The 69,341-nt window shown below is 46.5% G+C and overlaps 8 protein-coding genes and 1 long non-coding RNA gene across 11 annotated transcripts in view; 5 read left to right on the forward strand and 4 right to left on the reverse strand.

Moving 5' to 3' along the window:
* Window positions 1-19,271, reverse strand: part of LOC122389983 (sodium-coupled monocarboxylate transporter 1-like) — a 24,583-nt gene extending 5,312 nt beyond the window's left edge. Inside the window, exons 1-7 of one of the 3 annotated variants that reach the window (XM_043382543.1) lie at window positions 18,717-19,271; window positions 6,139-6,386; window positions 2,302-2,461; window positions 2,023-2,088; window positions 1,827-1,878; window positions 1,296-1,363; window positions 923-1,077 (exon numbers count right to left, since the gene is read on the reverse strand). In XM_043382543.1, coding sequence (XP_043238478.1) covers window positions 923-1,077; window positions 1,296-1,363; window positions 1,827-1,878; window positions 2,023-2,088; window positions 2,302-2,461; window positions 6,139-6,377 — 740 coding nt within the window. In that variant the 5' untranslated portion in view covers window positions 6,378-6,386; window positions 18,717-19,271. The remainder of the gene's footprint in view (window positions 1-922; window positions 1,078-1,295; window positions 1,364-1,826; window positions 1,879-2,022; window positions 2,089-2,301; window positions 2,462-6,138; window positions 6,387-18,716) is intronic. The other 2 variants (XM_043382542.1, XM_043382541.1) reach the window with 2 other exon arrangements.
* Window positions 19,272-20,636: 1,365 nt separating this feature from the next.
* LOC122389984 lies at window positions 20,637-22,193 on the forward strand. The gene is made up of 3 exons (XR_006258052.1): window positions 20,637-20,951; window positions 21,167-21,279; window positions 21,714-22,193. It is a non-coding gene; the product is annotated as an uncharacterized LOC122389984 (long non-coding RNA).
* Window positions 22,194-22,484: 291 nt separating this feature from the next.
* LOC122389985 (cuticle protein CP14.6-like) lies at window positions 22,485-23,949 on the forward strand. The gene is made up of 3 exons (XM_043382544.1): window positions 22,485-22,560; window positions 22,817-22,929; window positions 23,388-23,949. Exons 1-3 carry the CDS (start codon window positions 22,552-22,554, stop codon window positions 23,605-23,607), a joined length of 342 nt encoding a protein of 113 aa, XP_043238479.1. The 5' UTR covers window positions 22,485-22,551; the 3' UTR covers window positions 23,608-23,949.
* A 6,229-nt stretch (window positions 23,950-30,178) lies between these two features.
* On the forward strand, window positions 30,179-31,410 carry LOC122389986 (cuticle protein CP14.6-like). Its single transcript, XM_043382545.1, has 3 exons — window positions 30,179-30,312; window positions 30,716-30,828; window positions 31,053-31,410. Exons 1-3 carry the CDS (start codon window positions 30,304-30,306, stop codon window positions 31,270-31,272), a joined length of 342 nt encoding a protein of 113 aa, XP_043238480.1. The 5' UTR covers window positions 30,179-30,303; the 3' UTR covers window positions 31,273-31,410.
* Window positions 31,411-35,114: 3,704 nt separating this feature from the next.
* Window positions 35,115-37,187, reverse strand: LOC122389989 (endocuticle structural glycoprotein SgAbd-5-like). Its single transcript, XM_043382548.1, has 3 exons — window positions 36,714-37,187; window positions 36,341-36,453; window positions 35,115-35,625 (listed from the first exon to the last, which is right to left on the reverse strand). Exons 1-3 carry the CDS (start codon window positions 36,720-36,722, stop codon window positions 35,406-35,408), a joined length of 342 nt encoding a protein of 113 aa, XP_043238483.1. The 5' UTR covers window positions 36,723-37,187; the 3' UTR covers window positions 35,115-35,405.
* Window positions 37,188-40,319: 3,132 nt separating this feature from the next.
* Window positions 40,320-41,769, reverse strand: LOC122389993 (cuticle protein CP14.6-like). Its single transcript, XM_043382552.1, has 3 exons — window positions 41,649-41,769; window positions 41,203-41,315; window positions 40,320-40,911 (listed from the first exon to the last, which is right to left on the reverse strand). The coding sequence occupies exons 1-3, from the start codon at window positions 41,655-41,657 to the stop codon at window positions 40,686-40,688; spliced, it is 348 nt and encodes a 115-aa protein (XP_043238487.1). The 5' UTR covers window positions 41,658-41,769; the 3' UTR covers window positions 40,320-40,685.
* A 13,219-nt stretch (window positions 41,770-54,988) lies between these two features.
* LOC122389987 lies at window positions 54,989-57,074 on the forward strand. Its single transcript, XM_043382546.1, has 4 exons — window positions 54,989-55,540; window positions 56,049-56,157; window positions 56,484-56,600; window positions 56,804-57,074. Exons 1-4 carry the CDS (start codon window positions 55,458-55,460, stop codon window positions 56,972-56,974), a joined length of 480 nt encoding a protein of 159 aa, XP_043238481.1. The 5' UTR covers window positions 54,989-55,457; the 3' UTR covers window positions 56,975-57,074.
* Window positions 57,075-61,665: 4,591 nt separating this feature from the next.
* On the reverse strand, window positions 61,666-63,612 carry LOC122390002. The gene is made up of 4 exons (XM_043382561.1): window positions 63,371-63,612; window positions 62,940-63,048; window positions 62,278-62,394; window positions 61,666-61,948 (listed from the first exon to the last, which is right to left on the reverse strand). Exons 1-4 carry the CDS (start codon window positions 63,451-63,453, stop codon window positions 61,778-61,780), a joined length of 480 nt encoding a protein of 159 aa, XP_043238496.1. The 5' UTR covers window positions 63,454-63,612; the 3' UTR covers window positions 61,666-61,777.
* Window positions 63,613-65,474: 1,862 nt separating this feature from the next.
* LOC122389980 (zinc finger protein 592-like) overlaps window positions 65,475-69,341 on the forward strand; it is a 5,722-nt gene continuing 1,855 nt past the window's right edge. The window contains exons 1-5 of the mRNA XM_043382535.1: window positions 65,475-65,595; window positions 66,983-67,379; window positions 67,677-67,792; window positions 68,054-68,246; window positions 68,860-69,341. The exon at window positions 68,860-69,341 is cut by the window's right edge and continues 1,855 nt beyond it. Of these exons, the coding sequence (XP_043238470.1) occupies window positions 67,039-67,379; window positions 67,677-67,792; window positions 68,054-68,246; window positions 68,860-69,341 (1,132 nt within the window). The 5' untranslated portion in view covers window positions 65,475-65,595; window positions 66,983-67,038. The remainder of the gene's footprint in view (window positions 65,596-66,982; window positions 67,380-67,676; window positions 67,793-68,053; window positions 68,247-68,859) is intronic.

The following is a 69,341-nucleotide window of genomic DNA, read 5'->3' on the forward strand; positions in this document are numbered from 1 at the left end:
AAGGCAATTTGATAATGAGATTTTGAATGGTTTGCCTAAAATGACAGCGATATTACCGGGCTGCTAATTACCAAAGCACATCAAATTCACAAAAATATGAAGTGAAATGAAGTTGAATACATTGCGTCTATATTTATTGTTCCGCTTTCGTACGTTCTCTTTTTTTCTGTAAGGACATCTCTAAGGACTTCGCTTAGCGGTGGCTCTGTCCTTGTGAATCCTTCCTATCAAAAGGTTCGGACTAAATTTATAAAAAAAAAAAAAAATCTCACCTCTACCGACCATGATTCCTTTGCAGTTTGCACACTACATGCATGATTTACATCAAACGGTAACATTGCCGAGATCAACCCTGCTATCCCGTCCCGCTCTGTTGCCACAAAGTGAGTCACGTATGCGTTTGCGTTGACGAGAGTGTCACTGGAAGCTCGTTGAAAAGTAACCGGCCCTCATTCAGCTGGTTAACGCACCCCGCCCCGGCTAAATTTGGACTTCCGTTGTGCAGGCCTCAGTTGAACGAGTGTTGGATAGGTCACTGCGATCGCTAGTTGTGGACGAGCCTTGAGCCTTCATCATATGATGGTGAGACCATATGATCATGTTTTTTGGACGTTACCCGTCCCGTCCCGTTCGGAAATAACGCATTGCTTGATGATTATACTATTATAATCGTCTATTCATCAATTTTAATGTGAGTTACTGCTTGATGTAATCTACGGTATTTTAGATATTACCTAATAGAAAATAATATTCATTTATTTATAATTTATAATACCCAATAGAAAATAATATCCATGTATTTGTAATTTCTACGAGGGTACATCATTGAGAAAAAAAAACTGTTATAGTGAGGGCTCAGGGCACTCAGGGGAGTACGTTTCTTGAATATGCCTGATTTGTGAATACAGTGAATTCGGCTTACTTGAGGAACTCGAGGCGTTCGCCCTCGTCGGCCGCGTGCCAGACGCTGCCGAACCCTCCGACGTCGAGCGAGCCCTTGATGATGATGGCCAGCATGGCGCCGAACATGATGATCATCTGGATGGTATCGGTCCACAGCACCGCCTTCATCCCGCCCTGGACAGAGGCAGGGGAGCAAGGTCATGTCTCGATTTTTAGGATGACCTCCCAGCAATGCATACTTTGGGTTTATGAGGCCTGTTTGCTTTCAAATCTAGCTATCGGGTAACAATTCTGATATTGAGATGGTGCAGAGTTGCAATCGTCTATGTCAATAAGATTGCTTTTTATTGCTAGAGAAAACAATTAAATAAGCATTAGGTATCGTAGCTCACCAGCGCCGTGTAGAAAATGCAGACGAAGAAGATGAGACATACGGAGAGGTAGACGCTCACTCCCGTCACTGCGGATAGAAACCAAAACGGTACATACGAGCACGTCAACCACTCCAGTGACAATTTTATTGGTGACTACACAGGTGGAAACAAACTGACGGCATTGGTTTGTTATTCAAGGAATAATTACATGAACTCACAATGCAGATGCTGTTTAAAAATTTCAACATTCCAGGTCACTACGTAAGAAATAGTTTCTTGTGGGAACCAGCAATAGGAATCTGCAGCATATTGCAATTACGAGCAATTAACATACACTACCTGGTTGCGAAACAGTGGGTAGGCATTACGAGCCCACATGAGCATTCAACACTTTCATGACAAAGCATAGCTAAATAACAGGGAGTGGCGCAAAAGCGGCACCGACGCAGTATGAACCATGACGGGGCATACTGAGAGGAAGGGGGCGGGAACCCAACGGGACCCGACGTCAACACACAAAGGGTATTGCCCAATGCGCGGCTGCATTACCTTGTGCCAGCGCCAGCGATGGAGCGTACACAACGATTGCCATGTAAATACTCTGAGGAAAGACGCAAAATGTCGGTGAACCATGTCGACAGCAGAGTCGACATAGCGGCATTAAAATTCAATGTTTGAAGTCCAGTGGTGATCCAAGCACTGAATTACGTAGTGCATAGCATAATTACGGCTATTGACAGCTTACCATTTGTATGCAGAAGAGAATCGCACCCAGGGTTCTAACCATTCGATGGAATCGTCTCTCGAGATACTGAAACGATGAGACAATATATTGTGTCATTAATAACTATGAATATATCACGGCATTCCCAACCACAGCTCAAAGACATGGAAAGTACCATATTCTACTTGTTTTGGAGCTCACAGTAAATAGGATTTGTCATTATCTGCATCAATATGTTTGTGTCATTTATCACTTATGCAAAGCAATAGATAAATGGCATTCTGTGGGTTAGATACTGACCTCATACACCGAGATCAGCTGCAGGTCAAAGAAGACGGGCATGTAGAGGTAGGCGGCGGCCGGCATCACCAGGAGGTAGGAGAAGCCGATGACGATGTACTGCGTGCCGTACTGGTACACCTCGGCTGGCGTGCCGAGCAGCGTGATGGCCGACATGAAACTGTGGACCAGGTACCGGGTGCCGTCAGCGACTGCGATAGGAGTTCACAAGCTATTTGTCAGAGGTTGGCGACTCTAAAAAAGTCATTTTGAAACTTCATGTATAGAACGAAATATTTAAAGTCTTTGTTTCATATTGGTTTTACCAGACCTTTAGCAATCTCAACGAGACAAAACTCCCTACGGAGTGATTTTTGGGTTCACAGGGCCTGGTGAATGAGTGTTGTACCTATACAGAAAAAGCGCAGCAATACAGTGGCTGGCAGTTTGTGATAAGGCTGAATCTGAACTCTATTCCAAACAGGCTGGATAAAAAGTAAACATGCGCTTTCTGGAGCCGGTTTTATTCCACATTTATTGCATTGTTGATTTGGCTTGCATTGCTGAAGTGCAAAGCTCTGTAAAAATGATCTCGACCAAGCAGACGGTATGCGTCAGAGAAGGCATGCCCCTGCTAACTTAAAACTGCCCTGCAGCACTGCTGTGCGAGAATTCTCTGCGATGTCAGCAAATAAATACCTCTTTCACGAAACCGAGCCTCAGCGGGCTGCAGTAGCACACACAATAACAATCACAGAGACAGCAGCTCTGTGTGGGATTGGCCGCTCTCCACCGTACACGGAACATACGCTGGGGATTTCAGACGCAGGTCAACAGGGTTTGCGCCAATGTAAATGTAGGGTAAATAGTTTGCCTGGTGCCCTGTCTAGTGCAGCGTTAAACGGCGCCAGACACCCCCAACTGAACCTCCACTGCAAGCACCTCAAGGACTTTTGGTCCGGGCAGGATTCTAAACGGATCTTCAGAGTTTATTTAAGACCGCATGCGAGTTTTTGTATAACGATAAATGCGCATGAAAATGAAAGATGTAGCCAGGCTCCAGATGGCTACTTGTTTGAACTATTGCAAGGTTAATGACGCAATTGAGAGACCGACCGTCCACGGAAACTGTGTGTCGTAATTTTACAGTAAGGCCAGAGAGGTAAACGGTGGTTTGTTTAAAACAATGGTGATAGCAAAGTTATGTCGCGCATGCTCATCACGTCGTCTGGCAGATAGCAGTTGCGTCTGACACGCAAATGCGTTTCTTGGTTTTACGCTTGACGCGCATTTTTCACTACGCCAAAGGAAATGCCAGTAAGAGTGTAACAACGTCAAGACATCATTTTGCACATTGTTAAAGTCATTCAAAAGTTACTTTACCCCATCACGAACCACCAAGTCTCTGCCCCGTACTGGTATGTATGTATGTTACAGTTAGTATGCGAAATCCGTTAGTTTGCAACGCAACTAGTTTCGTTGCAAACTACCTGACCGGCCAGGTAGTTTGCAACGAAACTAGTTCCGTTGCAAACTAACTGACCGTCCAGTTAGTTTGCAAACTAACTAGTTAGGATGCAAACTACCTAGGTACGTTGCAAACTACCTAGTTACTTTGCAACGGAACTAGGTGTGTTGCAACGGAACTAGTTGTAATGCGAAGTCGACGAGGCAGTGGCTCTATTTGTCGGTTATACTCAACTTTAATGTAAATTTTAACAACGGGCTTTAAAACAAAGCTGTGTTTTTCTAACGGGTGACACTAGACATAAGACGGGTGGTCACATTTAGGATAGAAACAGTGAATTAACCGGATTCGACTACATAACGTTACGATCAATGGCGGATCCAGAGGGGGGGGGGAGGGCGCCCGAAATCGCTCCGCCATCCACGCAGCGTCCGAAAGCGACAAATGTTTGCTTATTATGAGAATGAAACGAAAACTTTACAACTTTTATAATCAAATACTTGTTTTAGACTGCACAGCCGTGTGTAAGGATTGGAATCAAAATCCGAAAGGTTTTTGGAATTAGGAGACTTTTTTGGGATTATGTCTCCCGCAACGTTTAACCCGCACATGACTGGGGGGAGGGGGGGGGGGGCTCTACAGAGCCGAGCCCCTTCCCGTTTTTCGGCAATATCTTCTAAGCCGTTTTACGGATCAACACGAAACTTGCAGTACCCTCAGCGGCATCAATTTGACACCTTGTGTTAAAAAATTCAACTTTCTAGCTACCATAGTTTGGCCGGAAATGACGTCAGAGTGACGGCCGATTTTGATGCAACATATTGAATTACGGCAAACGCTCTCAAGAGCTTAGTTTTAAAGCTAGATTCAATATCTTCAAAAACAGCCAAGTTATTTGCATTACATATTGTCAAAAGTTTAAAATTATATATTTTTCAAAGCCATTTTTCAGTACGTTTTTTTCATCGTACAGTAACATAAATGGCACCATCGTGTTCCTGAGCTCAAACTGCATCTGATAGGCACCTTTTTTGTTGAACAATTTTATTTTCATAATTTGACATTTTCTGACCTGAAATTGACCTGACTTCCGGTACATTCCTCTGAAATGACCTCAAATGACACATACGACATTATTTTCGAAATCTACATGTAAAATGGACCATAAAACATGCGTCACGTGACCGATACATGATATACAATTTTCGTGACCTAGGATGACCTGGCCTTGACCTGAAAAAATCGAAGTAAAAGTTCGGTACCCTCAGGGTATCTAAGGCATATATCTAGGAGTGCGTAAACCAAAAATCAGCCTGATCGGACTTGTCAGTCGGCGGCCAGAGCCTAACTTGTGAACAAGCAAAAAATGCCGATAATTTTTACTTTGACCCAACCTGTGACGTCATCGGTGACCTCGAAGTCAATGAAAATAGGTTTCACCCGACAGTTTTTCCAGGGCTATTAGACATTGTTTGAATTTTGACGATCGGCCCAGTAGTTTCGGAGATAGGAGAGGGGGTCTATGGAGAGCCACCCCCTCAGTCACTCGCGTTATGGAAAATATCCCAGTTATGCGCGGGTTAAGACCATCTTTCTGGAACCGCTGCAGTGATCACCATAAATGCGTAGACATAAGCGGAAAGTAAAGGTTCTGCTGCCGATTTCGGAATATTCAGGAACCAGGCCGCTGACGAGCTCCTACCTCCACAACCGATCAGTCTGTGACGCGACATGCCCTTTGATCATTGCGCTGTTACCGAATGACCCGGCACCGCTAGGTCACCTGGCTAGGCGAGTCGAGAAGGAGTCGGCCGGTGAGACAGATTCTTGATCGCACGCTTACCCCGGAACACGGGACAATGGGACAATGCAGTTCAGTTCTGTTCTGTGCGGCGGCGGTGGTGACTGTTGTTAGTGTATGCCGCAAAAAAAAAATCAAAATCGCAAAATGCCCCCCGGAACTGCCCCTGCTCTGGATCCGCCAGTGATGGTCACATTATGTAGTCGAATCTGGTTATTCACTGTTTCATCCATAAATGTGACCATGCCCGACCTACTCGTATGTCTATGTGTGACCCGTTAGAAAAACACAGCTTTTTTAACAACAGTTGTTAAAAGTTACATAAAAGATGAATATAACCGACAAATAGAGCCACTGCCTCGTCGATTTCGCATTACAACTAGTTCCGTTGCAACACACCTAGTTCCGTTGCAAAGTAACTAGGTAGTTTGCATCCTAACTAGTTAGTTTGCAAACTAACTGGACGGTCAGTTAGTTTGCAACGGAACTAGTTTCGTTGCAAACTACCTGGCCGGTCAGGTAGTTTGCAACGAAACTAGTTGCGTTGCAAACTAACGGATTTCGCATACTAACTGTAACATGTACATACCTGGCTATGAGTGACATGGCGGCTGGCAGCACGCCCATGTTCCGTCCTCCGAGCAGGTAGCCGGCGGCGTCCGTCATCTCATGGCGTTTGCACAGGCCGAAGTAGACGCCAATGGCCAGTGACAGCGCCAGCAGCATGCCGAACACGGCGTAGTCGAGCGCCGAGAACCGTGTGATCAGCTCCTCCACGTTGATACCCAGGTGCTCCGCCGAGCCGGCCGCCGCCGTGGGCGTCGCCATCTTGAAGATCTGTGGGAGTCAAAGACAGGTGAGAGCTGTGGCTAATTATAGAGACGTAGAAGTGAACCCCGGCCCCGCTGGGTTATTCAGCCATACGCACCCTGCTGGGGGGGGGACAGATTCTGCCCCCCCCCTGTCTAAATTCCGAACCGGTGGTCGTAGAAAGACGGGAAAAACGGCAATCGAAAGCTCTCAACAAGGTGGATCTTAAGAGCCCAATTTATTTTGCTTAAGTAGGTCAGAGGTCAGGTCAAAGTCAGGTCAAGGGTACAAAATGCAAGTTTCTTCAGTTTCGGCCTTGCACCGTAGTTGCCGTAGAATGGACTGAGATTGATTGCCCAAAACGTGTTCTTAGGCTACCAAGACAATATTCATTGCATACAATGTCATGCAAAGGTCAAGGTCAAGGTCAGGTCAGGTCACCAAAAACGAAATATAGAAAAGGGCATGTGCGACACATGTTTTATGGGCCATTTTGTTCATAGAAATCAATAGGCACACTCAATAAGTGATATGGACCACATCTGGATAAATTTCAGGTCGAGGTCAGGTCAAGGTCAGGTCAAGTGAGGTCAAAGTTTGAAGTTGGTTGTTAAGGCCTAAAAGGTGTCTATCTGATGCAGTTTTTCACGGCGAATCGAATGGTCCTATTTTTTTGTTTCCGTACGAGTTCTACAACTTCCAAAAAATTCATTTTTCAAAAATTTTGTCGTGACGTCATTAAATTTTGAATAACTCCCACATTTTTGATCTGATTCTTCAAACAATTGGTTTGTAGGTGCACATAGACCACTTCTCCGACATATATTCCGTTTTTTTTCGATATACTTTGGATTTTATAAATATTTTCCCAAAAAAGTCAGTTATTTTTTAGAAAAAAATGGGCCAAAATTCAAAATTTTCAAACAACCGAGATAGCCATTTGATAGACAAAGTAGAATCACGTATGAGCTTTTCGTTACGTCTTGATTCCTTTAAAAATGAAGATGTTAGCGGCGTTTGAAATTTTGCCTTTTTTGAGGCGAAAATGGCGGACATGACGTTGCTAAAACGTCATTTTCTCAAAAAAAAATTCCCATGGATCTCGCTCAAATTTTCAGGAAACGTCTTAAATGGATGTATGATAAGGTACTGAAAGTTTGACGTCGTTGGCGTAACGCGTTTGGAAGTTATTGGCGAAAAACGGGAGGGGGCAGATTCTGCCCCCCGCGGGGCGCGGGTGATGCAAAATTACAATGTCATTTTCTGCGCCAACATATAGCTGGTTTTTATTACCTCATTCAAGAATATCTCAATCTCAAATTTTCATCAATTCATAGCACTCCAAAGTATCAAAATTTGTAGGGGTAGGTATCTTTATGCCTTATATTCAATGGCCTGAAGATTAAAGGCCTACAGATGAAATATTATGCATTATGCAAGCTAGTAGGCTCCATAAGCAATTTTTACCAAGCATGCTGAGAACGAAGCGGGGCAACTGTTTGCAGAAGCCGGTGACAAAAATAGAAAATATGGCCTAGCATTTACCTACATCACTGTTCAAGATTAATATCGTTTCCGGTACTCTGGAAGTCGAGAACTACTACAGCACTTTGTTTTTCTAGATGCTTTATCTATGCAGTATGCATGTTATCAGACTTGGTTCTCATGCACTTCTGGCAAATCTTGTAATTGCGCATCAACGGCTTAGTTCACTTATACGCTGTTTATCATCACAAGTACATAATCACATACGAAATTGGTATGATCATGGTTTATTTTATGAAATGCGTAAATCTGTCATTTCAATAAATATCAGATAGGTAATCAAGAGCGGCTTCTCTGCTAACTGCAGGCTAGCACACTTTGCTCGCCTGTATTTATGGTGTTTGTGGTGAAACGGTCATTAATGCGCCTCGCTTGGAATCCCGACTTTATCCTTTTGCGCTAGCTTTATCCGAAACTCCGATGGTGGCTCAGCAACTGCCATACTCACCGAATGCCTTGCTGGTTATTATTATTATCCAACACTTTTTCGAAAGTTTATCAGCCATCTGCGCCTCTCCAATGCTGCTAAACATGCCGACTCCACACGCACTCGATAGTCCTCGGCTCGTTGCCGGCTAGCAGATGTGGTGGACTTCGTGGACGCGTTGTGGACGCGGTGTGGACGCTCTGTGGACGCTCTGTGGACGCTCTGTGGACGCGCGGCATCCACCGAGTCCCGCATGACGCGGGGCCATGTGGTGACCGTGCAGCGTCTGGCATTGACGGCGGATCACGGCTCGCGGACCGTCACTTCACAGACCGCAGTCCAGACCACCGTTTGGGAGAGCTATCAGATTGGATACGCGGCAAACAAAACGGTACCTGAAGATAACCGGTTGGGTGGGTGGGCGCGATCGGTTATTCGGTTTGGTATTGGATTATGATGAAATATAATCAGTTCATGTTTATCACTTGAACCGATAAAGGAACGCTCCCAAAATATATTCAAGTTTTCTTTGTAACTTTGGGCAATTTTTAGAATTTTGAACATGAGGCTGTTCCATTAAATATGAAATATCCTTACTTGATTTGTGCTGCTTAGGCTATTTTATGTCATCCTGCTGAGGGAATTAGCATAACGACCAGGATAGTAGTTTAGTAAATATATGATTTCATCAAGGTAATGATGTGTGAACTGTTGGGGAAATAGTTTCATTGTTTTGTACCCAACGTTGGTTAAATATGCATTCCAATGGAACTATTTGTTCGAAAGACTTAAACACGCTGCACGTAAATATACAGACTGCGAGTAAAACTCATTATCTAAGTTTGAATCATCGAAGCAGAAACTTCTTAAAAATGAATCTGATCCCGACGCTACATATGCTAATGATCCGTTCTTCTGCAAAGGGTCAAGAAAGCGTCTTCAAACGAAGGACCTATGGTGAAAGTAATAACCTTACCAACGTTAGTGCATATGACAAGCTACTGGCGCTTTTCATTATTCATTTTGTTGGAATAAAGGCAAAAAATGAGCCACCATATTACAGTGGGATATAAATAAATAGCATACAAGACTACAAAAGAAGCATCAAATTATTAGATTTATAATATGTGAGATGGTGCTTTTTGCCATGATGAAGTGCCATGGGCGTCGAAACCGGGGGGGACGGGGGGACGCGTCCCCCCAGTCGAGAAACCCGGGGGGACGTCCCCGCAAAAATATCCCCATGAATGATTTAAAAAGTGACCTACGACATTGGTGTATTGTCGTTTTGGGATGAAATTGCGGATACCTACTCGTATACAAATTGAATCTGCGAATTGCTGACATTAGACCCTTGCTTACAGGGCTGCGGAGTAGATGATTTTGGTAACTCCGACTCCGGCTTAAAAAAAAAACGCTCGGAGTCCCCACTCCATCTCCGACCACGGCATCCCTCGGCCCGCATCGGAGTGAAAAAAAAAAACATGCGATGTGATGCTTTTGTCTCTTTGAACGTTTCTTGGCACATTAAAAGATAACATTGCCTACGAGGTGAAGCTCTGGACTGTCCGTCCCAGGTCCTCGATAGGGAGCCAAAGCTCCAGTTGTAGGGGCGACCATATCCAACAAGGGCTGAAGATCTGTCCCAAAGTCTCAGAGTGCAGTAGGACAACAGCTTGCAGAGACCACACATTTTACATAGGATATTCGTAATAGTCAAGACCTTCAGCTCACTCTCAAACGGCCCTCTTCCCGTTCGAGGCCATCCGACAGCAGAAGGTATCACCATGGCCTTTGAGCGCTTGATGCTTGAGGGTGAGAGGACCTCGTCCTGGTCTGAGAGAGCCCAGGAGGACGTAATGCTCAGTATGCCCCTGCATTGGTCTTACCATGACCCCTACAATCACCACAGCCAACAGAATCTCCAGCTCTTATTCGACCCATCCTCGGGGATGACGTTGACTCTGACTTCAGAGTTGAAGTCTGTTACGATTTTGGTGGCTCCAACTCCGTATCCGACCAAAACCGTCGACTACGACCGAAGTCGACTCCGACCCCGCAGTCCTGCAGCTACACTGCACAGAAGTTGGAAAAAAGCTGTACCTATGGTTGACAGCGGTTTACAGAGGACCACACGATTTTTTAGAGGCAGGGCTGCTGCTGCTGGACTTGGTGACCAGACCCTAACTGTCCTGGTATCAAACTTATTACGCGGGATGCAAAATTTATGCGTTTTGGGACTGTTTTGCCAAGAGTTTTTGCCAATTTTCGCGGCGCTTCGCACCGCCAATTCATGCACAGGTAGAGAAGAGTGTGACTAATAACGCCTCCACGTGAGAACATGAGAACATGTGTATTGTGTATGCGTTACAAGTAGTACATAGGCCTGAAATGGTACGGTAAACTAACTAAATTTTGGGTTTTAGTCAGCCAATCCGTCCCCCCAGTCAAAAATCCGTGGCGACGCCCCTCAGATGAACAGATATAAAAATCTGATGATGCTGTAAAGCGAAAGCTCATTCTCATATTTGGCCTATTTTACAATAAAAGTCTTACATTTCTGCCATGTTATTGATCATTTTTGCATATTTATATTTATTAGATTTATCTGCTTCATGAACCCGCAATCGGCAACATGTGAACTGCCAATTAGCTTAAGAACACCTAACCTACATAAATAACTTAACATGCTTGGCATGTAAAAATTGGTTAAGCAATTCATATTTTTCTTGTCACACCTCATCCTCTTGGGTCTCTAATACGGCAACCCCGTATTTACCATATCCTAGCTGCGCACTGCGCAGTGCACAGTAACGTAGGCGAATGACGTCAAACGCATCGCGATTATGCAGCGAGTGTATGACGTCACGATAGCAGCCGTCGAGCGGCGTCCAGAATGGTCAATTTTCGCTATCGTCAGACCGGCACGGCTGACCTCCGCTGTGCTGGTGTGTGCAAACCCAGCATCGCATCTTGTTGGTGCAGCCGCCCGCCGCACGGTGGGTGCTGGGACAAACCGGTTTGGAATCTGAGAGTGGTCTGGCTGTGGGGGTGATAGGACGCCGGCTGGTCGTTGATTTGTGGTCCCAGGAGACGGCAACTGGTCCTTGCTTTCTGGATCTGCGGACCGACCGATAAAGTCCCACACGGAGAAAAATAATTACTCCCCCCGGGAATCACGATCCCCTATTTGGGAATCAACTGACACCCATGGTGTAATCCGATTCTGAAAAACGGTGTCCATACACCGTTTTTTAGTGTAAATTGATCTCGGTCAGAATCACATACCCAAGGGTCATTTGACTCCCAAAATTTTGACTCCCATTTTAGGTGTCGTGTCAAAAGATCCTGCAAGGTGTCAGTGTAAAATGACACATCTAAGCGTTTTTGACGCTATCATGAGGAGTTTTTATATCCTATAGGTGTCATTTCACACAGTTGAGCGTTTTCGCAATCCACGACTCCCTTATTAGGTGTAATTTGATCCTCAGTGGTGTCATAATATTCCGTACAAATGACTTATTGAGTGTAATTTGACCCTGGGTAGTGTCATAATATTCCGGTGTCATTTGAGCCCCATTGGGTTCAAATGACACCGGAAATGTTATGGCACCACTGAGGGTCAAATTACACCTAATAAGCGAGTCACGGATTACGAAAACGCTCAACTGAGTGAAATGACACCCATAGGGTTCATGATAGCAGTATAGCGGCGGAACATCTTCAATTAAGGGGGGGGGGAACCGATAGATCCAGCTCTCAAATTTATCGAGAGATCCGTAGGGATCACAGATTCGAGTCTCATTTTTTGCTTGAGATCCTGTGAGATCATAGATCCTCACTTATTTTTTGTCAGCACAGAAATAAAAAAAAACACTTGTTGCAACGCATAACCGTTCTGTTTGAGTGATTTTATGTGCTCGCACGTCATAATCCATAGTTTTGTGGCACTTATTGATACAGAAACCCTTTAAAACATGGTTTCAAATGTTGTGCATGGTGGGATCCACTCAGATCATAGATCCATGTTCTTGATTTATCGTCAGATCGTATGAGATCATAGATCCAAGATGAGTTTTTCACGACGGATCCGATGGGATCATAGATTCTAACCTGTTACCTGCAGTTTGCTTCGAGATCCACTGAGATCATAGATCCATCGCTCGGATCCATGCACATGTTTGGTGCTAGCCATGGCTGGTCCGCTACGAAGATGAAATAGGCAATAGCCCCATCAGCAGGCTGCACTGTCAATTTGCGGACGAAGATTTGTGGGAAAATGCGAGACGAAGAAATGCGGAGACGAAGAAATGTGCGGACGAAGAAATGTGAGACGAAAAAATACGGAGACAAAGAAATGCGAGACGAAGAAATGCGAGACGAAGACATGCAAGACGAAGACATGCAAGACGAAGACATGCGAGGCGAAGAAATGCGAGACGAAGAAATGCGAGACGAAGAAATGCGAGACGAAGAAATGCGAAACGAAGAAATGCGAGACGAAGAAATGCGAGACAAAGAAATGCGCGGACGAAGAAATGCGGAGACGAAGAAATGCGAGACGAAGAAATGCGAGACGAAGAAATGCGAGACGAAGAAATGCGAGACGAAGAAATGCAAGACGAAGAAAGGCGGAGACGAAGAAATGAGAGGACGAAGTTTTGCGGACGAAGAATTGCGCGACGAAGAAATGTCATGCAAAGATTTGTCCGGATACGCTGCGGTATCAATTGATTTTCGGTGACTCAGACTCCGACTCCAGTACCGGCTTCCAAAGTCTACTCCGACTCTGACTCCGGCCACAACTGTCAACTCCACCCAACTCTGACTCTGACTCTGTAACCCTGGTGCGAACCACAGCTCAGGTCCAGTGGTTTGAGTCAATGGCCGGCCAATCAGCAAGCTGCATTGTCGTGTGACGTCATTTGTGTTCTAGCCATGCCGGTCCGCCACGAAGATGAAATAGCTCGACCTTGCAGGAAAACCGTTAGGAAAGCCGTTGACTTCAGTTGCCGGAAGTGTGCCCACGTGGGTGCGTGTGGTGTGAGCGGGGAGAGGAACTTATTTGAATTAACGCGCTTGTAATGTCGCCAAACGTTGTTTAAAGTGTAGATTTACTTCAAGTGATAGTGCTTTAACGATAGACTTCAGATTTTATTTGTAGTTTGCTCAACATGCGTATTTAAATAACGAGGCGCCCTGCACTCGGCGAAATTTTGAAGTAGGACAAGATAGCAACGCCCCATGGAGACGGAGGTAAGTTTTTATGTCATTAAGCAGCAGAATAACTCTACCTAAGTAAGTAGCAATAATCACCGGTTGATGGAACATTGACATTGTTGAAATGTGAGTAATTCCTTACGGTGAATGGAGTCACGGACCCATGAGCCTTACGATAAGTTTTCATTAGATTTCGCCATACATTTCGTGCCCAAATGTTTTGGAATTTATTGTTGCATATAAAATAAAGAATGACATGCATGTATTGTTATTTGCGGCACGTGGTTAACAACTGCAATTATGACTCTGTTTGAGAGTGTATTTTGATCCCATAAGGTGTATGATTCCGAGAATCATTTGACAATATCTGGTATAAAGACTGATTGAAAAGAAGACGTCATCGTCAATAGATAAAATTGTAGCTGCAAGGGTGAAGACACATGTAAGCTACATTTAAAGTCTCGTTGCAGTCTGGCTAATCGTTCCTATAAGCTTCAGAAGCAGAACATACCCATGGGTATGTTGGTTAGTTGTACGGGGACCCGCAGTTGCTACTGAACAGCGACCCTGAGTAAATTGTCCCAGCACCCTCACAGGGAACAACGAAAAGCTGTCAGAGGGCACGCACAGAAAACCTCAGCTGCTCTTGTACACGGACCGACAGTCGATATCAATGTTATCGGTCGTTACTGGACAGGATAGACGGCTAGAGTTAGGGTTCGTGGACACTTCCTAGAGTATTATGACTCTGATTTGGGGTGTATTTTATACCACATGTCGTCAAATGATTCCCGGAATCATACACCGTGTGGGATCAAAATACACCCTCAAGATCCGATTACTCCCTGAAGTGACACCTAAAAGGGGTGTTTTTTGAAGCGTACCAAAAACGCGCAGTTTCCAGGAGTCAGATTACACCCGGAATCAGACTTTTCAGACACTTCCTAGAGTATTATGACTCTGATTTGGGGTGTATTTTATACCACATGTCGTCAAATGATTCCCGGAATCATACACCGTGTGGGATCAAAATACACCCTCAAGATCCGATTACTCCCTGAAGTGACACCTAAAAGGGGTGTTTTTTGAAGCGTACCAAAAACGCGCAGTTTCCAGGAGTCAGATTACACCCGGAATCAGACTTTTCAGACACTTCCTAGAGTATTATGACTCTGATTTGGGGTGTATTTTATACCACATGTCGTCAAATGATTCCCGGAATCATACACCGTGTGGGATCAAAATACACCCTCAAGATCCGATTACTCCCTGAAGTGACACCTAAAAGGGGTGTTTTTTGAAGCGTACCAAAAACGCGCAGTTTCCAGGAGTCAGATTACACCCGGAATCAGACACTTCAGACACTTCCTAGAGTATTATGACTCTGATTTGGGGTGTATTTTTATTCCATAAGGCGTATGATTCCGGGAATCATTTGACGACGTACGGTGTTAAAATACACCCTCAACCAGTGTCATAATACCCTAGAAAGTGTCTGATTCCGGGTGTAATCGGACTCCAGAAAACTGCGCGTTTTTGGTACGCTTCAAAAAACACCCCTTTTAGGTGTCATTATTTTTTTCAGTGCAGGCTATTCGCTCGGGGAGACGGCGGTTCCTAGTTACGCGAGGGACTTTCCATCTCTGTCTGCCCTTCAGTGTACTGTGACAATGGTCAATGGATGAAAGTCTAAGCATTTCCAGAAAATAATTCTTATCGTTCCATCCATAAGTGCCTTTTCCAACGCCCATTATCCTGCCTTGCAACGCCACCTCATCCGTCATTTCGGCCACCGCCCTATCTTGCCTCCTTCCCTATCCCCGCTCCTCCCCCGGCCCGACCTGTTGTAAGCCGCAGCGAAACTGGCAACATGCTGTTGGGCTGCTGCGCAATCCACTGCTCATCTACCTGGGAACCCTCACCACCACGAAAATGCGTTACCCTGGACAGTGTAGGGACTCTCAGTGGAATTCCCAGGGACCCTCATCGGCTCTTGCGGGACCTTCGGGATCCCTCAGGACCTTCCGGCTCGTTCCACACCGTGTCCACTGCGTCATGCCTTGCCAATCTGTTCTGAGAGGCTGCTGCACTTTGAAGGCAGCCGGCCTGCAACTGCGCAGACTACACACTGTGCATATCTGCCGTTTCGGTCTTCCCAGACCCGAGGCGGTCTCGAGACCTTTCTCTATGGCTCCTGTCGCGCGTTTAATGCAGATTGCAGGCCGGCCGGCGCAGCTGTCACAGGCGCGGCGTAGGGGGCGACTGTGGCGTATAGTGGCGCAGGAAGCCTGTGTGGGGGTGGTTTGTGGTACGGGAGAACGGTGTGTGGCGTTTAGTGGCGCGGGGGGATAGTGTAGGACGTGTAATGGCGCAGGAGCATTTGTGGCGGATAGCCGGGCGGGGAATGGCTATGACGTGTAACGGCGCAGGGAGCCGGGGCGAGGGCGCTACGCTCGGGAGACCTTGCAATTCAGCGGGGTGACCTTGCCCTTGGGCACGCCAAGCCCGTGATTGGTCGTCAACAGGCACGGCCCGCACCGTGGGGTGAATGAGCCCCACTACAACCCTGATGCAATAGCGTGGTATGAGGCGCTGGAGTAACGCGATGGGGCGATGAGAGAGTCGAGTGCAATGCTGACATGACCTGCCCAAGAGGAGGCGAGTTGGACGTTCACTGGTGGTAGAAGCTTGCTGGCGTTAACGTCTATTTGTCAACATACGGAGCGGGGGGAGTGAGTTAGAGAATAACATCGACATGGCGCGACGTTGAAGCCTACCCAAACCATGCATGGGTAAATGGACTTTGATACGGTTTTGATCGGACAATTATTTTTCGTGGTGTGCATGCTATTACAACATTTTCAAGCTGCGATGATAACTATTGCCCATAGCATTAAATGAAATTAAGCTGGTATTATCTTATAAAATATGCAGAATTATAAAATGATACTGTTTAGCAAGCTTATCAGCCAACAACAAAAAGCCATACAAATTATCTGAGCAAGAATATGAAAGATCTGAAAAACTGATGTACCAAACAAGTAAAAAGAATTTAATTATCAATGGTTTCAAATTCATTGACTCATGCGCCCGAATGTTTTGATTACAAGAATACAAATTTATCAGTAAACGACCCCAATCTCGCCTTCTCAGATAAACACAGTGAGCCTTACTTGGCGCTCACCCTTACCATACACACACCCCAACACACGCACTGCGCATAGAAACACACATCCACAAGGTCTCTGTAACCCATCACTCTAAACACATGTGCCACGCGCGCAATAAACATGTCACTTTATAAACACACCACGCAGTAAACACATAACCTTGTAAATACGTTACCAAGAAGATAACGAAAATGGAGCCCAGTCTCGAGCAGATCTACACTCGGCGGGTCGTAAGACGATCACATGAGAACTACGCGAGCACGCCACCTGCGGACTGGGGCCAGACAGTTTCTCTGGATCTGGACATGGCCAGTCACGGAACCGGCAGCCTAGGTCTATTTTTAGACCGGGCGACACCGGTTCCCCTGGTTAACGAATGCATGATGTCAGCATGGAATCGTTATATCGGTCGTACTAACAATGCATGCGATTAAAAACAATGCGATAATGCATGATAGTTGGGCGCTCGTGACCTTTAGTTGAAGCCTGATTCACTGGATCGTAAGCAAGGTCTGAGAGCTTTAGTATCCATTGAGAGTGTGAAAAGCATCAGCTTTACTGGCTGCTGACATTTCCCCATCTGAGTGAGGTCACTTGTTGTGGATCAATTGCTTGTGAAAGGGACAATGGGAATTGACAAGAAAGAAAGAATGAACGCGTTCCTAAATGAGGCTTAAAATCAAATATGCAACTATCACTTGCCATCAGCTAAATCGTCGGGTATGGTCTCATATTATACTCATATTAAAAAAAACATTTTATTTTTTTACGTCTATCTAAAACGTCAAAGATATGTGAACGTCGGTGTGAACTTTGTTCACAAACAATCAAACCAACTAAATTAATTGCTGAAATCATTGGGTCTTACCACTTCATGAGTGAAAAATGGCTGAGGGAAGCTTTTTTTTTTGGCTGAGGGAAGCTTTGAGTTTGCATTCGACCTTATTTGCTTACACAAATCGCAAGCATATTTGAGGCCAATGACTATTTAAGTCAGCCGATATAAGTTGTCGTCTGCCATTTACATATTGCACAATGCAGACGACCAGTGCAATGTCCATGTAGTGTATGCCTGTTTTCTATCAGATGATGTAAAACAGGGAATTCGAACAGGCTCGTTATGATCATTGTGACCGTTGTGCAATTATACCAACGGATGCACATTGCAGACATGGGGCGTGATGTGTTAATTCGACAGTCAGTCATGTTCCAGATGTCTAATCGACTACAGAATGAAGTTCCAGTTTTCACAGGCAATTATTTGCCTGGAGTGGTAGGCTGTGCCGCATCACACGGGCTGAGTTCACAAATTATAGCTTTGTCCCAATGCTCACAATCGACACGCTTAATTGCGTGATCAACGGCACAACTTAGCGCTCCGGTCAACTGATAGCTTCTGAGGAGTGGAACATTTTTTAACATTTTGAACATTTTGTAGTCGACTATCCATGGCTGATAAATCAGACCATGGGTGACCTAAATTTCAGAGGGCTGGTAACACATTGCTGAGATGGAGCAAACAGATTAATTTACCAACTACTTGCTATTTTTAATCAGACTTATCGATGTGTTTCCTTCCTTAAATATCAGAAGTATGAATTCATGAGGTGAAATAAGCATGGAGCGATCACAAGCCGACACTGCCGTTCAAACGCATTTTAGAGCATGTCGTACTGCAACGCACACGCTAGCTTGGCTAGCCAATCATAGCAGCATCACAGATAGCATAGCGTAATAACCATTACCAACCATAACCATATCTAAAGTTTTCCTTGCCTTTATATGACTCCACTTTACCCAGAATATCTTAAAGAAGTTCTCACAAAAATCGGAATCAAAACTGTTGGCTATCAATTGCCTCCTATCCACCTATCATCCAATTATCCGGTAACGGCAGCCCAGTGCTCATGAGTCGTTAGCCGGCTATCTCTCCTCTGCACGGGAGGGATTTTCTCCCCTCTGCACGGGAGGGATACCCTCGGTCACAGTGCTCACCGGTACCGGTTTGACGCTCTCTGGCAGTGTCCCTGGTGGGCGATCTTCTCTCTGAAGGCTGAGGTGAGCCGCTTAGCAGGCTGGGTATCAGCAGTCAGTAGCCAGCAGTCAATAGTCAGTGGTCAGCGGTCAGCAGTTTGTGGTCAGACAGCCGACCAAACGACTGGTCGCCTGCTGCAAACAGCACGCTACCCGTGCGGACCGGTACTGGCGCTCGACTAACCGCAGCCGCCGCGCCGCTCACCACTACCCCGACCGGGCGCTCTTTGCAAACAGGGGCCGCGTGCGCCGGCATGCTACACCCCCGAGCCCCGCCTGCCTGCCGTGGTAACAGCAAGCAGCAGCGTGGCTGCCGCTCCCAAAACCGTAATTAAATCTGAGTGGTACTCTGACTGGCGCTTGGCCAGAGAGACGTCCTTCCGACAGGTGTACGGCGAATTGTTTGGTGTGGGTGTCCCGTAAGACTCTCACAGACTGGCGTGAGCAAGTGTCCGAGAAGTCTCTCTGCCGCGGGCCCTGGACACCACTGATGTAGATGAATGCTTTGGAGGCATGAAGATATGCCGTCCTGACACTGTCTCGCTTTTACAGAAGCAACTCCGGTTAAATTTCTAGGCTCAGGTCGACCCAGATTCACACAAATGCGTTTTAAATCCAAATTGGTGAGATTTGTTTGCTTTCCCGTTGTCACAGAGCACTCAACAAGAGACAAATAACTAGAATAGTGTATTTTTATCTTAATGCGACTATGTTTTGTAATTGAAAAGCCAGAACCTATTGAGAACGCACAATTGATTGATTTAGTAAATTTAGTCGGCATTTTTCCTTCTAGAGCAGAAGGTAAAAGAACATTAAAAACGAGGCAAAAGAGGAGGCAAACATAATAAAGACACACTAGGAGTGCATCATTTGATAAAGATGATAGCTTACGTGTTATGGCTAATCGCGTGCATCCATGGCCCGATTATCATTTGATCTAATTTAATTAGCCCATTTCTTATTTGGAAATACGAAATGCCCATTCATTGGCCAAATATTAATTTGGATTAGTACTTATCGGCATATTCATCTTAAACCTAGTTACATGACATATTCCAACGAGTTGCATCAGCAACTGTCACGGATGTCACCCGGTGTAGTTTGAAGATCAATTCAAAAAGGGTGTCTCGTGGTGCGGTTGTACTGTACGCCATCTTGCAAGTCTAGCGGCACCTATTTTTAGGCCGCTGGCTGACGACGCCGTGCAGTGACAACTCAACGCAGCAGAGCAGCCCGAGATCGTGCCAGCAGTATCCTCTTGAGACTGGTCAGCATTTGAGGCCGAGCTCGACTTCCCCCGGGACCCTGAGGGCGGTGGGTTAGTTGATGCGGGCATTTTCCATCTGAGACCGGTCTGAAATGTTTGGTCGTCGTCTCTGTGGTATGAGATAAGGTGACCTATATAAAGTAGCGCTCACAGGAATGTCATAAAGGATGAGTAGTGAACCTACAGATTATCGAAAGATTAGCATGCAATGCACTGTTTGCTAATCATTACCAGGGATTACTATTTTAGCGAATGCCAGTATAGCCAATCATTTTCTTACATAGATCTCACGAAGCAAATCCAAGGCTCGCTGGCTCAGTGAACAGTGACCTTTGTGTATGAATTGGTCCTTTCTTTTCGTTTTGTTAAGTTTCTTTATTTGGCGGCGACTGTTGGGATGTAATCAGTATCCATGTTACCTACACTAAAGATATGTCGATGTTGCTATGAGCAGTGCCCTTTATGTTATTCTAATGTGTTAGTTTTGTGTTAGGTCCCTCCCGACTAGCGCCGGTCACGCGCGGCTGGGCTGCCAGCTGACCGAGAGCCACCGTCCGGGGGCAGGGTCGAAGGTCGGGGAGCTGCGCGGGTCGGAACGGACCGACTCAGACCTCACTCTCTGACCGGCCGTGACCGAATACAAATGGGCTGATCAGTGTGTGAACGAGCGTGCTTGAGTTATGACGGACACGGTACAATAGGTGCCAGTGTGAAAGAGGTCCTTATGGCCTCCAAGTGCGTGTCCTCGAGGTTATGTCCGCGACTGGGAAGATCGGCCACGAGTTGTCGCGGCCTGCGGCGGCAGGGTTGACCACAGCGGCACGCGCCTGCAGTGACCGTCGGAGGCACCTCACGCACGGGGAGTAGGAGCGTGCTGGGACGCAGCCGCACGCCGCAGCGAACGGTACAAAAGGGAGTCTTGGACGCTGGTAAGGACCACTTCAATACCGGGCAGCGATGAGGCTTGTAAGCAGACTCAGTTTGTCACATGCGTTTCATTGGCGCATAAGCACGCATTTTATTTGGAGTTAAAGACACCACTATGTGATAAAGCACATATGGTACATTTTTGCATTGTTTCAAAATGTGTAGGATATTTTTACCTTCTTGACCTGTGAGTTGTACGACTGCGATTTCATTGCAGGTAGTCATCCTTTGTTTGGCTTCTGTAGCTTTCTCCCGGCCTCAGGATGAAAAAGACGCGACCATCGTCGACTACTTCAACGAACTCAGGGAGAACCAGAACTACGACTTCTCGTGAGTACCTGTCCACTTTTAAACTTAGGCACTTGAACTGTATCAGACAGAGGTCCATATATAAGGTGATGGTTAGTGCAGAACGCTTATTTGCGGTTTATTTATGGCCTAAAGCAATAATAACATCCAGACATCAGGCGGGGGAGATGAACTCTGTCGAAATGTTGCGCCGGTTTAATAGAGATACTCATTGCTTCTGTCACAGATTCACAAGTTCAACAATCTGTATCATACTATCCAAACCGTCCTGGTAGCTGTGGTCCATGAATAAGATGAATTTTCTTGCACCTGGCAATGGGCAGTAGATAATTTAGAATGATTGTTGGTCTTTCATGCTGGATGAGCGAGTACAGCGTTCCAACTAATGGGAGAAAACCTTCCGCTGAGTTTTAACTAACTGGTCTCAAACTTCACACACCTCCCATCTTTTCCAGACTTGAGACCTCTAACGGGATAATTCGGGAGGAGTCTGGAGTTTCCTACCCTGGCGCCGACCCCGAGACGGGCAGCTACACCCAGTCGGGCAGCTACGAGTTCACCCACCCTGACGGCACCGTCACCTACCTGTCGTTCATCGCGGATGAGGACGGCTACAGGGCCGAAAGTGACGCCATTCCAGTGTTCAATGGGCGTGTGGATATCCAAGATGTCTAGAGTTGTGTTTTAAAAGATGATCCATTCATGTTCCACATTGTTTAATTATTATATGTTCGATGGAAGCGAGTGTTTGCGGTATGCTAAACTGCAATGCGTTGGGAGTCGCTAAAATCGAATTTGTAACTCTCTATGACACCGAAAATACACAAACACAGCTGGTGTAATGTGTGGAAGTTATATGCCTTCGAAACATACATAATAAACCGCTATCTACTGATGTTTGTATAATGCATTGAATAAATATATCACGAAATGGGTATCGTAGAGACCTGAATTACAAAATAGCGGAACAGGTTTCCATCGGATCATCACTGCCCCAGTTGTGTAGCACTGTCGCCATCGACAGGTAGTGTAACGCGCTGCTCTGCTGCAGATACAGGTAGCCGAAGGACATTTCCCTGAAGTCTGACACGTAAAAACCATCTGAGGCCGAACAACACCAAGATGCCGTCAAATCCCATGTTTGTACCCTTCGTTGGATGATACACTTGAAAAATGTCCAGATTTGAACGGGATCGGCGTTTCATGTCACCTGCATCTGTCGACACCGGTGCACTATATAAGCTGAGGGTGTTTCCAACACGGCACACACTGCCCACCAGACATCACACCAAGATGAAGCTCGTAAGTGATCAGAAGCTAGTGAACGCAGTGGTTGTGAAGTGGATATTGTGTGAAGCTCAGACTGAAACCATCAGTGCTCATGAACGAAGTGCGGTGATGCGCCTTCGTAGTTCGCCTATCGACTACAATTCCTCGTTAACTTGCTACATCAGTGCCACTTCATTTCTTTGTTGACGTGTCTTCGTTTGTATGATGAATAAGTTTTGACCAAGGCCATCTGCAGCCGCTTTGACGCGATTTTTGTCCTTGTCCACAGCTGATCGTGCTGTGCCTCGCTGCCGCGGCCCTGGCCCGGCCCCAGAGTGAGAAGGATGCCACCATCCTGAAGTATGTGAATGAGCTCCGCGAGGATCAGTCCTACGACTTCAGGTACGCACTGTTCGAGATAACATTACTTTAAATTTGTTTGTAGTTCCAGTACGCTCTTGGCACTGTAGTGCTCTCGATACTTATCATGTCACACCGAAAACTTGTGCATTCTTTCCTGGAGAGTTAATCTGCTGGGAGAGAGTACGAGGCACGCAGACGTAGACGCACCGTGGGGTAAACTTACTCTTTTGCAGAGGATAGTGTTACCCTGAAGCAGAGAGTAACACAACAGATTTATCCTCTGTAAGAGGGTAAATGAGGAGAGTTGACCCTACCGTGTGTGGTAAAAACGTCTGCATGCCTCGTACTCCGCTCCAGAGGGTCAACTCCCCAGGAAAGAGTAAAGAAGTTTTCAACGCAGTCTTAACGCCTTTAAACATATATAAGGTACCCGAAAAACCCGTTCTGAAGCATCGGCATAATTATTAATTAATCCAAACTACTGTTTCATCCAACAGCTTCGAGACGTCAAACGGCATCGCTCGCGAGGAGTCTGGCCTGTCCTACCCGGGCCTTGAGCGGGAGACTGGCAGCTACACCACATCAGGAAGCCACGAGTTCACCCACCCCGACGGCACCGTCACCTACCTGTCCTTCATCTCTGACCAGGACGGCTACCGGCCCGAAAGCGACGCCATTCCCACCTTCAACGGACGCGTCGACATCCAGGACGCCTAAACAACACGAATATGACGCGTTGTCAAAGAGCAGTGGCAGGAGGAATGTGTGCTTGAGTGGCGTGTGTCATGGTCTGCATTTTCCTCTGATACTATCTGTTGGTCGCAGCGCGTTTCAAAGGTCGGGTTGGACCTCGTTTCCCACGACCAAGCGCTGTGCTGGCAACTGTTATGGTCGCTGTCGCGGCTGAGTGCTATTTTTGGTCTCTCTCACATTCTCGTCCACAAATGGTTATATCATGCCGAGTGTCATGTGTGAATGCACTGGCATGGGACCAGCAGCATCTTTTACGATGATTCGTTGTATTCACGAGAAATATATTTGCTCATTGCTGAGCACCTACTGAATGTATTTCAACCAGCGTCATGTCACTAGCTTACACGGTATCCCTGAGGCTAGCCTATCAAATATTCGGCCGTAGGCCATAGATCTCGTGAAAACAACTCATTCAGTCATCAGTATTGGAACAGACCTCGTGGTTTATATTCAAATAGCTCGTATCTAAGTTTGAAAAAATACGATCTTCTCACAGATCACCGGCTTATCTCGCCTTGAGGCCAGCACAATCAATGTCACTGCACCACACCGCCACGCTAATCACCACGCATCATGTCATACCGTCATGAGAGGGAGGACCAGACATGCGACCGCGCTGACGGTCATCCCTTGGAAAAGTTGGCTGTAAAGGAAACCCTATATTTTTCCAGGTCACCGACGACCGCTCAGTCCGAAGCATGGAGATCATTAGTCATGTTGTTGTTATATATTTTCAGTCTATTAAAACCTTTTCAGGCCTTAGGGTAGTGTGATAAGAGGATAAGATGCAGCATCGGGAAACTTAACCACCGATTGGCGCACTGCAGTGAATCATGGGCCCATTCCGTTGGGACAGAAGTGTCGCGGTGGGGCAGATCAATATACCTGGGCAGATCCCCCAGTCGCACAGTCACCCCGGAGTAGGTATGCTCCTACTGGAGCTGACGCCTGACACTTCACCGGTTTTCTGGCTGGATTACCGTCAGCCGAGAACGGGAAAGCTTGATAATGGCTGAAACTGAAAGTGATCGTCAAGGATTACATGAGATTGGGCTGGTTCTTGGGATAGGGCAGGTGGATGGAGTATATAATGGATATTGATGAATGTCGGAGACTGTAGGATCTATTCTATAGCAAAGACGGCTGGCATTGATTTTAAAACACTCGGCGACTGAAAAAAAAATCATAAATGAAAGAAAAATATTCTAGTTATATATCTGACATTGTCTTAAACAGTATGTAGCAAAATATTAAGCATGTGTCTCTCGTATTGTTACAGTGCGATTTGTACTTAGCAACAATCCGCAAAGTATGTAGGTATTTGCTTCCGGCTGAACACGATTACTGGCTTCCAGAAAAATCATGTAACGGTTTTCGAATTCTCGACTTGTAAACTAGACATGCACACCGATCTGTCCTATACATAAACAGGTACTGAGTGATAAAATAAACGGTATAAAATGCCGTTTACACTGAGTTTACACATCAGCCAGAAACACGAAGAACGTGCTCGACATGAGTGCAATCCGGCGGATTAGCTGCAGTGATCGCGGCGCCTAGATACTTTAGACGGTCGTCGTCGTGTTCACTATCTCGGAGGGGACGAGTAGTGTAGCATGTTGATGATATTGATGACAAGGATGATTTCTCAGTTCTTCACTCACTTTCCTTGCGGCCTGCCTTGCGCACTTTATTTTCGAACCAGTCACAAAATAGGTCCATTGCTCACTTCAGACTAGTTGAATAACAGGTGAACTTCCGGCTTATCTTAACCCTATTCCTGGGGGGGGGGGGGGGGGGGGCTCAGGAGCCTCCCCCCCTGAGGTTTTTTGGTTATTTCTCCCAAACGCGTTGAGCTAGGAAGCTCAAATTTTCTGACTTTTCCTAAAAGGCTCCTACGCAACATGTCTGAAAATTTTGAGTTGATCTGACCTCAGGTCAGGTCACCAGAGGCGGTTTGGTGACCCTACCTCAGAAAAGTTTGCAATCACGCCAGAGCTAGAGTTTTTGACCGATCAATTTCTTCTCTTCAGGCTTTAGTTAGGGTACCAGTATGTGCAATTTGAATATCTCGGAATTTTGATATCGGTGACCTAAGGTCAGGTCAGTTTCGCGACCTCCCCATTATAAGTCAATGGGGGAAAAATCAACTCCCTGTTTTTACCATTAAAACGGGTCGGAATGGCCCCATATACCATACATGACTTCATATACGATCAACCTTCACTACCTTGAGGTCTGTTTTGCTGTTGGGCAGCTGTGAGGTCATGTGACGTCATCAAAGGTCACCAAAGGTTTTTGGCCAATAACTCCGTACAGGAACAAGATACAGACGCGTGGATGGTCTCATTGTGTTCAGCTCGTCAACACGCATCGAATCATATACATGATGACCTCGAGGTCACGTGACCTGAGGTCAACCTTTGACCTTGACCTTTCGAGGTCAACATATATATCATTCGATGCGGATTGACGAGAGGATCACGATGATGCCCTTAGTTTGTTCCTATCTTGACTAATTCGAAAGTTATTCGAGAAAAAACTCTCTCCATATCTAGCGCCGCCATTTTGACTTTTTCGACCCCTGTGACGTCATCTTTGACCTGACCTGAAAATGACCTTTGTAAAAATTGTAGATCTTGACCGTGCGTATCCGATGCCGTTTACTGTTTGTCGCTGCGATGTGTAGTTTTTGAGATCTGAAGGGGGGCCGAATCGCCCCCCCCCCCCCCCCGCCAGTTTCTTGTCCCGGCGGAGCCCGCCAGGAATATTTTTTTTTTTTTTTTTTTTTTTTTTGTTGGGTTAGGCCCTTTCGGTCGACAAGACCATTGCAGAGCCGGAAGGATGATAGGAATTAGGGGGAGACATTGGTCTGGGCAGGCACCCTAGTGAGTCGCCGGGGCTGAGCCCGTCCATAGGACAGGCCACCCAGCCCCAAGGCACTCACTGCACCCGGCTACGGGATGCGCTCCCTCAGGAGCAGCGGTGCCGCTCCAAGGGAGCAGCCCGCATGAGATAAGGTTGCCTGTCCAGCCCGGAGGGGAGTTGCGGCGTGGAGGAGAAAGATTTCAGTATCCTGAGGATAGAAGCACGGAGCGGTGCCAGGAATAGGGTTAAAGCATCTTAATAGCACTACGTCGAGAAGCATTCACCGAGCTATCGTCGCTGAAAGAGCGATCCTAGCGCCGCCGAGCGAGCATCCCCCGAAACTGCGCTTCGCCAGCGCTCCCTAGCGGAGATGATTGAGACGAGCTGCTAAATTGGCCTGACAGACATTGGCCAGCGTTCCCTCGCTTTCTCTTAGATTCTCAGGTCAGAAAAAATGTTCTCCATCGCGCCTCGCACCATTTGCTCCGGGCTTGGCGGTCACCTCTGTCCGACGTGGGTAGCTCCATACAAAGCAGGCCCATGGCCCCGTGCAGTGGCTGCCAGGGGGCTGAGTGGTCTGTCCACTGCAACTGGATGGGCTCAGGCCCGGCGGAGCACTAGGGTACCGGCCCAGACCAAGGCCTCCCCTAATTTCAATAATTCGTCTGTCGTTAGACCCCACAAAATGAAATAAAATAAAATAGCATTGGCCAGCAGGCAGGAGCAATTTGGCGTTTTTAGCAACACCGACCGACAACAGCAGCTCTCCTCGTTTTTATTGAACACTGTTCTCCTTATTTGCAAAAAGCTCATGTCTGGTGCAATTATCGGTGCCAAAAACTTATTATAAATTGGATGACTGATGAAATGAGTAATGAATTGAGCAAGGACATCAAATATTTACGGCACATTGTTGATCTTAACAAAGTTTAGAATGCATGCCTACAGCCTAGATCACGTGCTACGGGAGCCCGTGTACACCAAAAATTACCTACCTATCCAATATTCATGGGTTGTTAGATCTCATCTCCTTAATGCAGCGTTGGCATGCATGCCAAGCTGATCAGTCATTTTTTATTCATCCCAAATAATGAAACATCTGCAGCCTGAGGTACTGTTTGGACCTCTCGCTTGATCGAATGTCCTGAAACGTTTCTATTATTTTGATGTACCGAGTTTTTTATAGTCCATTTCCAGAATGCATCTGAGCCTACAGCCTAATATATTATTCTCAGATATTCATGAGTGCGTTTTCTATTGTTTGTTGGTATCATATGCAACTTTAATCCGGAAGTTGCTGGGGTATTTCGCCACCCGCCAGTTGGTAGGGGGGGGGGGGGGAGGGCGTTAAACGTCCCAGCCGATAACTCGAGAACCAATAGGCGCAGCGCAACGTGCGCGAGGCGGCAAACGAAAGAACTCGGCGACACGCTTTGAATGGGTACTTCAAAGTTAAATTTTGAGGTCACAGGTCGGATCAAGATCAGGTCAAACGCCTGAAATTGAGATTTCAGTTGCATGGGCAAAGAACCTCGTTCTGGGCACCTCTCATCATAAACTCTGTCAAGACTGTGCATAATCCTACATATAAGTGCTACACAAGTATTAGATTCATATATAGGTCAGTCAAGTTTAGCCCAGGGTCAAGGTTCAGTCAATCCGGTAAGAAAAGGCATATCCACGAAAATCAAAAGAGCATTAGCACTTCGCAGCATATGCAGATGTTTTATTTTATATGCACTTTCAGGCATAGAACATGATAGTGACGCTCATTTAATCATGCGTATGTGTTTGGTCGAAAAAGATCAATTTAAGAAAAACATGCATTATAGTCGTGGAGAAGTCACGAGAAATGGCTAAGATTCAGTTCAAGCTTTGGGGAAACGCAGAATAATAATCAATAAGTATCGAAGATGGCCATTTCATTGTTCTTGGTAATAGCAGTCTAATGGCGCTTACGGCATGTCTCTATCGCTACGCCTGTTCTGTGATTTTATATGATTTTTAAACCTATACCGTCTTTAGCCTAAAACTCAGAAATCATCACCTCACCAAAACCTCGATAACTCAAAATTTTCCCATCGATTTTTTTCTCGAAAGTTCGTCACGACAAATTTCAATTGATTCCCTACAGGTATTCAAAATTGGACGCGCCAGCTATATGCACTACGAAAAAGTGGGGGCGTTTAGCGCCTTTCCCCCCCCCCCCCCAACACCTCGTGGGTTAACCCTCGCCCCGCTGGGGGGGGGGGGGCAATTTGGCCCCCTGTGGTTTTTCCTAAATAGCAAGAAAACGGCCGCGTGCAGCGCCGCCAAATTTTCAGTACCTTCCCGGGCATCAGTTTGACATCTTCACACAAAATTTCAAATCTTAGGTCACCTTAGGTCAGGAGTTATTGAGGTCAAACTGAGGTCATGTTCGAGCAAAAATGAGCAAAAAACATGAAATCTTGAAACGCTCACAAAATCTACAGTTACCAAGCAATTTCAAAGTTCTTTATATGGTCATGTAGACAAAAGGCGGCGCTGCAAAACAGCCGTCTCGGATGTTCAAAATGCTGGTTTTTTACCCACAAAAACTCAAAAAATTGATTTTTTTTAGAAAAACGCAAAAAAATCCCAAAATTTTCCGATTTTCGAAAAAAATCGAAAGATATATCATAGTCCCTGCGCTCTTCTACAAATATACCAAATTTCAGATCGATACCTCCTTTTTTGGCGAAGTTATAGCGAAAGAACTGTTTGAAATTGATGACGTCAAATTTGTGAACTCAATTTTTAGCAATTCTAGACCACGTAGCGCAAAAAAAGACCACCATTGAACTCCCCGTGACGAGCTGCATCGATTTGATACCCATTCTATGCAAAAAATATCAACTTTTAAATTTGGCCTAATTTGACCTGACCTTGACCTGACCTTGCCCTGACCTTCACCAGAACATAATCTTAACTGACCCCAAAGGCTGCCTGACCCACATAATCGTATTTGGCATATAAAATGGACCATAAAATATGCATCACATGATATTTTCATATTGTGACCCTCAGTGACCTGAGCTGACCTCTGTGACCTGACCTGGTATCAGTGACCTCAAATAGCAAAATATGTGTTTGAAGAACATTGCCCAATCGATGATTTTCAATGAAATGCATTTTACTCGATTTTACAACGCAATTCTTGAAATGCCTGTAAACGGTGAAAATTCGACCTTTGACCTGACCTGTGATGTCATCGGTTTGACCTAGGTCAATGAAATTGAGTCACAAGGTAGTTCTCTGATGGGGTTATCCAACACCGTTTGCCGCTTGTCGCTATGTGGCGTGGTTCTCGAGATTTTAGGGGCCAAATTATCCCCCCCCAGCGGGGCGCGTTGCTCGGCAGACCTCAACGGGGCGCGGGTTAATCAAATGTCGTGCGCACCGATCCGTACTTAATGCAATTATCACACAAAGCAAACAAAGCACCTGCTAGATCATCATCACATGTCATCAGGACTACTGACGAATCGCCAGTTTTATACTACCAGCAACGCAAGACGGGATAATTAGGCATAAATAATCCCTAATCAGTCAGCACTATCAGATCCCAATCTGGATTGCTAAAAATATAGCCTTTAAATCCATTCCTATTGTCTACATTTGGTGAGATGTCGAGGAGAAAAAACGAGTTGGGAGCTGAATCCTCGCGCAAGGCCGCGGCAATCGATTGTATGGGCTGTCAGTCGTTAATGCATTATAAAAGCGGGGAGCTGCAGTACCCCAGCACACAATCGTGACATCTCTCATCCAGACATGAAGCTCGTAAGTGTGGAGGCACTGCAGGGAAAGAAGATACTGTCACGGTGTCCAGTGGCCGGTCCATCCATATCTCATATCAAATATGAATTTCGTGACATGATTTTTTATATGGGAAAGTCACAGTCATCAGCGTTTCATTGTTTGATTATGACCTGTGACTAGACAAAGCAAACGCCTTAAAAAATGCCTAAGCGCAGCTTAATGTTATCAAAACTCGATATAAAAAAAAATCTTCATTTAGTGTGAATCAAGGTTTCTTTGCTCAAATTAGGAATGAATGACAAAACCAGCGTTTTCCGTACCCACATTCAATCGTTCTTTCTCATGATCATTTAACTGGTCCTTGTTCGAGGCATATGTAGCTAGGGGGAGGTTGTTTGACTCCACGCCAATGTTTCCTCCACAGCTGATCGTGCTGTGCCTCGCCGCCGTGGCTCTGGCCCGGCCCCAGAGTGAGAGGGATGCCGAGATCATCGAATACGTCAACGAGCACCGCGAGGACAACTCCTACGACTTCAGGTGAGCCAAGTCAACTGAACAGCATCGAGTGTTTCGAATAGCGTTTAAGGAGTTCTTACCATCCGCGGTTTAAACTATTGTCATTATTCTGTGCTACAAGATCGTAAACATATTCAACTGCGGCTAACTATTGCTGCAAGGAATGCTGCCAAAACAGCATGAAACAGGAACACGGTCATCTTTCGGTACTTGCTTTGGGCTGACTCTCATCTCCCTCTTTACAGCCTGGAAACCTCTAACGGCATCATCCGCGAGGAGTCTGGCCTCTCCTACCCTGGAGCCGACCCCGAGACGGGCAGCTACACCCAGTCGGGCAGCTTCGAGATCCCCCACCCTGACGGCACCATCACCTACCTGTCGTTCCTGTCCGACGAGAACGGCTACCAGCCCGAGAGCGACGCAATCCCCGTCTTCACTGGACGCGTCGACATCCAGGACGCCTAAACTCGCTATGTTACTTCATTATATCGTGGTGTGATTCGTCAGTGATATGAGACCCGTGACGGCGACACATCTGTACGATAAGCAATTGTGATGTTTCTCCAGCTGTGAACTGAATCAGCAATAAACGATCAGGAGCCACTTTGTCTATTTTAATCTTCAGTTTCCTGTTACCATATGTCGTGGCTGGCTCTGGGGCTGTGCGCTTCAGTCGCTTCTTTCTCATATACTGCACCGTTATGGGTGTGTTGTTCTAACGTAAGATTGTTCCCTGTGGACTCAACATACTTACAAGCATTCTGTACATCGCTGTCCGATATTGTTCATCAAATACATTTCATTTCCAAACAGCATTTTAGCAGATGAGCTGTGAGAACTTTTCTTGACGGAACGATAATGCTTTTGTAGATATGTTGGACAGGTATTGGTATGTAGTAAATAGCCAGTAGCCTACGAATACATTCAAGATCAATTGTTTTTGCATCAATTGTTTCTTGAATATATTCGTAGGCTACTGACTCTTTACTACGATAATGCTTTTCTTTGACGGAACGATAATCCTGCTCTTCCTCTGATAGTGGCCGTTTTCGCCGTCTATTATCCCAAGTGAATAGTGTGAAAAGAAATATAACGGGTTTTCCAAAACTTCGAAGTTATTCAGTGTAATGTGTAGTAGGAGGTAGCTGAGGCCCCAATATGAAGTGATTCATCCTAACCTTGCCTTAGTTTCAAATAGTGGCCTTCCAAAGTTCACCTGTCTGCCATCAAAGAAGCTCTGCCGACGAGTATCATGTCCTCGGATAATTCTTCTCTGAGTCCATATACTTCATCCTCCTCGCACATGACTGGTGGGGCTCATACAGCGCCCCCATCCCCCCGCCAGTACGCATGCCTGATGCCACATCAGAAATGTCTGGCCTATCGTTATCGCTACACGAGAGTCTCGTGGCAGACGATGCACCCAAAAAGTTTTGCTTCAAACAAGGGTCACAAAGGGCAATATATGTGAGCTTACTAAGCTTTTGATAAAGAACGTTTAGTCTGTAAAAATGAAGGTTTTGCGAGCCTCACCATTACTTTTTTTGTGCAGCATTAGGTGAAGGCCAAGATAGTGTTGACTGTTAATCGGTAACCTTTGCCTGGTGCCGCGATATATTTTCAGAACAATTACATCTCTAGAACAATCATATATGTAGCGGGCATGGGCTAGAGCTATTACTGGTGTTCAACAACTCTTTTTACCAGGTTAGAGCTAATGTCCAGCTGTAATTCAAAACTTCGATTTATATCTTTGAGTTCAGAATCGCCGTTTTCACTACGGGCTATCTGGCGAATGCACCTAATGTGAGCAAATCAGCATCAAATCTCTTTTACAATAAAAATTTTCGCATTATGAATTTATTTTAGTGCTTCAATCGAAAAACATGTCTGGTAATGTCAAAAATGAAGTATATAAGCATTTTTACAGACCAAACTGATAACTTTTAAGAAACACACTGAACCTAATTTGACGAAATCTGCACCAAATCTGCACCAAATGTGTACCAGATGGCTATCGTGAAAACGGATAATGTTTTGTCACTGCATTTTAACAGAAAAGAGCTAGAGTGCTGTATATGAGCTGTCATGTGCTTTCCCCAGAGCTACTATCAAATGATTTTCAACTTGACCCATTTACGGTCAAGTCATGACCTTGACAAATGGTGTTTTTTATGGACCTTTCCTTGATCAAATTTTTAACATTTGAACCGGTTTATTGATAGAAATGCGAGGGTAGTAACATTTTCATACAACAAAATACGAAAAATTGTAACAAAGGCATCGGAAAATGCCTCTTTCTTGCTGCTGTTAAGTCCAGGCAAATGTCTGGGGTCAAACCCATCGATATATTTTCAGGCATCGGTAGGATTGTGATTGCAGGATTGCAAAATCCTGATTGCATTCCTTTTTGGTGGATTGCACCTGGATTTGAAATCCATTCCAAAAAACAGGATTTGATTGCGGATTGGATTGCATCATACTTCCAATTTTTGCAATCCAATCCGGATTGTGTTTGATTAGTGCTTTGAAATGGTTTGTTGCGATTGAAAATTATGAGATCGGCTTCATCGGCTTAATGTACTTTGCTATCAAGGGCTTTACATCGAAACTTGATATAATTTAAACGCTTTTAATTTAAACGCTCAAAATAAGATACGCTGATGAACTACATAGGAAGGGCAAAATTACGTATTTGAGGGCGAGTTTTACAAATATAAAACACTGGTTGGGTAGAGGTTTAAATGTGGGAGTGTTTGAGGCAAAAAATATTTCCCATAAAATACCTGTGCTTTAGATAGGAATTACTCGCAAGACTAGGTACTAGAAATGGGTGATTTGGGGATGGAGGCACGGCCCTATGCCCCCCTCCCTCCCCCAGATCCACTAGTGCACATAATACAACAGGATTGCAAAAAAGGATTGTGGATTTGATCACAATCCAAGTGAAAAAAGGGGATTGCGGGTAGGAATGCAATCCACTTCGGCACTAGGAATGTGGATTGGGAATGCAATCCTTTCAAAAAGGATTTTACCGATGCCTGTATATTTTCGACAGAAAGGTCTTTCAATCAGGGCCATTGCTTGCTATTGTTTCACGCCTATCATCGCGAATTTATATGAAACCCCTTTTCCTTGGCGGGGTTTATATGCGCAGTGGAAGGTTTTCGAGAACTAGGCTCAGTGGACGGTGGGCAAGTGTGCCCCCCGCCCCCCCCCCCCTAAGATCTCAGCTCCTATGGAGTTTCAAGTTTCGAGTTCGTGTATTCACGTTAATCCGCCTTCGCGACTTTTCTTTAACGTACATAATGTCACACGCATAAAAATGGTACGGATACACAGCAAGCGCACTATCATTCACACGTTTTAAAGCCAACAGTTTGAAAGCCAACAAGACGAAATTTGGTGGGCGTGGGGGCGGTGGAGAACTCTAATGTGCGTTCATTTTATGATGCTAGGTCAATATCTTTAAGGTGAAATGAAGTCAAACGGGGTCAAATTTGCCAGAAACGGTTCTTTTTTGTGTCGGCACGTCCATGCCTCAAAAAGTTAACGGCCGATATTTATCTTGAGGAAACTTAGGCTGTCACTCTGCCTCTGGCTTTACCTGCTGTTTTTTGTTTCTTTTCTGATTTGGAGAACAAAATAGCTTGTTGTCTGACACGATAAATATGTGGGCTGATTCCGCGCATTATGATTTCCATATGAATTCCGAAGCTGTTTGATCGGTGCCCTTGTATTTTCTGACGACGGACGGTCCGTAGAAAGCCGCGTTTACATAGGGACTATTGCGAGATTATAGCTTCGCCAGTTATGTTGCAAATGATGCCAATGATGCTTTACAATTTACAAAATAATCCCCTCTAAATATACAAAGATCACTGGATCGAACTTATCACAAAATAAATGAGCTAGAGCCTCGTCAATTTTTTATATAAACGCGACTGTAGACTAGAGAACACAAAAATTGTGCTTGCTTTGTTCGGTCTCTGCAGCATTACATCGAATTTGGAAGCCAAATGCAATACACTCGACTGATTTTAGATAAAAGTCACTCTACCAGCGTTTCACCTTACTCATGAACTTTCTGCCCCATCAAAATGGCGCTCAACGGCATCATCTACCAAAACAACCTTCTGCCTCGTCGAACAGCCTATATGTGACTGTTATTTTTGGTGGCGTTAAAGCAAGCACGCATTTATATTGGTTGCCTATCGATAAGACATTGATTGACGTGAATTGAAATGAAACATAAATTGAGCTTTCAACAGAAAAACACGAATGCAGAGAAAGATTAAACACAGAAATACCGTACAAGGCAAATGTATTGCATGAATACAAGCATAGTACAGCATAACAATATGGGTATTTACTGATGGAGGCCCGACATCAATAATGAGACGGCTCAATCAAGCGATGCAGGCTGAGAGAAACATGAGACTTCAGAAAATTGTGTGAACACAATCAGCTGGCCAGAGACGGATGGTGATGAATGCAATGGATTTTATCAAAGCGCCCTGCATGTTTCTCGAATAATCCAAAACAAGAACAGGTGCGCGCAAGAACATCGAACTGAACACATCAAAGGTGACTAAGATTTAGGCGTCCTGGATGTCGACCCGTCCGGTGAAGACGGGGAGGGCGTCACTCTCGGGCTGGTAGCCGTTCTCGTCGGACAGGAACGACAGGTAGGTGATGGTGCCGTCAGGGTGGGTGAACTCGTAGCTGCCCGACTGGGTGTAGCTGCCCGTCTCGGGGTCGGCGCCAGGGTAGGAGAGGCCAGACTCCTCGCGGATGATGCCGTTAGAAGTCTCCAGGCTGCGAAGAGGGAGATAAGAGTCAGCCCAAAGCAAGTACTGAAATATGAGCCATGTTTCTGTTTTTCGCAGCATTTTCTTGCAGAAATATTTAGCTGCAGTTGAATATGTTTACGATCTAGCACAATATACTGAAAATTGATTAAAGAGACCCTCTCACCTTCCAAAAAGTTAATGAATTGGCGTAAAGTGTTAAGTGGCTCCATGGTTCAGAAAGAGCAAAAATGAATATCTACAAAATTTTACCGAAAAAAATATTCGATGTTTTTTTTAGATAGTAGACTTTTATTTTTGTTTATTTTCGAGCCTCTACTATTCCTATGATGTCATTTGGGAGCAATAATGGAAGCAACAGCAATAATGTTGCGCGCAAGGCAGCATATGCCACCACAGCAGCAATTGTCTTTTGCCAAGGTTTTAGCATAAGATTTAAAATCGCTAGATCTGCGCCGACGTCACAGAGTCAGAGTGGGCATTCAAATTCATTAGCCTCTTTGAATTCGAGTGCTGCAGACTTTGAAATTAACCTTTTCCGATTTCAGGACTTTCTCGATGTTGTGAGTGCTCAAACCGGTAATTGCAAGCCAGGGATTCCGGTTTAGCTATTTCAGTTCAAAACTAATTTTGAGGATGAATGATCACTTACAACTGCGGATGGTAGGAGCTCCTGAAACATTATTCGAATGAAAGATGTTATACCATCTGCCTTGGCTCACCTGAAGTCGTAGGAGTTGTCCTCGCGGTGCTCGTTCACGTAGTCGACGATGGTGGCATCCCTCTCACTCTGGGGCCGGGCCAGAGCCACGGCGGCGAGGCACAGCACGATCAGCTGAAACAGAATAGAAACGAACGCATCAGAACAAAGCTCTATGTTGGAGCCGTGCCTCCGTGACTTTGGGACGCTTCAGAAAGAACAGCCCGCCGGCGACCCGCGAAAATCGCAGGTTATTAGCAATAATGACCAACAAAAAAGCGGCTTGTTGTCAGAACGATGCACTGAAACTTGCGATTAATTTCACACATTTTGCAGCACCGAGAGTCGTATCTCGACTCCAGAGTTCCAAGTTTCCTCCAGCTGCGACCACTTACGAGCTTCATGGTGATTCGTTCGGCTGTCGATTGAGCAGTGACGTGTGTGCGCGTCGCCGGCCTTTTATACGCGCTGAGCGGCGGGCGGCGTGCACTCGGCAGCCCCCTCTGTCCTTGCCGGTGACCCCGTCTCGGCCAGGGAGGCAGACGCCAGCCAGCCCGGTGGTGGAGGGCCAGTCTGTGATTGGGCGGATCAGACCGCAGCCGGCCAGACGGGCCCAGCTCATCAACTCCGTCAGCTGGGTTATAAATTAGGCATTTTGGCGTAAAAGCATCAGCCTGCTGTCATTTATCGCTTTTCCGATCAGTGTGTAGATCATAAAAGGGACATGCCTTTACCTGTCTTCGAGGACTTGTTGCTTAATTTTTTTTTCCGGAAAGTTTGATTTAAAATTAGCTGGTACAGGCTAATTGAAAACAAAACTAATATATTTTTAATTCAACTCTCGCAGAAGCATATTTATCGGCTCAGAGCTATTTGTTGCGGAATCATGCAAGGATTAATGAACAAGAATGCTTGCTTAGGTATTGTTGGATTCATCATATCGTTCATAATTCCCCATCGGTATTTCTGAGTAGTAGCAAGTTACGTCAACACCATGCACTACTCAGTCGCTACAAAAGCCAGGATTAGTTGTACGGCCTCACAGAGAAGACAGCGAACATGAGGCCGGTAAGTTGAAAGACGTTTTTTGAACGTAAGGAAGAACGTGTGTTCCGCCTCTGCCATTGCTGAGGCTAGACGGCTAAAGTGAGCCTGAAGGCTGAAATGGCAAGACACTAGACAGGCATGCCAGCGATATGAGCCTAGAACACTTCTCGACCTCACCGAGCTGTCACTAAGCTTTGTTCACATGTAGGACGGGTGCGGCTTCCGAGGCTGATGGGATCGTATAGCCTGTCTTGCCTTACTTGTTCTGCATGCATTGTTTTGAATGATGCGTAGCGTTTCATAATGAAGCTCATTTGCGACGCCATTGCTTCTCGTGACCTCGACACAGGGTGATCCAGATTCGTGGTTTGTTTGCTACGGAGATGAACTGCTGTCGAAATACTACACTAAATACCTTAGCTCGCTTCTTCCACTTATTAAATGCCCAACGTCTGGCTTTCCAATTGAACATGGTAGCACATTGTACCTCGATGAAATGGTTGAACATCTGTTCAACTCAGAAAAAAGAATTATAATTGAATTGAATCCACACAACTGGTGAAATGAGTAATTTCGATACGCCATTAGGTACAGGCCTCAGCAGACTGCGTGGTAGGTATTATTTTTTCGACAAAACTGGTAATAACTCAAAGACTATGTGGTCTGTCGGTCGGAATTCATTGCAAATAGAGGCATCATGCTCCACTCCTTCGATTGGGTCTATCACTTAACAAAGTATATGCTTTGTGTGGCAACAAAATGCAACAGTTTGTTTTGGGGGCAAATATAAACTTTTGGGTTTTGTTGCCAAACTGGATGGAAAATGAATACGATGGTAATGCCCATCTAAGGTGCGGAGTCTCGCGCGTCTAGCTGTTACGATTTCTGAGTGACCGATAACATAGTATCCGCGATATTCTCGGTTTTGTCGAAAAAAGAATCCCTACCACGCAGTTTGCAGAGGGCTGTACATAGATAACAGGATTCATGTTATCATGATTCATGTTCATGTTATCAACATGATACTGGATACATGTTATCTATGGCCAGTATAATCTTTAGGTTAATTAGTTTTCGGCTTCAGCCCCATCGTTTTAATGCCTGTGGCGCCGGTGTACGATCACTGCCCTTGACATGATTTGCCAGGTACTTGTTGTTTGGGCCGTGGCTGCGGTCCTGGCTCAACCTCAAGACGAAAGAGGTGCGAAAATAAATGTGTACGAACATGAACAAGCTGAAGATGGCTCTTGGGAAACATTGTGAGTGCTCCGTTTGTTATTACATTGCGAGCGAGCGTGATCTTAATGGTTCTTTTTTATAGAGCGTACCAAAAACTATTTTCGGCTTCGTGAAACGTTAATCTAGTCTAAGAGGGACAAGGCGTTTGCCACAGGAATTAAGCAGCCTAGAATAATATATTTATATATCTGATATAAATCAATAGAATGATATAGAATCTCGTAATCCCTTGAGTTTTGAGCAGCCTTAGACGATACGGATTAAGTGAGGTTGGAAGTATTCATTTAATATCATTTGTCAATAAGCTCGATCATCCAGGTTGATAAATACCAAGCCATGCATCAAACATGTGACCGCTAGTACTTCCTGTATCGTTATCATTAACCGTGCCAATTTCATTTTCCGCAGTGTCGACACGTCAAACGAAATCACCATCGAAGACACGGGAGTGTTCACGGCAGGCTCCGAGCCTGAGACGGGCACCCTGACGCGACTGGGAGGCTACGAGTTCGCCCATCCAGACGGCCGATACACGTTCATCACCTACGTGGCCGATGAGAAAGGGTTCAGAGCCGAGGGAGAGGCCATTCCCGTGTTCTCCGGCAGAGTTCACATCCGAGCCGAGTAGGATAAGACGCTCAGGCGGCACGTCTTGCGGCAGAGGTGTGGCGAGCTTCAACGGGCGCTGCTGTGGTTGAAAAGATTGGGTAATAATAGCCGTTTTCATGACGGGCTGTTCGGCGAGTGCACCTAATTTGACCAAATCTGCACCTTATCTCTTTTACAGCAAATATCTTTATTTTATGAATTTATTTCAGTGTTTTAATCGATGATACTCTCTGTTAATATGACAAAGCAGGCATATAAGCAATTAGTGCAACCCTAGCTGATAGCTACTAAGAGACACACTTACCTAATTTGACAAAATATGCACCTGATCTGCACCAGACGTGCACCAAATGTGTACCAGATGGCCGTCGTGACAACGGCTAATAGTTACTGATAAGAAGCAGATATTTAGCGACTGCTGGTAATACGCTGTATGATGGAGGACATGTATACCTATTAAAACATTTAAAGGTCACTTGTAAATACATAAACAACTTTAAACAATTCGTGCTGCGCACAAGCTGTTTGCACAAAGATGGCACTGGTTATGAACTGTTTGATAGCCTCTGATGCTCTCTGTTGTTATCATATCAACCAGCTCATGTTTCAAAGTTGTTAGGCATCATGTGCATACTACGTAGTGCGTAGTGTATAGTTATTGTGTGTCAAGGTAATTTCAGCATACTGGAGTTCCGTTGCCAAGCAACTATGAGCGTTCGGGGCATATTTGTCTTCGCGGGGTCTGCTCTTTCAATAAAGTAAGAAATTTAACATAGGTAGGGACAAATTCAAGCGTTTAAGCAAAGATGTAGCCAGTTGAGTTTCATTTAGTCGTAATATTTTTCAAAAGAATGTTCAAAACCTTGAAGTTCGACCTGTTACTGTCACTGGCTCAATGGTTATGATCTTTTATCATAACCAGTGGACTAGTATTGAAATCGATCTTGCAAAATAAAAAGCGACAAGCTTGTTCTTTGGTGAGTCATTTCAAAACAGGTTGCCTTAGTCCGTTTTCCCGTCCGCTATTCCCCTTCCCATCACTCCTAATCCAATGAAATTCGCCAGCTGAAGTACGAGAAATAAAATGACTAATATAAACGGTAGTGTACAGTTACACGGTATATTATAAACACAAGGTCAAATATGCACAAAACGGTAAATCACAATCATTTCACAGAGTAAACCATTTCACAGGCAGCTGATACAGTTGATACTGGTAAGTACAAACGGCCGAGACGTAGGAATGTGGGTAGGTTTGGGGGACTAAATGATGAGAATGACCGACATCATTTTGAACGAATAGAAACACTGGCATTGATGGATGGTGCTAATTTCACGCAGACATGATTTTGGTCACATTTTTGTCATCAGACTGATCAAAGCCAAAATATTCACAATTGTATTGCCAATTCCAGGCTGGCGATGGATCTTCTAAAAAGTTGTCTTTTTCTTCTCGACTGTGTTCCTGGTATTTACTGGTAGGCGTCCTGGATGTCGACGCGTCCGTTGAAGGTGGGGATGGCGTCACTCTCGGGCCGGTAGCCGTCCTCGTCAGAGATGTAGGAGAGGTAGGTGATGGTGCCGTCAGGGTGCTTGAACTCGAAGCTGCCCGACTTGACCTGGTTGCCGGTCTCCGGCTCGGCTCCAGGGTACTGGATGCCAGAGTCCTCCACGGCGATACCGTTCGACGTCTCATAACTGTGAGCAGAGGTCGAGAAATATGTTAGGTACTGCCTTATCTACGTTACAGGTTATACCAGTGCCGAATCAATATGCGCAATGCGCATGGGTTTCATGCATTTGTGTGCTGTTTCTTTCTATTTGATTATAAAATTAAATGTGCGGAGTGCGAAACATTTACTTTCTCTCATTAAAATATCATTCCTGAGAATGAATGAAGGTTTGAAATCATCATCACGGAATGATACTTTCTACAAATGTAGAGTTAACGGTCATTTCTACTGCGTGTCTGTCATTGAGTATACTCACGCGGTGTCCCAGGACTGGTCCTCCCTCAGCTCGTGATCGTACAGGATGATCTGGGCGTCCCTCTCACTCTGGGGCCGGGCCAGAGCCACGGCGGCCAGGCACAGGACGATCACCTGTCAACGGAAGCAGAACACGTCAGACACTGAACACTCAGATGCACTTTTACGATTCCCGGCAACGCATCTAAGGAATATTCATTTGCAATCTGTACTATGAATGGGTTAATTTTGTAAGTCTAGCAATGCAGGAAATCCAGAAGTCTAGAAATCCAGCAGCTTGAAGAAAAATATCCCGATGAATGCCAGATTGCAAATAGATCCATAGATCACAGTCCAGCCGTTACAGCTGCCACCGTTCAGTCCCAGATGAGGTCCCAGTTCGCCACACTGTGCGTTTTCACCACCGGCGGCCGGCACACCACCGCTCCCCTCGCCCCGGCTGCTTACGAGCTTCATGTCGGTGGTAGGTCGGTCGGTCCGATGTAGAATGGTGCCTAAGCAGAGCTCTGTCTGTCTTATATACGGCCTGCTGCGTGCTGTGTGACGCCACCCAGGTGATCTGGATAGGTGTCCGAGAGCTGGAACCAGTCTGACACGATTAGCGCATGTAGAACCAGCGGGATCCCGCCGCTGAGCCCCGCCGGAGTCGAGGCCTCCTCCGAGCTGTGCGCCGGATGGGGCGTGCTCCGGTGCCCACCGCGCGCCCTGGCTAACATGGAGCAGTGCGATGGGTTACGTTATCACAAAACGTTGAACTTTTACCTGGTGCGGGAGGTTTGGGTGTGTAGCTTATCTTTGCGGTTTGTTCTCTCGGAAGTAATCTCGATAATGCATGTTCTGAAACAGTTATGTTGCTCTTTTTTCGTTTGTGTGTGCCAGCAAAGCTGTAAAATTCATGGATGATCTGTCAAGACTGGAAATCTTCCCAGAGTACAAGGTAGTTTGTGTAGCTTCCTTTTTGCTTTTTCGGGTAGGTCTGGTTGGCGTTAAACGCTGTTGCCTTGATGCCGTGGGGAAATATGAAAATGAAGCATGACAGCGATGGAATAATAGCATATTCCAAAACGTATCAGGCTCACCTTAATTTTATCCTCAATCTTGTTTTGTATCTTCACTTCACTTCAAGCATTAGCGTTATTTTGCATCCATTTACCTACTTGTAGAACAAACGTAGGTCATATGTACTGCATATGTATTATGTAGACACTGTATATGTGAGTGTGACTAATGATCGGTCTCGATAGAAAATCTCTCTATTCCGATATTCTTGAGAGCAGGAAGCACTTGAGACTAGAGTGTGACTGGTCAACTGTCGCTAACACGGTGTAATTGCTCCATATTCTTCCCGCCTTATCCTCCCGGCACTGGCATCTGGCCGTCTCCCACGCTGGCTACCCTCTCGAGTCCTCCCCTCCCCTTCCCTCCCCTCCCCTCCCCTCCCCCACATGGTCCCACGCAAACCGACCAATCAGCGCTGAGGTATTGCGTCACAGGGGCGTGGCCAGTGACGGGAGGCGCTGGATGGACTGGAGCGCCTCGAATTGGAGCACCGTGCTCCCCCTCCCCTCTCTCCCTCCCTCCTCCAGGTCACCAATTGGAGCAGCTCCCCGGATCTGATGACATGGAGACTCTGACGCCAATGGGAGATGAGTTCCGTACAATGTGGGAATGGAATACGTTACATAACCCAAGTGCAGAAGACCTTGTAGGATAAAAGCTATTAAATCATTTCATTTTGGCATACAGCATCAATTCACCTCATGTGCCATGTTCTAAGCGTGTGATTTTTTGTTGTGTTCATGAATGTTATGCAACACAGAATTGGTAGTGAACGTGAGCAAGGGTCAAGGGATCAGATCAGGGGATTAGTGACCACGTGAAATAATGAGCTAGTCATGTTAATAATCACTTAAAGGGCTGCTGGTTGAAAGGCATGGCTCAGTTTAGGACCGCCATTGTGAAGTCATAGATGCCAGACCACGATGACGAAAAAAAGATGGAGCTGATTCGGGTCATGGAAATATGTAGCTTTGCTGTGTGTTCTATATGCATCTGATCACGAATGCAGTGTCTGTTTACCCTTTCAATAGGTACAGAGAGTTGGGCTGTGTGCCGATAATCTAGCAATTTGCTGGTTAGCATTTGTTTGTTAGTGAGCAGTTGCCAGAGGCTATAAGAGAAACTGTCCTGAATCGGACTGATATGCAGCCTAAAATCACATAATCACACGATCTGCCTAGCGTTTTTCGTAGCTCTGCCTCGGATTCAGTCATTGAACTGAAGATTGAATTAAGCAGCCCATGAACTAAAGTCAATAAACGCAGGATCCTGTTTACGTGAATATCAACAAAACTGTCAGACTTAGCAAGCTGATATGTTGATTGATCCTTCGTTGTTGTTTCTTAATCGTTGTTTCCTCTGTATTGTGACAGCGGTCAGCGACACTCCTATGCAAATAGAAACAGAAAAGGTATAAAGTTATTTTCTTATTCCATATCGCTTTCCATTTTCCTTTCAAGGTTTCCTTGCAGTTCGATGGTCTAAGTACGATCTATGGAGGCTGAACAAAGTGTCTTCTCGTGTGAGCAATGGCCTAGTATTAGCCCTGTAAAAAGCTTATTTAGACGTTTAGGCATTTAGGCTGGCGAACTGATTCGCTGAACATTCGCCTGCTACAGCTATTTTATTCTTTGCAGTTTTAATTACAAACGAGATCAGTTGGTTTCGTGTAACCAGAAACTGAATCAAGAAATTGTTCATGGGCACCTAGGCCCTACACATCCAGTCTGTTGACACTTTAAAAGCTTATCTGTTGTAGAGGACGCTCAAAGGAACCGGCAACTTTCAAAACCATTTGTCAACACACAGCTGCAAGACTAAAGTAGATATATGTGTGATGTAGGCATAATTAAAAAATATATATATAATCACCAGCAGAATTTCATTGATAACAACTTGTGCAAAGCATGTCTGATGTTTGAGCACCAAAGAAAAACTTAACTTTGTGGGGACGTATAACGGGGTAAAATTCCAAAGACATGCACGCACGGGAATATACTCGAATTTAAAGTCAGCATTATTGTTGGAACAATGTATTGTTGTACCTACGCATTTCAGATGTAAACCTTAACAACATTGAGTACAAGCCAGCACACATATCCGTTAACGACACCTGTCCAAATATTTTTTTTTCTTCAAAAGTCACCGCTGCCTGGACATGTCTCTCAAGGATATTTCAGTAGATTATGTAAAAACTGGATTTTCCGTTGGGCGACAGTGCCACACAGCCGCTTATGTCTGCATCCTGAAAACGATGATAATGACTGGCGTTTCCATGCATCATGAAGTGAAGCAATTGATACTTCTAACACTCATCATATGCTGTCAGACAGATGCGTTTCAAAATGGAATGCTCGGAGTGCTTTGAGTCTCAAGTGCCTGTCGGTCGAGCTTGCGATATACGCTTACGCTTCTGAGCATCTGCGCTGCTACATTCGTAAATCGAGTCTTGAATTCAGTTCCATCGCCTCCATTGGAGGAAAAGGCAGCAAGCTCCCACGCAGGATGTCCACCTTGGTGCCAGTGACTGTGGTCAGATTTGGTGGACGACGCACCATCGAGATGGTGGTTGTGGTCAGCCGACTTCATGGCTGTCACAGCCAAGGTCGGTGAGCTAGGTAATCCGACCCCCACCCCCACCCCCCACCCCCACCCGGTGCTCGTGGGGCCGGGGACATTCCTCCCCGGATCAGTGGAGGTCCTCGGAGAGGAGTGTGACGTCACAGAGCCGCGGGCGGCCGTCCCCGATTGGTGTGTTTGACGGTGTCCCTGCACTGGTGTAGTGCATCTGCAGACAACTGCTGGCTCCCACAGAGAAACACGTAGAGCTGGCATTTTGCAGAACTGTGCTAATGACATTCGCATGAGGCACAATCACCTGCTGCCAGTTAAACGCAGTTGGTTTCCGACTTAATGTTTCAGGCTATTACATCATGCTATGCACAAGAGGTTGTCCGTCTCGGAAAAAAACGGAGAGGATTGTTGCAATGTATGGAATGAGAGACGAATTGTAAAGAGCAAGGAACACTTACAAAAAAAAGACTTTTGGTACCTCTACAATCTACATATAAGAAACAACTGTGTTAGTTTATCCATTTATACGCCATAGATCTCTGTATACCTAAACTGGACATAGAACATCTAACCTCTGTAAAATCTGACTTCTGTTGACCACTGTAAAATCTCAACTCTGTAAAATCTTACTTCTGTATCACAGACCTCTGTAAACCATACATTCTCCTCCGTATACGGTATACAGAAGTATATGGTCATGCATTATAAAAAGAGCTTTTTATGTGGAACGTCCATTGCAGGGATATCGAGATATCTGTGCTGAACGGTAGTCGATTTGCAGCACGAGCGTCTGCCAGAATCCCCATCTGACCGTGACACATCAGTGAAAATCTCGCCTCCCTCGTCTTTGTTCAGCATTCCGAGGAGTGAGTCAGACGCCTGCATTACCCTTATCAGCATGTGTTATCTGAAACTACCAGAAATGCCTGACAGATGGATTTGCATGCCCTTTTTGCTAGAAGCTCATAGGTACTTACATCATTTACGTATAACTGCGGAGGTGGATTACTGCATGTTTTATAGCGGGATCACTTAGCATCTCAAAGAACGTTAGAAAGATGCTCTTTTTACAGTAGCTGTTTACATATGATAGTCTCGAAGCATATGTACATAGCTATTCGCTCTGTTCCCGTGCACAGTCTTCCCTCGGCGCCCTCCATTTCTTTAGATGTTCAGTTCAAGAGAAGATCCCTGTCCTTGACCCTGTCCCCCAGGGTCACATGACCATGCCTCCGGACTCGGTCCGAGTCCAGCAAGAATCCTGTACCACCCCGCTGGCGCAGCTGTCCGCGATCTGCCGGATCCTGCCGCCGGATTCAAGGCCAGCCTCGGAGCGTCCCCGCGTCTCCTCCGCTGCCCCAGCTGCACTTTCATTGGCAAATCCCGCTGCCGTGGCCGGGGTTAATCCTCTGGTCAGGCAGGTCCGTGCCAGGCCCTGCCGCTCAGCTGCTCCTCTCGGCCATCATCGGAGCTCTGAGACGGAGCCAGCCGGGCCCAGTCTCCTGAGCTTCGCAGGGCGGGAGGAGGAGGAGGGGGGGGGGGGGGTTCGGCCTGAATTTCACCTGTGAGAAGGAATGAATGGGGAAACGGTTACGGTTATTTGTAGTGGTGATTAGCTGGTGATCTTCAATCGTCTACCACAAAGTGAATGAACGCTACCCAATATGAGTCGGACAGTGGTCAGTGGAGCTTGTACCCACAATCGGCACTATCAAAGTTTAGGGGTTCGATGGCCATGACGTTTTCTCTCCTACTTGTTTTAAACTTGTTCCGCTATTGTAATTCTTACGACCAAAAGATTCTGGGTGTAATAGAGCATAATTTTAAGGTTAAATAGCTACATCAAATTTCTAGACGTGACATATTTCAGAGGGAAAAAATGATTGTTGGAAATACCTTATGCTGCACTAACAAAGTGGATAGAATGGTTGAACATAAGCGGCTATTAATTAAAGGAACCCAATGTAAAAGTAAGTCAAAAGGCTTTGTGCGTAAATAAGTCAAAAGGCTGACTAATGCCATATGATTACATATGTTGGATGTCTCATGATAAACCATTTTGCTTGGATGAAGCAAAAACGTTTTGCTTCACTTCATCCAAGCAAAAACGTTTATCCTGGCCAATAGAGCCCTAGCTATCACACCACTTAGTTATCTTCTAAAGTGCGTCTGTCATCATGCTCGGGATAAATCATATGCTGCAACTGGGTTATCACCAGTCCCCTTCGGCCTTCCGCCGGCGGTGGCGGCGCTATTGGCGCCCGTACACCGGTCTCCAGCGCCCCAAGGTCCGTCCCTCGGGCCGAGAAGGTCAGCCCATCATCGGCTCAGCCGACTGGCCACTTTTCTCAGAAGCCGCTAATGCTGCAGAGTTGGCAGAGCTGCTCAATGTCCAATCTCACCATCTAAAGCTGACGGTGATCTCACGCCGTTCAGGTAGATATGATGGTGCTTTATGTGCAGAAGATCCCTCAGAAAGCATCTGGGCTACGTAAGAGCAAAACGACTTATTTCTAGCTTCAGCGCTTCGGTTGCAGCAACGGAAATGTACAGATGTGTATATTTGAATGTTACGCAAGAAGTCGTCAAGTTATGTTGCTATAAAAGATTCAGGCTAGTGTCAAAGCTGGTTCTCGTAATTCGTTTCTTTTTACTTTTGAGCTCGTCATTTTTTTTTTGTCATTTGCTTTTTTGTATTCGCTTATCATGGACGCTTGCTTTTGCTACCCGGTTACGCTGGAAATATTTACTCGCTGCAGATATGGCATTTTATTTGAAGAATTTTTAATTTGTCATTTACTTGAAGTGCAATCATCAACAACAACCAGTCGCATATCAGTCATTTGTTTGACGTCCTCAAAGCTAATAATTCTTCGTAGAGAATCGCTACATTCTGGCACAGTTGGGATGCATTGCTGACATGCTGCCTCGTCCAAGGTCGGTTCCAGCGACCACTCTGCCATAATAACTATGTCCTCGGAACAGGTAAACGATGGCCTCCCTGCTCAGAGTCTCTCGGAATGTGGCCTTTTGTGTGACAGTTATTACATGATCGGAATGACAGTCAGCTTACTGAAAAAGTTGATAGATACATGCATCATGCAGATGAAAATTAAACGGATCACAAGTTCCATAATTTCAGTTAGCTAGAATGGCGATATTTTTTCATAAGATGCACTATGATTCGAAAACTTGCATTAAAACGCTCATATGCTCACGTACTTAAAGGGACTATCCCACCTTCTAAAATGTTGGTAAAACCAGTTAAATTGTGCCCGACTTTATAGATTGGATGACCAGGAACACGGTTCTGGCATTTATTTTTCATTAAACATCTTAGGCTTCCCATATTCCAAACACAAACTTTCAAATATGTGACGTCACAGCCCAAAATTACCTCCTTCCCCAGGCCACATTACTGTCATAAAGCTGATTCTTTTTACTCTGTAGGCACCACAACAAAGTTCAGATCAAGTTTTAAGCGATTTTTCAACGAACAAACCCATTTAAATCAGAATGACTAAACGAGGTGACGTCACACTAACGGTCGCTCCATGTTGAAGACAGAGCCTTGTACAAGGCCCATTTTCAAATGAAGGGAACGAATTTCTTCAACACCAAGATGCCGCGGGGGTTGCAACCTAGATAGATAGTGGTTTCTGAACCTCGCCGCAAACTTGGCTATCTCAACTCAAACCCCATGTTAAAGGTGGGATAGTCCCTTTAAAGCAACGTTGTTCCTATAATTGCAAGTAAATGTTCCGGAAAATAAAATGCATCAATGTGCATTGTGCATAATGCTCGCAAAGCCATTTTATGACTAAGCAACAAAGCATTAGTAGGTACCTTACTCACTCATATTTGAGGAATGGAAAAACACAAGGTGGCATTCCGTTAAAACCGCCACGCACAGATGACTCTCACAATTCGTCGTGGTTACTTTTATCTGACCCAATAGTAGACTTATCTCTGGAAGTTCTCACGCTGCTTTGAGGATATGCTCATTTCTGCTAAACCGCATAGAAACCAGTATAACGCCTTTTGGGGCGACTAACGGAGCGAGCGAGAGGGTGAGCCTTGCACGTGCGAAATTTCGAAGGGGTACCTCCAGCTGACTTGTGCACGGCACCCTACTAACTGGTCTCTAGCGATGTGCCAAATTTGAGCACAATCGGCCCAGCCGTTCTCGAGATCTGGAAGCGGCACCCTGCACGTGCGCACGTGCAAAATGGGTCCCAACTGACTTTTGCACGGCACCCTACTAACCGGTCCCTAACCATGTGCCAAATTTGAGCGCCATCGGTCCAGCCGTTCTCGAGATCTGGAATCGACCCCTGCACGTGCGCACGTGCAGCAGCACCCCAACTGTGGCACATGGATATGCATTGCCTAGTGGGTGCCTACCTACATGGCAACTTTCAGCGCAATCGGCCAAGTAGTTACCGAGATATTGCAACAATTACAAAAGTGACACCTCTTCGTTTTGCACGTGGCACGTGCATAAGGGGTCACCCACATGCATCGGGAATAGTCCAGTACTTGGTAGAAGGAATGAAGCTACCCTACAAAAATTACCGCGTGTAAATCGGTCAAGTGGTTGCTGAGATATAAGCGTCGCAAAAGCGTGACCACGGCCGGCCGGCCGGCCGGCCGGCCGGCCGGCCGCTCATACTCAGAAATTTCCGTTAATCTAAGGAAAGACTACGCTCGCTTCGCTCGCTCCGTAACAATCGAAGGTAGATGGAAAGACTCTAGGAGAGAGAAGCTAGTTGGCATTTCGCTGAATGGCATGCAGTCAACATTTCCAAGACAAAACACGGATCCTTGGTAAGACTCGTAATGATATCCACGGGAATATCGCACCAGAGGGCACCTGAAGCACGCTCTCTTGCCGCACTGCAAAGGTGCGGTTTATACCACAACACTTTCCGGTATCCCTATTGTGTCCGACTCAGTCAGCGGAAAGGGCGCGACGACCATGAAGACTACATAGATAAATTGTTTCAACACTGAAGTCGAGGCAAAGGTCATCCTTAGGTCACTTTATTCATACGTTCTGCGGACTACAGGTGTTAAGATGAACTGAAATCCTGCTGTCTTTGCGGAAACTATTGGTTATCCATTCCAATATGATATCCGATAATCGATATCCGATATCAGATACCTATCCAGCAGCTTTTAAACGGTGACCGAAGACCTGAAAGCCGCAAATTTATCCTGCAATCTAGGTCTCCCTTCCCTGGTACAACGAATGTCAAGCAAACAACGCTTATGCTGCCTATAAAATGAAAACCTGAGCCCTCCCACAGTTGAAACTTGCCCCACCAATGGTGTCTGGAACCGCGTCTCGGCACGGTCGTCTGAAGGCTTGACAACCTAATCCGCGACGATGGCCGTTTGACGAGATATACGCCCATAATCTCCCAAGAATCCCAGCGACATGCATACTGTGCGGCGTGTCGCAACCGTCCAGCTGTATTCACAGCGACTCGACTATGTGATCTGAACATGGATCGTGCCCAAAGATAGACATAAACCCAGTCGAGATAAGCCAATAACTTTTAGCTATTGTCATTCGATTTTGATTTGTATGCAGCATGCAACGCGATTAACGGAAATCAAAATGATGGTTATTTGATGTAGATTTCTCAGATGACTCAAAAATAAAGAGAAAAGTTGAATCAACTTTATATTAGCTCCAACTGCTAAGGCTGAAATTCTTCAACAAATGTCCACAAAACATATTGCATCTTCTATGGTACATTTTTGTCTGCCGCTCAACAAGTTTTGCATGCTGGCACGCCCATTTATTGCAAATTTAGCTTGACACGAACATGACTATCCTATCCCTCTTGTCTTGTGACGTCTTGATCGGTCTTGTGACGTAGACGTTGACTCTTACTCTCTGACGTCTTCGCTCGTTATTTTCGTCTGTCGCCTTTTTACCTACTTGTCACGGTCATTGGTTTTTCACCCTTCATCTCCAGCCAACGCTTTGGCAGCCATTACGGGCGTTAGAACCACATTCGGGTCCACTAATCTAGTGATGAATGGCCACTTAGGCCCAGTGAAGGCTCTTGCTGGGACCCTGGAGGCCGCAGCAGGACGGCGTCCCGGACATGACGATACTCCTGCAGGCCTCTATGTAACTCATTTGTCGTGTCGTTTACTTCACCGCCGAGCGGAATCCATGAGATAGTAACAATACTAGGGTTACCCGCGTGCTCCGCAACGCGAAGGGGGGATTTTTTGACCCGTGGGTATTGGGTTGGTCTGTGTCGATTTGGTTGGTAGATATCCATTTCGTTCGATTGCTTTTTGACGGCCAAGCATTTTGTAAGAAAACAAAAAGATACATCGCATCGAGGTGCCCGTGTCGTATTATCATGCGTTCTACTTTAGAATGATTCGAAAACTGGCGTGAAGTCATCGCCATCGATGAATTTCGCTAAAAATGACAATGTAATGGTTTGGAACATTTACATTTTTAAGGATACTGTTGCTAATCATGCAAAAATGAAGAGTGAATATTGGACAGAATTGAATGCTCTATCCAATGGTACCATATTCAATTGCCAAAGGTATCAGGTTATGCAGCAAACCCCGTGTGATTAATAAAGTGGCACAAAATTGACAAACACCATTTTCTCCTGTGATTTGCACCACCTTGATTTGGATCAATCAGCTTTTCACAATTTTTATATGAGAGGCGGTACCTTTCTCTTGCAAATAGGCGTTGATTCAACTCGCTCCATTTAACGGTCACCTAAAAATAAAATTAATTCCAAAATCCGTCAAAAACTGCAATTTTTCAAATAAAAGTGCCCTCTCCGGTGCACGTGGCGCGTGCTATCCTCTGCATTGCACACCATTCAATAGCCCGTTCAATTCTGTACACGATGCTGTTTTCTCCGTGCCGGTCGGACCCCTGGTCACCAAGATATTGCACGGGAACTGGACCTGTGTCGGCCAAAATTAGCCGTTTTCGCCCGATTTCGCACGCCGATTTATACATGTAAAGTCTATGACGCGAATTTGCACTTTTTGAGCACGCGCCACGCGCTCCCTATCAATCCGATCGAGCTGAGACCCCTCAAAGGCACGTCGCGCATCCTTGATCTATAAGTTGTGCAAATTTCACCGGGCTAGGTGCAACGGTCTGGCCTGTAGTCCACGCAAAGCACCACCAAGTTGGGACCTCGGTAACGGACAGACGCACCCTCCTCAAATAGTAATATAGACAAGCGGCTGCGCCACTTGCTTTGCTGCGTGGTAGGACAAAATTGCAGCACCAGCCAATTTGCTTTCGAATGGTGTTTGATTCATGTCGATGTGTCGTCTAGAAGCATAGATATGGACGGAAATGTGAAGAGAATTTAAAAAGAGCTTTTCTGAGGGCGTTGTTCGATGAAATTTGGGTGATACGGGGTCAAGACGGGTCAAAGGGGTCAGCCCCGGTCACTTTGGGTCAGGCCAGGTCACATAGGTCACCTCTCGTCCGCTGGGATCAGCCCGGGCCACTGTTCTGCTTTTGCCTCCACCACTACCCCTACCCCTATCACTACCCCTACCACTACCCCTACCACTACCCCTACCCCTACCACTACATCTACCCCTACCCCTACCACTACTACTACCCATACTCCTACCCCTACCACTACCCCTACCACTACCCCTACCACTACCCCTACCACTACCCCTACCAATACCCCTACCACTACCCCTACTACTACCCCTACTACTACCCCTACCACTACCCCTACCACTACCCCTACCCCTACTACTACTCCTACCACTACCCCTACCCTTACTACTACTCCTACCACTACCCCTACCCCTACCACTACACTACCCCTACCACTACCCCTACCACTACCCCTACCACTACCCTACCCCTACCAACACCGCTGGGTCATGTCAGGTCACAGAATAATTTGATCCAATCAGTACTAAAATATCAGACCTAAAGTGTTCTCAGCCATGCCCCTATTCGTGCCATTCTATTACCCTTACTCGATTTTGTCGGAAATGGCGCTTTGTGGCAAATGTGGCGCATTGCGGCAAATGTGGCGCATCTGTACCTGTTGGTTGAGCATGCATCCTGGTACCAAATTGTACCCTTATCGGGCCATATTTGACAAAACTGTGCGATTTGCGGCAAAAATGGCGCCTTGTGACCAATGTGACGCATTGCGGCAAACGCGGTGCGTTTTTATACTTGTATCACAAACTGCTCCCATTGAAAGAAAATCAACACATTCTCTCGCCACTTTTTATTCAAATTAAAACTTGCCCATCCGCCAATGCGAGGCACCCGCCGCCGATCGGCATGCATTTAGTCCACAAAGTTTGTCGACCCCGGCTCTCAATGAAGATATAAGAGCCGATCAAAATTTCATTGGCGTTCTTCCAGCGCGCCCCACGCGCGAACCGTGTACCCCAGCGAGTCGGAACCTAGAAAAGGCGCTGACCCGTTCTGTCACCTATAAGGTGTGCAAATTTCAGCCCCCTACGTCGTACCGTCTGCCCTGCAGCCGTAACAAATTGAACCCACTACACGATGTGCGGACACACAGACTCACAGACAGACGGATTCTGTTTGAATAGTAAGTTAGACAAGCGGCTGCGCCACTTGCTTTGCTGCGTGGTAGGAAAAAATTGCGGCACCAGCCAATTTGCTTTCGAATGGTGTGCGTTACAAATCGATGTGTTGGCTAGAAGCATAGATATGAACGGAATTGTGAAGAGAATTTAAAAAAGAACTGTTCTGAGGCCTTTGTTGGATGAAATTTGGCTGATACGGGGTCAAGACGGGCCAAAGGGGTCAGTCCCGGTCACTTTGGGTCAGGCCAGTTCACATAGGTCACCTCTCGTCCGATGGGATCAGCCCGGGCCACTGGTCTACTTTTGCCTCCACCACTACCCCTACCCCTACCACTACCCCTACCTCTACCACTACCCCTACCACTACTCCTACCACTACCCCTACTACTACCCCTACCCCTACCCCTACCACTACATCTACCACTACCACTACCCCTACCCCTACCAATACTATTACCCATACTCCTACCCCTACCACTACCCCTACTACTACCCCTACTACTACCCCTACCCCTACCCCTCTACTACCCCTACCCCTACTACTACCCCTACCCCTACCACTACCACTACGCCTACCACTACCACTACGCCTACCACTACCACTACGCCTACCACTACCACTACGCCTACCACTACCACTACCACTACCACTACACGTACGGGGACCAGCAGTTGCTACTGTACAGCGACCCTGAGTAAATTGTCCCAGCACCCTCACAGGGAACAACGATAAGCTGTCAGAGGGCACGCACAGAAAACCTCAGCTGTTCTTGCACAGGGACCGGCAGTCGATATCAATGCTATCGGTTGTTACTGGACAGGATAGACGGCTAGAGTTGGGGTTCGTGTACAGAAGCAACTGCGGGTCCCCGTACCCCTACCCCTACCTTCTACCACTACCCATCTTTGCGTGGCGATTACTGGGCAGTAATCGCCACGCCATGTGTGGATCGCCCATGATCGTAAATACAATACAATACAATACCCGTATAACTACCACTACCTATGACTGGGTCATGTCAGGTGACGGAATAATTGGACTACAATAAGTCCAATCAGACTTTAAAAGTGCTTCTAGCCCTGCTCCAATTCTTGCTATTACATAACCCCTAATCGTATTTGTCGGAAATGGTGCTTTGTTACAACCGTGGCGCATTGCGACAAACGCGGCGCATTTTCATCCGGTGATTGAGCATGCATCTATGCACCAAATTGCACCCACATCGGACCATATTTGACAAAACTGCGCGAGTTGCGGCAATAATGGCGCCTTGTCATCAAAGTGACGCATTGCGGCAAACTCGGTGCATTTGTATACTCGTATCACAAACTGTTTCCATCGAACGAAAATCAACACATTTTTTCGCCACTTTTCATTCAAATTAATAACTTGCCGATCCGCCAATGCGAGGCACCCGCCAACGATCGGCATGCATTTAGTCCACAAAGTTTGTCGACCCCGGCTCTCAATGAAGATCTACGAACCGATCAAAATTTCATTGGCGTTCTTCCGGCGCGCCCCACGCGCGAACCGTGTACCCCAGCGAGTCGGAACCTAGAAAAGGCGTTGACCCGCTCTGTCACCTAGGAGGTGTGCAAATTTCAACTTCCTACGACATACCGTCTGCCCTGTGGGCGAGGTCAATTGAACCCACTACACGATGTGCGGACACACAAACTCACAGACGGATTCTGTTTGAATAGTAAGTTAGATTAATATTTTTCGAAACCCATGAATAAGTTGCTTGTTCGAAACTATCGTTTAGATAAACGATTCGAAGTGCCTCGAATCATTCGAGGCACTTTTTACATAACATCCAATGCAGTAAAGTCACAATTTCAAATTCTCTATCCGTCGTGAGTTGACAAAAATGGCACGGTCCTATCTCGTAGGAAATTGTGGGAACATGGCCAGCCTGGTGCAGATTACTTCAATTAAAACACTGCGGGGTGCGTAGTTCGGCCCACACTCGTCAGTTTCGTGCTCGCTCGCACCGGAAGCTCCCCAGTTCGCTCACGATGCAGTTCGCTGTTCTGTTCTCGATGGTGGCTGCGGCCTCGGCTGTCCAGTACCCTCCGCACGCCTCCTGCAAGGCCGACTGGTGAGTCCGTGTTGTGCATAGGAAAAAATGAATTTCAAATCCTCAAAGGGCCTAAAGCTTCACACTCCTGGTATTGAACACTACTTAATCAACTTAGTTGCTAATGGAAAACATTAAAAGGTTGTAAGAAGCCAGACATTTACCTTGCAATGTTTCATCTGGCTGATGTCATTGCCACAAAATGATTCACGATTTCCATCCAAACCATGACACGACTTACGACGTTGGGTGTTTTTCTATCTCTCTCAAGGCATTCGCATGCCCTACTTTAAGTTTTAATTTTCTTTGCGGATTCAGGTACTGCAAGGCAATAGAACCATAATACTTTAAAAACGGCGTTAACCGCAAATATAAGAAAGCTATTTCGTCCAAAGTATGCAGCTAGCACGGAAAACATGATAGTATAGCGACGTGGAGGCATTTTAATTTGTCTACAACACACATTTGTGATGCTTGACATACAATTTAGACATTATAATGACAATGCTGACCCTCACCTCGCCCCCAGGACGTTCGGCGTGACCTGCGAGGAGGCGAAGCAGGCCATCATTGACCAGATGAACGCCTGGACCGGCCCCGAGGGCTGTGCCGACGGCGGAGAAAAGTGCCTGTATGAGGTGAGATGATAGGGAGAAAAGTGTTTGTATGAGGTGAGGTAGATGGAGAAAAGTGCCTGTATGAGGTGTGATAATAGTGAGAGTTGAGCGAAATAGCTGAATGAGAGGAAATGAACGGGAAATTATATCCACAAGAGCCTATATAGATTCATGGGGCCGACGAAAATGTCGGATATTTGGGACGGGGGAAGTGTCTTTTCTGTAAAACAATGTTTCTGAAGGTGCTGCCCTCTTGCGGTGAAACAACAGTGGAGCTGAGCCGGCCTGTCTGATCTATGACCAGGGCAGGATAATGAAAAACTTAAACTAAATCGCCATTATTACAGGTGCTGTCGACCGACGGTAACGTTGTGACGGGCACCCACACGACCCCTACTGTCGGCTACGTGGACGACCTCGAGTTCACCTTCACCGACGGAGGCGACGGCACCTGCGCCATGCACGTGAGTTCAACTGCAGGGAATGACGTCATTTTACACACCTGAGGGACGCTGTGGAATGACGTCATGGTGCACCTGACTCGAATGTTTACCGCGGGAGATCGCTTACTGTACAGCCGCACATAGGATAAAACACATGAACAATGATAGAGCGATGTTTTCCGACCGTTTACAAAATCTGAGGCACGTTTCCGTTCTTGCTCTAGGGTTTCTCGACCTCGGAGACCTCCTACGCCTACCTGGACTCGAGCACCAACTACTGCAACATGAAGAACCTCATCACCGGCTCGGGTCTGGACCAGTCCGAGTCCTTCAGCGAGGTGACCAGCGACGACATCTGCACCCAGTACTCGTCCGCCAACTGCGACGTCTACTAGGGCGGCCAAAGTACAATGTCACTGTGTGATTTCGGCTTTGTTTGTGGTACTCAGTGATCGTTGTTGTTTTGTTGTTTTAATAAATGACAATTTACTAGAAGTGGCGTTGATTTTCCATGGTTACTTATGACTACTTGGTTATTTGCTCCACGACGAACGACAATCGTTATTTGCTTCTAGAAAGAAAGTGGGCTTTCTGTATGGCTAAGCGCGCATTATGCGTGACGCTTAAGCGTCATCATAAGGGAAGGGCACATATGTAGATTTGAAAGGCATTCGCCTGCCTTGTCTACTTCTTGAAAATCTGAGCACAGCGTTTCCGCCTACATTTAATGGAAACGATTTCGAGTTAACCCTCGCCGGACCTATTGGTTTTCTACATACGCGCCGGCCGAGGGGGGGCGGGTACGACCCCCCCTCGCCATTTCGCCCCTGGTGGAGCTAGCGCGTCGCGGAAAAAACGAGCGTGTGCGCCGTTACGAGACGCAGAGATTGGTACCCGATTTTAAGGTCCTAGGTCAACCGGTGACCTCTGAGGTCAGGTCAAGTGCCCCAGGGTACGGTTCAGTTTTTGGTGAATAACTTCGCAAAAAATGGCCGCAGAGCCGCGATTTTGGCAGCATCGTGTTCGCCTCGCTCAGGCGCGTCGAATGATATACTTTTTGTCCGGGTCAGGTCAACTTGGGGTGTTGACCTCAGGTCAAGGTCAGGTCAGCACCCCCAGGTCACGCAGTTGGTCGAAAGAGGTCATGTCGCATATCATTCGATTCGGCAGGTCTTCCTGAGTCCATTGGTGGCTTTCTCGACTCGCTAGCTCAATTTGATCAAGAGTTATTGACGAAAAACTAATATGACCTTGATGACGTCATAAATGACGTCACGCAAGGTCAACATTGCAAAAGTGACGCATCTAATCTTGCAAGGAGTGCATCAAATCACGTTTCTGTGTGCTTGAGATAGTTGGAGATCGTTCCCGGCGCCAGAATAGCAGTTTGAATTTTTCCCCATTGACTTATAATGGTGAGGTCACGAAAATGACCTGACCTCATATGACCTTTAGGAAAAATCCGAGATATACAAGTTGTGAGACTCATAATGGATACTAGATCCTGCAAGTTTCATTTCCCTGTGACAACTCCTCTGGCAGTGAGGGCGTTGCGAAGTTGCGACATCTGAAGACCGTGCAGAGGTTCACTTATGACGTCATAGGTCAGTGACCTGACCTGACCCAAAAATGCGGTTGGTGTCAAAAGATGCGGCTTGGATCAAAGGTCAGGTATGCCAAGTTTCAGCTCTCTATCGCCAGCGTGTTCGGAGCTATCGCGAAAAAACCCTATGGGGGGGGCGGCACCCGCCCCCCCCCCCCCTCGGCCGGCGAGGGTTAACTTTGATTTATAGAAAACACGTATCGATATACTCACTTCATCGGCATCAAAGTAAAACCATTCTCGCGTCATTTTGCACACAAAGGTGTTCAAAATCCAGCGAATTTAGGCATTCAAACCTCTCCATAAATATAAAATGTGTGCACACCGAGGACACCGGGATCATGGGGAAACGGCACCATCTCACTGGTTCGCCTCACCCTAAATCGAACTAGAGCCTCGGGGAAAATGTAAGTGTGCTGGCAGTCACAAGAACTCTTGTGCGTATCAAGAGAAACTAAATTCCTCCAGCACTAGCCTTGCTGTCTTAATGCTATCATTAGAAAATTTACTCAACTGCTAGAGTATACAATTATTAAAACTTTAAATCATTTGAAGTTGGGGGACAATTAAATTTGGAGACTATCTCCAGTCTGTACAGGGTGTAACGAAATTATCCGGACATCTATTTTTTCGCCATATCTGCTCGCACAGTTTCTCTTTTAATGTCAGAAGCTGGAAAATTGGATGAATGCATACCTCTGGTATCTGCTCTCAACTCAGCAGTGACCTGACCTTGCGAAATGACTCTTGCTCTGAGTAAGGGTCGAGTCGCCGACGGGTTCATTTGATAGTTTTCGTTTAAGGCTGTGGAGAGAAAGGAGTACAGTATCTCGTTTCGTAGTAAGGCTACGTGTTAGTGGCATGGTGGCATGAGCCAGAAGCTGGTCTGTCAGCAGCTGGACATCAGCAGCAGCCAGTAGCACATCTGCCTGAGGCGTAATAAGCTGGGACTTGGTGGCAGACTCAGCCCGGCCTCGCTCGCAAAAGGCGCCCTTTGCCAAGTGGTGAGGAGAGTTGTCAAGATAGCGACAAGGAAACGGCACCAATTAATCCGCATACTGACTCGAATTCTTACCAAGGCAGATAATAAGAGGTCCCACATCATGATTCACCGTTACCCGCCCTTAGCTTGGTTTTACTGCCCTTCAAACTGGAAAAGACAATGAAATTGACGGGAAAACAACCAGTCCACCACCTTTGGCTTCAGGCCAGGGCGTGTCCACTGGTCGAAGGAAGACACGAATGAGGTGACCTGGTCGGATGGGAAGCTGTTCGAGCTGCGATACCCGTTGAACCGTCAAATCGGCCATGTGTGGGCTGCCAGCAGCTCGAATGTGCCGGCCGTCGCCGGCGTCAAACAGCCGGCCAAAATCCAGACCTGGAGCATGTTCAGCTGCTGTGTAATATTCAAGCTGTTCATGACGACACTGAAAACCACTATCAGTGACGAGTATTACCGGCGCAACATCCTGGCTAGCGATTGGTTGGAGCCACTCAACCAGACGGCACAGGATGGCTCGGTTTCTGAACGTGTACCGATGCCTGATTCAAGCCGCGCAGTCTTCATACGGGGCGGCGCACCACCTTCAAGTCCCTAGCAGAATGAGAAGTGATGCCGAGAGGACCTTTTTGTTCTTCTGGGCTAAAGGGCTATGGCTTGGGAATAGTTCCCATGCAATTTCATCGATATATTATGGACTATTGTCCATCAGGAGATGAATGAGGGGACACCCGCCACCAGCGCCGCCCAACTGCGGGCACAGGTTAGTAAGGCGCTACTCTATATGAAACCCACTGTGCTGGAAAATCCAGTGGCTGGAATGCTCCAAATATGTGTACCTGCGCTCTTATGAAAGGTGGCTATATAATAATTCAAAAGGGAAAATATCAGAATGTCTTGCTTCTTAATTACAGCTCGAAGAAAGATGTCCGGATAATTTCGTTACACCCTGTAAAGCTTTCTAGTCGCTATGTCTGTTCCACTGAGTATAAGAGACGGACGCCGGACGCCGTATCCAATGGGCCAAACAGAAAACAATAATGGAAGAAAATGCGATGGGTTCGAAAAGATCTGGTGTTTTGCACCTCATTTTCTAATAATTTGTTTTTCAACAACACTGACGATTATTTGAATTTCAACTCTGTGTGAGTTCAGAGAAGATCCTTGCGCCAATCAGAGGATGATTGAACCCGCGCCCCGCTTGTGGTACTGGATTTCCACACCGTGCTGGGGAGGGGGTGGGGGTTTGAACACCAACTCCCTTCTAACTCGGCTCTCGGGCCACGTAGCGACACGTCGTAGGTGGCGGTCGAAAGAGCGTAAAAAAAATAATGAGTAGATTATTTCGGTCGATCTTTAGATCAGATCAAAGGTCAGGTCACCAGAGGTCACCGAAGGATAAGTTTCGACACTTTCTTGGTCAAACTTCGATAATTTTCGACAAACCGGCGTATAGCTCAGGAACGCTTAGACCTATAGGTCAAGGTCATAACCTGACCGGGAAAGGACTGTTGCATATCGGTCGATTCGTATCATCGAGCCAAACATATCTAAGGCGTAATCAGCGCTCTAGCGTGCCTTTATCAAAAGTTATTAGCGAAAAACTGTAAGATACCGTTCGTGACCTAAGATGACCTCAGGGACATGAAGAGAGGTCATGTGTGCCATTTTCCGGTTCAACGTGTCATGTTTACTTATAACTTGTTGTTTGGAACTTGAAAGTATTTAGAATGACGTTCGTTCAAAAGAGGCGCCTTTCAATTTTCTCCCATTGACTTATATGTAATGGGAATTGGCGAGGTCGCAAAATAGACCTGACCTTAGGTAACCGATATCAAATTTCTGACACATACATTTTGTATATAGTAGCCGTTTTCACGTCGGGCTATCCGGCGAATGCACCTAATTTGACCAAATCTGCACCTTATCTCTTTTACAGCAAATATCTTCATCTGATGAATTTATTTCAGTATTTTGATCGATGATACTCTAATCGATGATACTCTCTGATATATGACAAAGGAGGCATATAAGCAATTAGTGCAACCCTAGCTGATAGCTTCTAAGAGATAGGTACACTGAACCTAATTTGGCCAAATCTGCACCTAATCTGCACCAAATGTGCACCAAATGTGTACCAGATGGCCGTCGTGAAAACGGCTATTGTTGCTATTAGTTATCAACCGCTGAAAGTTTCAAAGTGATCGGTCACTTGCTGTAGCTATGGCAGCCATTGAAAATTTTTAGGTGAGGTCACTTAACGTGACCTGGTGACCTGACCTTGAGTGCCCTTGGTCTGAACTTTCCACAGAATTTGTAAAAAAAAAGATCTATAATAAGGTGTGCCAAACCGCGTTTTTTTTTAGATCCTTTTTTAGATATGAGTGAGTTTTTGAGATATTGGCGAAAAACCGGAGGGGTGTTCAAACACCTCCAGCAGGGCGCGAGTTCAGAATCCAGATAAATAAGCATGAACAGTCATATTACTTACATACGTTTATTGAGCACAACACACTCAGATGTAGGTATATCGTTCAGCAATAATTAAATAAAAATCGGCTGGCGATCGGACAACGGCAACGACAGTTCGTTTCCCTAGTAGACGTCGCAGTTGGCGGACGAGTACTGGGTGCAGATGTCGTCGCTGGTCACCTCGCTGAAGGACTCGGACTGGTCCAGACCCGAGCCGGTGATGAGGTTCTTCATGTTGCAGTAGTTGGTGCTCGAGTCCAGGTAGGCGTAGAACGTCTCCGACCTAGAGTAGCCCTGGAACATAGCGAAATATCCAGTCAGCGATACCGCATAGTTAGGCATGTAAGCACTTTGCGTTGTTGTGTCTACACAGGTAACTGCACACGCTACAGAACTATACGATTGCCTACATGTAGGCTAAGTTTTGTGTAGAGGTGTAGTAAAAAGTAACATAAAAGATAAAGAGATGTAAAAAGTTAAAAAAACATATTGAAGCACCGTTTTCTATGAAGTACGTAACACATGTGACGTACACATAGTATGAAGTACGTATACTCGTATGTAACTATACGTGAAGCTCTCGAAGGTATATTGAAGCACTGTTTTCGGTGAGCGTGACTCACGTGCATGGCGCAGGTGCCGTCGCCTCCGTCGGTGAAGGTGAACTCGAGGTCGTCCACGTAGCCGGCAGAAGGGGTCGTGTGGGTGCCCGTCACAACGTTACCGTCAGTCGTCAGCACCTGATGGAAAGTAATGGTCAGTTGGTTTTTAAAATTGTATTGTGGATAGTTAGAGCTCGGTCAGCGGCTTACCTCAAAAGTTGTTTCATCACAAAAAGGCAGAACCGTCATGATTTTTATAGAACAGGCACATCTTCCCTCCGTCCAGCGTCACAGACTTCTCTATATAGAGAAGTCTGTGGTCCAGCATATCCGACAATTTACTATGCCGGCTCCCGGCATTTTAGCTTCCTGTACGGATATCATTTTCTGTCTCATACAAACACTTTTCTCCGTCTACCTCACCTCATATGTACACACTTTTCTCGGTCCAGCTCACCTCATACAGACACTTTTCTCGGTCCAGCTCACCTCATACAGACACTTTTCTCGGTCCAGCTCACCTCATACAGACACTTTTCTCGGTCCAGCTCACCTCATACAGACACTTTTCTCGTTATCTCGCCTCATACAGCACTTTTCTCCTTATCTATCTCACCTCATGCAAATACTTTTCTCTCCATCCATCTCTCCTCATACAGGCACTTCTTCCTTACCTATCTCACCTCATACAGGCACTTTTCTCCGCCGTCGGCACAGCCCTCGGGGCCGGACCAGGCGTTCATCTGGTCAATGATGGCCTGCTTCGCCTCCTCGCAGGTCACGCCGAACGTCCTGCAGGGTGAGGTGATCACCACGTTATAAGCAAGCCTCTGTCACCAATTCCATTTCATCCGCTGGGTCATCAGCATGCTTCAATTGTTGTCTGATTGTAGCAGTTTTCAAGAAACGTTAAAATCCTGATATCCTTAGCGATTAGCACCAATCCTTCTAAATCACGCTTAGGTTCAACATTTAACAGCTTTATCTGAAGAAGCACGATATACCTTAATGCTAAAATCGGTGCACGATATACCTTCTTCTGAATGACTGAATAAGTGGTACATTACGGTCATCCCTATTATAGTTGCCGCTGTAAATACGCTTATGTGCTTACCAGTCGGCCTTGCAGGAGGCGTGCAGGGGGTACTGGGCAGCCGAGGCCGCAGCCACCATCGAGAACAGAACAGCGAACTGCATCGCGAAACTCGACAAACAAATGAACCTCGGTAACGCTTCACAAGACTGCAGTGCGGACGGTGTGCTGGGCGGCGTTTTAACGGAGCCCTTATCGGGGCAGCAGTATCGGATGTGTGTGGGTTTCTCAGGGGCCGTGAGAGGGACCGCCTGCACTGCGGCAGGACACCGAGCCCGCTGCCGGAAAGCTCCCGAGCCGTCTCTAAGAAAAGCTTAGTGAGGCCAGATAAGAGGACCCACTGCCCCAATTCACTCACCAGAATGAGAAAATTGTGTCACTATTTTAGAACTGCGTTTGAGGTTATGTAATAAAACGCTGTGTTCCGGGCTGACATCAATACTCTGGTGCTGCTGACGAATTACCGATCCGATCTACACTAGAACGCCGTTTAATTACCTGATTGCTTTGCAGGAATTACCATAAATTCTGTCTTATGCCAGCTATATCACCTAATCGTATCGACAGGCACGAATGCAGCACTATAAACGTACGCGAAAAACTACACGGCAAAAGCGGAATTCAATAATGATTTTGTTTCAGGCTTATTAGCTCAGTCCTCAACATAAGCAGTAACGCGGTTGCAACGCTCACAACAGCTGGTGATTCAACTTTGACCCTCCCGGCCACCCAGCTTTGACACGGTCCCAGGTCAGGTCATGTGACCAGGGCCTCGGGCGCCGGGCCACGCTCCCGCTCAGCTGGCAGGGTACGGTCGGGGTCGGTCCCAAGAGGAGTGCTGCCTGCTGCTGCACCCACCCAGAACCAAACAGTCGCTAACAAAAATTGTCGGAACATGCAGTAGGTATTATTGGCCGGTAGCCTGACTTTTAAGGCTAAATGGACGGATGCGGGATGTCGGCTTTCCCCTACTTGAGAGCTACCGAAACCGTGGACGGTTAACTCGGTGCATGCTGTGGTGCTGTGGTGCATGCTGTGGTGTTAACTCCAGAACTTCACAGACACGATTGCCATTTTTCAAATGTACCTAATGAGGATGACGAAACGCATCACCCGTCTCAGCGTCTGATCGGCTACTTTCCAATAGGATCTCGCTCACTAATGGAAGGGACTTCTCCCGCCCCTGGCTTTGTTTGCTTATTTGTTGGGAGCAAGCCCTTTTAAAACTAAACCATCAAAGAGCTATGGGATATAAGGACAGGGCGTAGACATTGGGCTGTGCGGGACACCGACAGTGTTTCTTTGTTTTGTTTGCATTGTTAGGTTAGGCTCTTTCGGTCTATCGAGACCATTTCAGAGCCGGGAGAATGATAGGAATTAGGGGGAGACATTGGTCTTGACGGGCATCTGGTGAGTCGTCGGGGCTGAACCCATTCAGTGAGGCCACCCAGCCACCATAACACTCACCACACCCGGTTACGGGTGTGATCCTACGGGAACTTAACTTCCCGCATGGGATATAAAGTTCCCTGTCCAGTGTCCAGCCCGGAACAGGGGTTGAGCCGTGGTAGAGAAGGATTTGATTTTCCTGGAGGTGGAATTGTGGAAACGACGGAAAGGAACACCGAAAGTGATCCTGGTCCGTGAAGGCGAGACCGTCCCGGTGGAACCGGATTGCCCCGTTAGGACAGTTAGCCCACCTCCCATACGGACCGGTCACCCCGGAGATAATGTTAACGGGCCCTGGTGTGGACCCGACCGCATCCACCAGTTGCCAAGTGAGGTGACCGACGACCGTCAGCCCAGAAAGGGAGCAGGTCCGGAGGATGCAGATGGGTTTGTCCTAGGGATGGCGAGTAGGTATACGGTTGCATATCGCTCCCTGGCTTTCGTTTTTGTTTTATTTTGGTTAGGCCCTTTCAGTCTGACAAGACCATTTCAGAGCCGGGAGGATGATAGGAATTAGGGGGAGACGTTGGTCTGCCGCTCCAAGGGAGCAGCCCTTCACATTTACCAACAATATAGTTTACTCTTCTATCGACAGATGTCGCTATCATACAGACTCTGTGTGCTGAATTATTTGGTAAGTGCTGCCACCTACACGCCTCCACATCCTATGCGTCACAACTGCCGCAATTGTTGCCGGGCGCTGTGTTGGATGTCAATGTGGTGGGGGGATTTTGTGTGAAATTAATTCAAAATTAATTAAAATCAAAATTCAAGTGAAATACGCAAGTAGAAGTCAGGTGCGTTGCATAATATTTCTGTGTGTGCTTTATATCTCTGCGTTAGATTATATAGGGCCTTGGTTAGATAGGTATATGTCAAATACTTTTGGATGAGGTGGGGTTAGACGGGTTAGGCCCTTTTCATTTTGGTTATTTCGATTTGTGATGGGTTGAAGACTCTGAGCAACGGAGTCTGTTTTCTACTGAGACTGAAGATTTAGTAAAAAAAAAAGAATATCAGTACAGGTGTAATCGGAGGACTGTCCTGGATGCATCGTTGCCAGCAAATTCACATTATCTTTTTGTATATTGCTGAGTGACTGGCTTTTAAATAGACACCACCAAGGGTGTCAGAAATTTTATAAACGTAGCACTCGGAACACAAGTTGAACCCCACTGACTGATCACTGGCACAAGCCAATTTTACCGATAGAAAGGAGGCTGAACTTGTGGGAGAATTAGAAATACAATTACCTGCTGGCTGCTACCTCAACCTGTGGGAGACTAAGAAAACGAAACAAACCTGCATCTCAGGTTTCAGGTTTGTGATAAGACAATTTTTATTTAGGTAAATTCTGTAGGTTTCAGCTTATTCCAGATGCCTAGGTATGATATGAGAACTGAGAAGAGCTGGAAAAATAACACTTGATGATTTATTTGTTTGACAAGAGCCTGTGTTTCCTCTGCATGTCATTGTAAATTCTGTAGGTTTCAGCTTATTCCAGATGCCTAGGTATGATATGAGAACTGAGAAGAGCTGGAAAAATAACACTTGATGATTTATTTGTTTGACAAGAGCCCGTTTTTCCTCTGCATATCATTTTGTGATCATCTGCGATCATTTGTGATCATCTGTACCAACAGAATCATTGAAATGTGTTCTGAAATGAAATGCGTCCTTATTCATCAAGCCTACCTACCTATTTTATATAGCTGATTCAGTGAAGGAAGGAGAGCTATGATGTCTGATGGTCTCAAACACTGCAGTATGCTGCCTGCTGGACTGATTTTACCTACTAATCAGTTTGTAGTTTATCAGTCTACTAATCATCACTAGCAAATGCTTGAGTGTGTTCAATATTTTTGCTCAGTGTTAACAAATTAACAAACCACTATGCTTAAAATGATAATGAACACCCACACTATATATAATGCTTTAAGGGTAGTTAGTTGGAATTTACTTTATCTCCTTTTCAACACACCTTTGGGCGCCTTGGCTCTCACTCCAATGGAATGAATAGGCTGCTGATATTGTAGTTTGATACATTTGTTTTTTAGGGCAGCTTTCTCACTACAAGAACATATGCCACATGATATATGCTTTATTACTCATGGTTACTTCATTGGATGATTCGTTACCAGGTTTCAGCTTCATAACCATGTAATTGTGATGCTCTGTCCACAGACCTCTGAGGTGTCTGCCGGTGCCCGTCCCCCTCCACCCTCCACCGCCCGGCCGCCATGTCTGTGGAGAGTGAGTCGGCCTCTCTGCTGGCCGACCTGTCCGCCGGCGGCGACGACCTGATGCCGGCCGTCCGGCAGTCGCGCGGCTTCATCGAGCCGGAGCAGGAGCCGGCTCCGGCGCCGGTCGTGGCGCAGACGGCCGAGCCCGCCGAGCCGGAGCCGACTGCCGCCGCGCTGCCCGCGCTCGGCGACGGCGCCGCCACGTGCGCCGAGCGGCTGGAGCTGCTGGGAATGCTGCTGGCCAGCCCGTGTCCGAGCTCGACCATCACGGCGCCGCCCGAGCGGCTGCAGCTGCCGCTGCCGGCCGACGGCTTCATGTGCGACCAGTGCGGCGACAGGTGCGTATCGATGGGGCCTAACGGCAGTGGCTGGGCTGGGGGGTGGCAGGCTGCTTGGATGGTGCTGTTTAGCTGGTCGTACTTTGAAGGGTTTTGTGGCAATGATAGATTGAAATGATGCTTACAGCATTGCATGCATTAAAGCTTCAATGTGAGTTATGCAGCACAATTTTGAGTTCCAAGTTACACTTTGCTACATTTTCCATAAGCCTTGAAAAGCAATCATCACCCAACCAATATCTAGAGTGACGCCCCAGTTTCGCTGCCGTGACGTTTTACTCTCCCTGTTCTGTTCAGGTTCGTGCTGCCGGGCAGTCTGGCGCAGCACCAGCAGCGGCGTTCGATGCGAGTCACCCTCAACTGCCCCATGTGCCAGGCGCTGGTGGTGTTCGACAACAAGTGCCAGCTGCTCGGTGGGTGACGATGACACCGCTGTTCAGCGTTTAATGTCTGGTCGGGTTCAGTTGCTTCGTCGTACATAGCTTGTCCAGGCCAAAGCTAGTAGAAGTCATTTTGTGTCGACAGGAGGATAATTTGTTTGGACTTTTGATTGAGTTTTTAGTAGTATTTGTCGAATATTTTGCCATGATTGTGTAACGTGGATGACTTTTTACCATTCCAAGCCAACTGGCCCGACGAGACCCTCCCTGACACTCCACCTTCCACCGCTACAGAGCACCTGGACGCACACAAGATCGATCCCGTCTCGATCGACCCGGCTTTAATAGACGCCTCGGCGCTGACCGCCGCCGAGCTGGGGATCGTTCCGCCTACCCCAGCTGCTACCGCCGCTCCTGTCCCAGCCTCAGCCTCCCCCGGTGCAGCCAAACGGCCGGTCAAGGCGCAGGGCGTCAACAAGATCGTCAGGTAGGTCAGGGGTGCTGTCATGTGCAGACAAGAGATGGGGTCTGTTGGACTGCCCAGGAGTCGTTTGTGATCGGGATGCTATAGATGACGCGCTTTCAGCCTGCTCGCGTGTCGACTCTAGAGCACGCTGCTGTCATACTGCTGTTGAGTGGGGCGGGTTTGGGTCTGCCCTTTCCTTGTATTCGATGTTTTGTTTTTGTGCCTAACTATTGTGCAGCAATGCACTGATGCGAGATGTCGCTTGTATGTATATGCCGAATCCCACATCGATGCGTGTTTAGGCGTCTATTCCCCGTCTGAAGCTGTATGAGCTGACACCTCATTTGTGTTTGTGCAGGCCATCACCGATGTGTCAGCTGACACCTCGTTTGTGTGTTGCTGTATCAGCTGACACCTCGTTTGTGTGTGTTGTAGGCTGCAGCTGTATCAGCTGACACCTCGTTTGTGTGTTGCTGTATCAGCTGACACCTCGTTTGTGTGTGTTGTAGGCTGTAGCTGTATCAGCTGACACCCCGTGTTAGTGTGTGTGCAGGCTGTCACTGATGTATCAGCTGACACCTCGTTTGTGTGTGTTGTAGCTGTATCAGCTGACACCTCGTTTGTGTGTGTGCAGGCCGTCACCGATGAGCTGCCCGATGTGTAACCAGCTGTGCTCGACGCTGACGCTGGGGGAGCACCTGTGTCCCGAGCCGGAGGACGAGCTCACGCCGCTGCCGGCGCCGCCGCCGCGCTGCCCCGACTGCCAGCAGCCCTGCGCCACCGAGTGCTCCATGATGGCACACCAGGGCCTGCACAAGCCCGACCTGTGGCCCTACCCGTACGTGTGTCCCGAGTGCGGCGTCAAAATACTCGGCACGCACGACCAGGCGCTGCAGCACGTGGTGGCGGGCTGTCTGCACATGACGCGCGATGTGAAGATTTGCTGCTCCATCTGCCGCGAGGAGCTGGAGGATGCCAAGACGCACATGGTGCAGGCGCACGTGCAGAAGCTGTACAAGTGCCGCCGCTGTCCGCTGGCGTTCGAGTCCGCCAACGGGTTCAACTCGCACCTGCTGGAGAAACACGGAGGGGTACTGATAGCTGGCGAGTCGCCGT

Source organism: Amphibalanus amphitrite, unplaced genomic scaffold, assembly GCF_019059575.1.
Source record: "Amphibalanus amphitrite isolate SeventyFive unplaced genomic scaffold, NRLGWU_Aamphi_draft 000378F_arrow, whole genome shotgun sequence".
Taxonomy (NCBI): Eukaryota; Metazoa; Arthropoda; class Thecostraca; order Balanomorpha; family Balanidae; genus Amphibalanus; species Amphibalanus amphitrite.

What these genes read in the sequence shown, in the direction of transcription:
- LOC122389993 (XM_043382552.1), bottom strand. An exon ending in GACCAGTCCTGGGACACCGC is followed by an intron (nt 40,912 to 41,202) that starts GTGAGTATACTC and finishes CTCTGCTCACAG; the next exon opens with TTATGAGACGTCGAACGGTA.
- LOC122390002 (XM_043382561.1), bottom strand. Translation starts at nt 63,453, where the DNA reads ATGCAGTTCGCTGTTCTGTTCTCGATGGTGGCTGCGGCCTCGGCTGCC. An exon ending in GCCTCCTGCAAGGCCGACTG is followed by an intron (nt 63,049 to 63,370) that starts GTAAGCACATAA and finishes CTCACCCTGCAG; the next exon opens with GACGTTCGGCGTGACCTGCG. An exon ending in ACGGCACCTGCGCCATGCAC is followed by an intron (nt 61,949 to 62,277) that starts GTGAGTCACGCT and finishes GCTATGTTCCAG; the next exon opens with GGCTACTCTAGGTCGGAGAC.
- LOC122389986 (XM_043382545.1), top strand. An exon ending in GACAACTCCTACGACTTCAG is followed by an intron (nt 30,829 to 31,052) that starts GTGAGCCAAGTC and finishes CCCTCTTTACAG; the next exon opens with CCTGGAAACCTCTAACGGCA.
- LOC122389989 (XM_043382548.1), bottom strand. An exon ending in GACAACTCCTACGACTTCAG is followed by an intron (nt 35,626 to 36,340) that starts GTGAGCCAAGGC and finishes CCCTCTTCGCAG; the next exon opens with CCTGGAGACTTCTAACGGCA.
- LOC122389985 (XM_043382544.1), top strand. An exon ending in GATCAGTCCTACGACTTCAG is followed by an intron (nt 22,930 to 23,387) that starts GTACGCACTGTT and finishes TTCATCCAACAG; the next exon opens with CTTCGAGACGTCAAACGGCA.
- LOC122389987 (XM_043382546.1), top strand. Translation starts at nt 55,458, where the DNA reads ATGCAGTTCGCTGTTCTGTTCTCGATGGTGGCTGCGGCCTCGGCTGTC. An exon ending in GCCTCCTGCAAGGCCGACTG is followed by an intron (nt 55,541 to 56,048) that starts GTGAGTCCGTGT and finishes CCTCGCCCCCAG; the next exon opens with GACGTTCGGCGTGACCTGCG. An exon ending in GAGAAAAGTGCCTGTATGAG is followed by an intron (nt 56,158 to 56,483) that starts GTGAGATGATAG and finishes CCATTATTACAG; the next exon opens with GTGCTGTCGACCGACGGTAA.